This window comes from Argiope bruennichi, chromosome 7 (assembly GCF_947563725.1).
Source record: "Argiope bruennichi chromosome 7, qqArgBrue1.1, whole genome shotgun sequence".
Lineage (NCBI taxonomy): Eukaryota > Metazoa > Arthropoda > Arachnida > Araneae > Araneidae > Argiope > Argiope bruennichi.
In genome coordinates, this window is record NC_079157.1 from 111,701,208 (window position 1) to 111,762,155 (window position 60,948).

General features: G+C 32.1%; 3 protein-coding genes across 3 annotated transcripts; all 3 read right to left on the reverse strand.

Annotated features, from left to right (window-relative positions):
• Positions 1–19,052: 19,052 nt before the first annotated feature.
• Positions 19,053–21,836, reverse strand: LOC129975539 (loricrin-like). Its single transcript, XM_056088600.1, has 2 exons — positions 21,738–21,836; positions 19,053–21,494 (listed from the first exon to the last, which is right to left on the reverse strand). The coding sequence occupies exons 1-2, from the start codon at positions 21,834–21,836 to the stop codon at positions 19,053–19,055; spliced, it is 2,541 nt and encodes an 846-aa protein (XP_055944575.1).
• Positions 21,837–36,018: 14,182 nt separating this feature from the next.
• LOC129975540 (spidroin-1-like) lies at positions 36,019–40,213 on the reverse strand. Its single transcript, XM_056088601.1, has 2 exons — positions 40,148–40,213; positions 36,019–36,942 (listed from the first exon to the last, which is right to left on the reverse strand). Exons 1-2 carry the CDS (start codon positions 40,211–40,213, stop codon positions 36,019–36,021), a joined length of 990 nt encoding a protein of 329 aa, XP_055944576.1.
• A 10,131-nt stretch (positions 40,214–50,344) lies between these two features.
• LOC129976381 (spidroin-1-like) lies at positions 50,345–56,437 on the reverse strand. Its single transcript, XM_056089913.1, has 3 exons — positions 56,357–56,437; positions 51,587–52,955; positions 50,345–50,470 (listed from the first exon to the last, which is right to left on the reverse strand). Exons 1-2 carry the CDS (start codon positions 56,375–56,377, stop codon positions 51,603–51,605), a joined length of 1,374 nt encoding a protein of 457 aa, XP_055945888.1. The 5' UTR covers positions 56,378–56,437; the 3' UTR covers positions 50,345–50,470; positions 51,587–51,602.
• Positions 56,438–60,948: the final 4,511 nt, after the last annotated feature.

The following is a 60,948-nucleotide window of genomic DNA, read 5'->3' on the forward strand; positions in this document are numbered from 1 at the left end:
GTCAGCATTCACCCCCACGAGACCACCATTCATTCATTACCCACGCCATCGCCGTCAGCATTCACCCCCACGAGACCACCATTCATTCATTCCCCACGCCATCGCCGTCAGCATTCACCCCCACGAGACCACAATTCATTCATTCATTCCCCACGCCATCGCCGTCAGCATTCACCCCCACGAGACCACAATTCATTCATTCATTCCCCACGCCATCGCCGTCAGCATTCACCCCCACGAGACCACAATTCATTCATTCATTACCCACGCCATCGCCGTCAGCATTCACCCCCACGAGACCACAATTCATTCATTACCCACGCCATCGCCGTCAGCATTCACCCCCACGAGACCACAATTCATTCATTCATTCCCCACGCCATCGCCGTCAGCATTCACCCCCACGGGACCACAATTCATTCATTCATTCATTCCCCACGCCATCGCCGTCAGCATTCACTCCACGAGACCACCATTCATTCATTCATTACCCACGCCATCGCCGTCAGCATTCACTCCACGAGACCACCATTCATTCATTCATTACCCACGCCATCGCCGTCAGCATTCACCTCCACGAGGCCACAATTAATTCATTCATTCATTCCCCACGCCATCGCCGTCAGCATTCACCCCCACGAGACCACAATTCATTCATTCATTCCCCACGCCATCGCCGTCAGCATTCACCCCCACGGGACCACAATTCATTCATTCATTACCCACGCCATCGCCGTCAGCATTCACCCCCACGAGACCACAATTCATTCATTCATTCATTCCCCACGCCATCGCCGTCAGCATTCACCCCCACGGGACCACAATTCATTCATTCATTACCCACGCCATCGCCGTCAGCATTCACCCCCACGAGACCACAATTCATTCATTCATTCCCCACGCCATCGCCGTCAGCATTCACTGCACGAGACCACAATTCATTCATTACCCACACCGCCGCCGCCACTAATCCGAAACCCCCCTCCATACATTCATTGCCCATGTCTCCGCCACCACTAATCCGAAACCCCCATTCACACATTCATTGCACATGTCTCCGCCACTACTAATCCGAATCCCCAATCATACACTTTTTGTCACCACTAATTCGAAACCATTCATACTCGCATATCCACGCTGCCACAACGATTAATCCGAAACCACAATTTATACACGTATTACCCACGCCGCCACTACAATAATCAAAAACCACCATTCATACACGCATAACCGACGCCGCCACGAACACCACTCCCAAAAATCACAATTAACACACTTTACCCATGCCGCTGCCAAACACCTACTCGAAACAATCCACTCACACAACTACGCCGTCGCCACCACTACTCAGAAGCTAGCATTCACACATTATCCAAGCCAACATCTACAGTCCATGATTCTCCCAAAGTATCACGCGCAATTCGAACACCAACCCCAGCCCGCAATTCTCATACTCGTACGCACATTATTATTCATTCCGTTAATTCCATAAACTCCTAATTCCCAACTTTATATGAATATCTGATAATTAGACGAGTTGGTCATTACTATTCCATAATCCATGCAAAATAACTTGCCTCACTTATAGATCACCCATTGACTATTTCTGCTAAGCTTTCGCCACTGCACAGATTAGGCTTCGCACAATAAAGTACATGTTCTTCCGTACATTAAATCTATACTATATACTCATTAATTGCAGTTCAAATTCATTATGAATAAATCAAATTTCAGCTGAGGAGCTGTTTGTATAGAATATACGAGTTGTTTGATTCTTAAATTTAAAAATACCTATTTGGATGCACGAATCGAACGTAAGGCATGGAGCACTATTAATATTATCTTTGGCTTTTCTTAAAGTTACCGTTTTAAACAAGCGATCTTAAAACATTCAAATATTGTGGAACTTGCATGGATACAAAGCAAAATGCATTTTTCATAATTTCAGCTAATAGCATTTTGTATTTTAACGTTAATTTAAAAAAGTTTCAGACGGAAAACGATTAAAATACACCTCTGCTGAAATGTTAAAACATAATTTCAAGTAATAGCATGTCCGAGAATTCATAATTTCAGTGAATAAAGACAAACCCAACGATATGAAAGCGGATAATACTAACCAAATAGCTCTAAATATAGTATATAAAAATTCAAAAATATCAAATGTGTTAATTATACGCAATTTAGATTTTTTTCCATTAATATAAGCCTACACGAATGCCATCAAAATAAATAGGGGAACCTCCACTACTAATAAAAAGGAATTCAAGGAATTCCATTTTAATGTGAAACAATAGTGTGCCATGAAAGAAAATTTAAAGGAAAGAATTAGTTCGAGCAGCAAGAGAATGTTGAAAGTAACGATCGGCAATTTCAATAGGCACTATGGATTCAAAACGAAATTACTTACGAACGATTAACGAAAAGTACTTCATTCATACTCAATAACACCTACTACAAAGTAATTCCATTTAATATCCTATGAAATGTTAGTGAAATCAGTTATAATTTCAATAGAACAGAATTTGAAAATTGCCTTATCACTCATAGAAATTGATCATTTCAAAAAAAAAATGTAAAAGTATTTTCAAAATTAAAAAAATCTTTTCCAACTTGCTTTTACATTTTTACCATCCAGAAGAATAGTTTTGTTTCCATCACACATATTTTAACCTCGAATTCTCGAAATTTTCTTAAGCATTTAACACTAAATCATTTCCCTAAACATAGCAAAATTGAAATTCTTCCGTTCTATAGTGCAGGAAATGAATAGTCTTAACGCTTGGAGTTTTAAAATATGTACCAACATTTTATCCCTTTTATTACAAAACAATTCATCTTGGATTCGATAAAATTCTGCTTTGGCCCTAACATCAGTTATCAACTATAAAATTAAATTTTAGGGGCAACACCAAAATTCACCTTCCGATTAAGTATTTAAACTTACTTTGACAGGAAATTTCTCCAGATGAAAAATTTAATTTTTACTACTCAATCCGCGATTTTCCATATCAATTCATAAGCAAAAGTTGGAATAACATACAATCAGCAAAACTAGATCACGTTTGAGTATTAGGTAGAAACTACAGGAATTGGAAAAAAGCTCTAGGAAATTTTTAGTATTAATTAGAAATATACCCAAATGAAACTATGCCGGGATTTAAATGAAAGCCCTTTAAGAATCCATATTTAGAGGTATTTGATCTCTAAATAAAAAATATAGCGAAAAATACTGGAATAAAACTGAACATTTTGTGTGATTTTGGAAAATTCACTTGAATGATTTTAATTATTGTATCGGAAAAAATTTAATTTTCGTTTTTAACTTCAGGGAATTGTAATTATTGTCAGGTTACTCTTGCTCTGCTGTTCATTTCTGAAAGAATTCGATTGCTTCGTATACAAATTGCCTTTCGTGTTCTTTTAAAATGATCCTGATTGGAATTAAATTTGCTCGATTTGTAAATTCTTGGAAGGCAACAAAAGCTAAACCTCTAGTATTTTGAAAGAATAGGGAAGAAACATTTATAATTTCTGAATATTCGATGCATGTAATCTCTAAGCGAGTAAGAGGCCACAATTATATAGACATACCTGGTTAGTCTAATGCGACAGAATCGGAAATCCAAAAGAAAATATCTTCCTCTTCCATCTAAAAATGGCTTGGTTCAGTGTGGTGCGATTCAGATGGGGTTCTTTTCCGAAACCAGCTTCGATCCAGTCTTGTATTTTCAAAAAGAAATCGAAAGGACGACACTTGGCAGCGACGATAACTTGGATATATGCAATCCATCACCTAAGGAGAGTTGGGTATGAAAATGAAAGTGTCGCTTCTACTTCACACTTTAAATTACCTTATTGCGGAATTATGAGCTGCAAGAGAAAATGTGATTTGTAATATTTACGCAGATTATAAACAAACTGCAAAAAAAAAATCTTCCATTTTTTTCGAATTGGGACATATTTTATGTTGATTCATATCTAAACATTTTTTCGCTTCACGATTACTTCGCATTACGAATAAAATTCGGGAACGTATTATACTTGACAAAGCGGAATTTCCCTGCGTCTCTTATCTAGGCCACCAAACCACTGTTTACAATAGTAAAAATTCATCCTTGAGTTACTTTACAATAACATAGATAATGTAACAGAATGAATGAATAATTTTTCATTGCACAAGGGCTAGAGCTGACCAAGCTGCATCAAAGGAGAATGCAAAGTATGTTAAAAACGCAATAAAATATCAATATACGAAGATCTCACAGCATGGCAGAAAACATGATCTTGCCCTAACATACAGATGTTACAGTCCTATGCGTTTAATAACATTTTACGTAAGATGAAGGAAATATAACTTTCATTGGCATTACTACAAATATTTTCTCACATTTACATTTAAAGTTTCTCCTTAACACTTTGAAAAGGTTACTAGTTTTACAGGGTTTTCCTGTGGCAGCACTGAGCTTCTTTATGCGATAAATGTAAATAATATTTCAAAGTAACAACAAGTAAGCTGTGGTAATATAATTTTATTGCACAAGAGTCATTGGTGACGCCGCCGGCTTTGAATATGTTTACAAAATGTTATAGTAATGAAATTGAGATTTATATTTCTTCCATTCGAAGCGTTTTAAGAAAACTACGATACGAAATTAGAGCTTTGCGACGGTTTTGCATAACCTGCTACAAAAAAAAGCAAATATAGAGGCAAATGCAAAAAGTCACGGGTTTATATCTTATATATAAACAAAACTTGTTGATATGTTTTATACAGCATTCCTTTGTTTCCACACATTTGTATTAACGACGGTAAATGGTAAAAATTTATAAATATTGATATTCTTTCAAATCTTGTCTCTCAAGAAACCTCTTCACGTCAGTCATAACATCACAGCCAAGTCGAGTATCTGTCACCTCTAATCCCTATGGCATACAAAGTATTAATAGTTCCGGGCTATTAGAGGCACGGATTGTCAAAATTTACATCCTACATTATGCTGCTCTTTTAAGAAATTTTCCAAATAGGCCAGAAAGTTGTCCATGAATTGCGAGGTGTGATGACGCTCATTAAGAACTGAAAGTAATACTCTTCGTGCAGACATTTGGACCTGAAACTATTAAATTTGGCTAATAGTAACTTTGAGGAGTGGCATTCACAAAAAGATTCCTTTCCCTCAAAGATTTTACATTTTTTAATTAAAATTTAAATTCCTTCCCAAATTTTTACTGATGAAAAAAGTTTCTTCCACCATTCTGGAACATACGACAATAAATCTATTTTCATCCGAAATCAAATCTTTTCACTCATACTAAATTCTTTCAGTGTCTTTCATTTTTTCAAATTTAGTTTTAAAAAATAGTAACAACGCTTATATTCTATAATACTAATTCAGCTTACTAATGATTTTCATCTTTATTAGTAGTAAAAATACAGATAATTGTCACCTAAATCATTTTTTATTAAGGGAAACGTTGCCTTGCCAATTTTATATCAATTTGATACTAGGCTGCCACAAGCAAATTCATTTGGATGCTGGTGGATATAAATCCCTCATACAAGAACCCATCATTATTGCTCATTTTATCTTGCGAAAGAAATACAATAGTTTTTATTTTGCTCAAAAAACAGATGTATTCGAAATTCAAAAGACTTGAAATGCGCTTTATCTAAATTCAGGAGGATTTTACAGTGCACTTTTTTACACTAGTATTGAACGAGAGGAAATAATGTGCCAAAGCAAAGTCATTTTGAATAGAAGTGAAACTACCACTATCTGCGACACTATAGATTTTTTTAACTTTGAAAAGAATACAAAATATTCACTAAAAAGTTAAGTCAACAAGAAAAACTATTAGGACAATGGTGAAATGATGAACTGAATTATGCTCATTTTTTAATCTAAATCATAAAGTCATGAAAATAAATTATTTCTTTAATAGAAAGTAGGCATTTGGAAGAATTCGTCAACTTCAATAACAGTTCTACACAAAACAAGTTTGATTTTGTTTTATTTACTTTCCATTCAGATTTCTTCCACTTCATGAAAACTAAGAATTCTGTCAAGTTTTGTGCTTTTTCAAATGTGTTATCTTTTGTAAAAAGAAAGATCTAAAATTTTCTATTATAAATAAGTGTACAAAAAATTCATATAAGATGAATCTCTAACATTCTCCGTTTTTGATACCATTTTGAATTAAATATTCCTTAGAAAAACAAACGCCTGATTTTCTCATAGTAGAATTGTATTGTCGAATTTTCAGTTGAATTTCCCGATTCCAGAGACTAACTCAACAAACATTTAAACTATTTAATATTACTACATAGAAATTAAATTCCATAAAGCTGATGAACAACTTTCACATTTTAAATTGATTCATTACATTTTATTAAATGACACTAGTCATGCTTTACTCAATAATTATATAAATTGTACTACACTTTTAAAATCCCGGTTCTAAGTATTAACAGCAATAATATTCAAGTGAACTCGATAAAAAAAACACAACTTACCTATTATAATTTAATCCAGCATCCATAGCGAACAGGTTTTAAAAATGGTACCTGCTGGTACTGAACACTTCGGGATATTTAAAATATTCAGCAGAACAATGGACATTAATAAATTGTATTCTCTTTCGAGTTGGAACATATACAGACATTTTATATAATTTGCAAAATCTGTCTTCAATCTTATACAAGTAACAACAAAATGAGAACTAGCAAATCTTCAGAATATTTATTGGTTTTTGAGAGTCTTGAAATGTCTCATCAATCCTTCTCTTCTTCCAAAGATAAATGCAAGGTGGCAACTCAACAAGCCGATATTAAAAAAGGACTACAAAAATAGTTAACCAAATTTGAACCCGAAAGAGGCAAACGTAGTAAATATAAATATTATTAAATAGGCAATAATCATTTCGATATATTTGAAAAGAAATCTTTCGGATTTTGTAGAAAAGGAAGGCAAAGTGAAACAAAGGTGGCCTGTAAAATGATTATCAAAAGGACTACAAAAATAGTTAACCAAATTTGAACCCGAAAGAAGCAAACGCAGTAAACATAAATATTATTAAATAAGCAACAATCATTTCGATATATTTGAAAAGAAATCTTTCGGATTTTGTAGAAAAGGAAGGCAAAGTGAAACAAAGGTGGCCTGTAAAATGATTATCAAAAGGACTACAAAAATAGTTAACCAAATTTGAACCCGAAAGAAGCAAACGCAGTAAACATAAATATTATTAAATAAGCAACAATCATTTCGATATATTTGAAAAGAAATCTTTCGGATTTTGTAGAAAATGAAGGCAAAGTGAAACAAAGGTGGCCTGTAAAATGATTATCAATCATAAGTGATCATTTTATGTGCTATAAGCTGATTTTCCCATAAGGTACATCGAAAAGTGACGGCCCAGTAGCATAGGCTTCAATGAAGATACACCATGATATTGTTTGGCACTGACTCCTAACTAATATTTTCGGACAATGTTCCGAAAAAACTTCTTTAAATACTTCAAGGAGTTGGTTATGTTGTCTTCGTCCTAGTTCAATTTTGTTATTCGTCTTATTTTTCCCGTTTCCCGAATGGACACACAGGTATGAATCCAATTTCAAAGATCAAAGGATTATAAATTGAATATTCATTATAAAAATGGCATAAAACTAGGCAAGAGTGTAAAATTCTAAACCCCTAAACAAGCAATAATACAAAAGAGATGTCATTAATACTAAGCACACACAATATTTCCAACAGAAAAGCAAGGAGCCGAAGGCAGCCACTATTTGATCAAAAATATAAGAAATGTCAAAATATAGAACTGGCGAGAAGGTATTTTAACTTTTCTGTTCCCTTGTTAAATTATATGAAATCCCGTTTTAATGCATTAAAACGGACTGAACGGACATTTTAGGACTGAGTTTATAAATTTGGTCTGATAATGAGGATGACGTTCTTCCCTGGAAATTTAGCTATAAAATGTTGATTGCGTGATTTTAATGAATAGAATTTCTACATTTTATCATGAGTAATTCAATAAATGAAAATATTTAAAATCATTCAAATATTTTATTTCAAATCTGCTAATCGTATGTTAGATACAGAATTTGTGTTTGCGTACAGGAATTTTTCGAATCATTCAACTATCCCAAATGGGTACTTATAAATATTGATGGGTATTAATTAAATAATATCGCAAACTCCCGCCTCAATGATTATTATAATCAAAAAAGGAAAAAAAAAATGTCTTGAAAATATATTGTTACAAATTTGTAATTTTGCTACCCGGAACGAATATTGTCACCGTGGGAAAAACCGTTGTAAGAACTTTGCTGAGCGGCTGTCCCGTCAATGACCTGAGAGCTTGGAGGACCATTTGGCGACTTGGCGACGAATTTGGCGAGTTTGGCGACTAAATGGTTCAAACTGGAAAGTTCGAGAAGTTTCACGATTCATGCAGTAGGAACCAAGATACACTCAGATACGCCCTGATTGGTCTGGAAGATTCTAGCCCCGCCTCCCGGAAATATAAAAGACGGGCACTCTGAAACTGCAGTGAAGTTGTGTGCGTGTGCAGAGTCGCCGACAAGTAAAAGATTTTGTAGAGGATTAGACAGCAGCAAGCTGCTAAACTAGTGATTAAATATGCTGAGTAATTACAATTGAGTGGCGGTATTTGTTGTAGAAAAAAAAATTCGTAACAATATTCTATCTCGCCAAAAAAGTGTTTTTTTCTTGAGAGTTTACATTTATTGTATTTTTCAAAATTTCGACACAAGAAAAATAATGACTCTTAAGTAAATACTAGACTTGATGGAAATGAATCTACCCTCCAATTTGAAGGCATTAAATTTTTGTTTGGACCTCATAATCGTGAATACTATTCAGCACACAGGAACAGGATCCACGCATCCTTTTAGCCGAAACTGAATCCAAGACAAGATGAAGACTCTTAACTTAGGGAGAACAGGACTTATCAAGATCATAAACGGGATCGCACTTGTCATTCTACGATAACGAAGATGAAATGTTATCATTTAAATGTTAGGTATTAAGCAATAATTATCCATATACGATTCCAATTTCCCATGGGAAGGTTAGTTAAATTTGATATGACTCTATTTATTCTATTTACAAAATATCGAACAGATGACCGCTTTTTAAAAAGGCTGTCTTAAAAGTGCCGAATAACAAGATATTTTGTCTGAAAATTTATGATCAGATTTCATTGTTTTGGATATTAGATTCAGCCCTTTCAATATCAATTTTTATTTGTCAGAGGGGATTTTGAGCATCAGTCATTTTGAATCTTGTTAGAGTTGTTGGAGAGACGTCTTTTATGGCAGCTTCTATGTCGATCAAACATAAGAATTATTTTTACTTTAAAATGTTGAATTTTCATCTGATAACTTTCTACATTGTGAAATGGGGTATTTTATTGCGAAACGTTGACATTATTATCAAAAACATCTTGGAGGAAATAGTTCTTCTTTCAAGGTATATTTGAAGCAATTTTTGCAAGTTATTCAGATTCATCTAATTCTGAGGCAAATATTTTTTTAACTCGATGACAGGAAAATTATTATCATTTTATCATATAAAAACTGTCACTTTTACTTCCGTTTGCTGATATTTCCCGCCAGAATCTTTTTTGAATCACGTGACATTCTAGTTTACAAGTGCCATTTCGTTACTTTATCGTTTTCCACTAATAACCTTTTTCTTGGAATTGCTTATAAGCGACTACTTCTCAAAGCGTTTGAAATCTAGTATTAAAAATCTCTATCTGTATATTTGAGTTCTGTCGAAAAAGTTTACAATTCAATGTAAGTAAATAAATTTCAAAATCCTTTCGTGGTATATGTAGATGATATACATATCAAAAAGTTTTGAAGTCGATAACGTTATCAAAATAAAGCTTTATTGAGTATATTTGAGAATCGAATTATCCAAGTAAATTTGAGAATCGAATTATCCAAGTAAAAAACTAAATGTTGTGCTACCTGTGGTTTTTGTGTAGCATGTTTTGATAAATTACTATTTCCAAAATGCAAACTTTTCGATTCGATTATAATAAAATGAGTTTCTGTTGAGTTTTTAACTAAGAACGTTTATTTTAATATCATAGTTGTGGACTATTTTTAATTTATAAATGATTTTTTGATTAATAATTCTTGCAATGACTGCTTAAACTATGCTGGATCATTAAGATAAACAATGAATGAATTTCGGACGTAAACTATCTTGTTTCTAAGAATCTCTTTTTGAATGAATTAATCTGTTTATAATTTTAGAATGAGTAATGCCTGCATATTTATTTCTTTTAACATACAATAATATGATATAGGAAATATTACCTATACCATCTGCTTTGCATTTCAATTTCTTATATAGGCTTATTATTTTATTGAAAGTGTTAATAAATGTATATAAACAATACTCAAGATATGTTTGCGACTATGTTAATACATCCAAATCTTCATTTCATCTAATAAGATTGAATGGCTTTGATTGGAGAGTTCATTCCTTAATATTTGGAAATGGAATTCTGCTTTTGAATGTATGAATTTTATTCAAAATTTTTGAAAAATGTAATCCATATGCTTTGAAGGATATTCCAGGGGTTTTTAATTCTGAGATTTAGATGCATTTTTTTTGTTGGAATGTCATTTAAACTGCAAGAGTTGCCTTTATTGAAGGGTCCCAAAAAGCAGTTTACTGAAATCTTCCTGTACATTTCTTTTGTATAATAATTATGGAAATGCTACAGAAATTTGTAGAAAATTCATTTTTCTCATAATTAATGTTTCATCTGAGAATTTTACTTTACTTTCAATATTTAACAGCGACCCAGAATCTCTTAAGTGTGATAGGAAAATAATCATGTTTTTATAAACATTTCAAGACATTCTGCTTGGAATAATAAGTTCTTGGAAATATCACGTGGTTATAAAAATTTCTGGTTTCGACTCATCAATATCATTTAAATCTGTAGAAATATTTTAAATTCATGATATAAAAACTTCCGTCCTTTTGGAAGTGAGATTTAAGTAATATCTGCATACCTGCTCTAATTGATTTTTTTGGATTAGAATGTATTATCATAAGGTAGCTGTGTTAATTTCATTTGAAATTCATAAAAGTAAAAAAATAGATTTAATAGGGAGGTTTAATACTTATTCTAAGGCTGGGATAGCCTGGTTGGTAGAGCGTCGGATTCGCGTCCCTTAGGTTGCGAGTTCGAACCCTGCCGGCCGAAGATTCCCCGCGTGCTTGGTGGCTGACGCGCGTTAAATCTGTCGTGGTCACAAAGTCCTCCATGTCGAGAGTAATACCACTGGGGGTACTGGATCAGGGGTGATCGTTCTCTGATTCAGGTCTAAATTACGATCTGTGGTTGAGTGAATGAAATGCGTGAATGAAGTCCGCCCCGTAAAAAGGGTTGTGACATGTGTGTAGCTAAGTCGTTCTCTTGGCCCTAGATGGGGCTACTATAAAAACAAGAGACGCTCCCCCTCAGGCTTAAATCGGCTGTCTTCGAACAGCGGGCTTGTCCATGGCAAGTGCCATAAGAAACAACTACAACAACAATATTTATTATATTCCTATTTATTAACTGTGCGAGGATTACAATGAAGGAGTCATTTCCAGATTTCGGTAAAAATGATGTTCATGAAAAGGGTTCAAACTACGCCTTTAGAGCAATGTTATGACAGCATATTAATTATTCTCAATAAAATAAAAATTGTATACTTAACTCGTTAACATCCAGGCACTTTTCAAGCGGCACTCTCTTTCACATCCAGACTTTCTTAGCGTGTTCTTTCACATCCAGACTTTCTTAGTGTACGCTCTTGTAGCGTAGTTGTAACTGGCTTATATGCTATTCACCATAAACCTTAGAAAAATAGCTGTTGTCTTCCCGAAACTTTCTCGCATCTTCTCTAGTACAGGTGACATCCCCCTTTCCCTATCTCAAAAATTGTGGACTTTGAGAAAGGCTGTGAGTGTTCCGAATGCACAAAATTTTTATGTTTCGAAAGTTTATATGGAAACGTTCGTGATTCTTAGCACAGCGGAAAAAAACCCAAACATGAACTTTGAATACTTTTCTCAACTGATTTCTGAAAACTGAGACGAGATTTTACAATAATTTATTATTGTAATATTGCAATTTTTTAAATGATTCACAATAATAGCATTTTTTTACAATAATAATTTGATCTTTATTGATTTCTCTGCCGTTTTTATTTATTCATGAACTCTCAAATTATTTTTAAGTTCAATCTTCTTTCTAGAATTTTAAGCATTGATTGTATAAACTTTCATTTTAAAAAGTTGGTAAAAGTTCTTTCTGTTCATCAGTTTTAGAAGAATGTCAGGTTTAAAATATATAATTGTTTTTGAACATCAGAAAAAAATATTTAATTACAAGATGAGATTTCATGAAATAATTACATTGGATAAAAATAATTTTGGAGTGGGCTGTAACAAACTGTTCTTTATTGAACAGAAAATTGAAAAGTATTTTGATGGATAAAATGTTTTCATTGAGAAATTATAAAAGCTTGGGTTTTAAAAAAATGTCCATTTTCTTGATAGAACAAAACGCATAAATGCATGTGATTTTATCATTGAAGATGGCATTCTCAATTTGCTTAGAATCAATCTCAAAACAGTAGTAGTCTGCTTAGAAACAAAGCTGCATCTTAAAACATGCACACACACACACCTGTACCTTTACTTTTCTTTCTCATTACAAGCGTTTGTAGTGAAATCCGGTGAAGCTATGAGAGGCTAGTTTATTTCAAATTTGTAAGCGAAAGTAAATTTTCTGCATATCGAAAAGATCTAAGAAGCAAGAATGGTTTTTCAAATTTTTTGGCATGCTTGAAAATAAAGAGTTATACCTCTAGACGCCAATAAAAGTGTAGATCTTGGGCAAGATGTGAATGCCCCAACGACTCGTACTTTTATTCTCATAGTTCATTATATGTCAGTTGAATGCATCAGAACATTACAAAGAAAACTAGTAAATGTGCATTAATAGCATAAGATTGCAAACAATAGTTAAGAAAGACCCCTGTTTGGCGTGATAGTTTCACACCAAACGGTGTTTTTTTTTTAAAGCTAATGTGCAATCTTTGGCGAATAATCTTTCTCATGTAGTTAGTCCACAAGTATCAGAAAATAAAATAAATATTTTGGACGTTTTTTTCCTGATTGATTGAAAAAGAAATTTGGCTGAGAATTGTAGTTGTAGTCACAAGATCACATACCAAATTTCATTCATTTAAGTCATTGCATTTCTATACATACTGTTGTAAAATCATCAAACGGCGAATCTTTTGACAGATTTGGGTTAAAATTTAGTTTTAAAAAATCTGCATTTTAATGCTAAAACTATGATCCAGATTTCATTTACCTTAACTTATTGCGTTTTTGAATTGTCATGTTCACGTGCATTCAAAAGTACAGATTGACATGAAATTCACTCTTTGATGGATTTTGTTCCAAATCTGACACGGATATATATTTTAGATGTTTAATTTGGGTACAAAATTTTATTTATATTGTTCATTATGTTTTATAGTTATTGTACTAGGACAACCAGATAAACAAATTTCTACTGAATGGAATTCATTCAAAATTGGATCGAAATCTCCCAATTTCGAGTGAAATTCATAGATTACATTCGCCTAGCTCTCAGTGTTTTCCTGTTAATATGTCCACAGACAGAGAATAGATACAGCAAACACATGATTCAAACAATGCATTTTTAAACTCGAGGAGAACTGAGATACGAAAATGAATACTGAAATTGAAACATCCAAAACCCCTAAGTCGGGTGATTGTCGAATGGGGAGATTTAGGGTGAAATCTGAGCCATAAGTTTTAGGTATCATTTTAGCATAAGTATACATATTATTCTTAAAAGTTGTCCTTTACAATGCTAGTATTAAGAATATTCCAGAAATATAAGAAAGTCTGCAGTAAAGTTTGTCTAATTTGTAGAAGAAATTTTTTATTTCAAAGCTGTTGTTATATATCTATAGAGATATAACAGACAATTTCTCGAAATACGTGTTATGTGATCAGGAACATATTTTATCCACAATGCCAGGCTCTTGTGATTACTTGACAAGGAAGATTCTGTTGTAAAACCATTTCATGGAAAAACTATTAATTATGTATTTAAGCCTGGAATATATTGTAACAAGAAATTTTATCCATTACTTTTAAATACGAATATTTAATTGTCAAATAAGTGTGATATTGAAACTCATTGCATGCTTTAGATTTTGCACCGAGATATATTAAATTTAGATTTTAGACTTTTTCAGTTTTTAACAGGAATTATGAACATTAATAAGTTACAACGCAAATTTTAAAAACATAATGACTAAAAGTATGCTAGTTCATGCAAGAGAAATTACGACCGGGAAGTACGATTTTTGATTCGTTGGTTACAAGATATAATATATCTTAATGAATTTTGGTTACTGATAATTGGATTTTGAATCCGAGTTGGTTACATGAAATCAAACAATAGGCTGAACCGTCCGAAATATTTTTAAAAAGAAGATACTATATGCTATAATCTTCCTGCAGAAATATTCTTAATAATGTGATTATATGCACAGGAAGATGATGGCAATTCAGAAACTACACACGGTTTTGAATTTGAATTGTTTTCAGATATTTTGTGTTTTCTACGTTCCCGGTTTTAAGACACTTCCCATGATCGTTACATTCTTACCTGGTCAGTCGTTTTCGATATCACCAGAACAATCAGTAAAACAACTTCAAGATCCGACTTAACAAAAACAAAAATATTTACATATAAAAATAATTAGAAACACAGAAAAATTCAAAAATATGTTTTTATTTTGAAATCTATTGTAGGCACTATTTCTAAGCAGGTTACAATCCAAAGCAGAAAAATAATTTTGGTCATTTTCCATTTTCCGGAATAGAGTCCTTTTCCCTAAGAAAAAAAGATAATTTTTACATGCATTCTACAAAATAATAGCCTTTCTAATAAGAAAAAGAATAATTTTTTTGTTGTTTGCTTTATGATTAAATCATTTTTCCATGTAAAATGATTAATATTTCAGCCAAATTTAAATTTTAAATATGAATTTTTATAATAGCAGTTTTTGAAATTTTTATCGAGAAGTATTTTCGCCATTTAGGCAGGCGTTAAAAAATTGCTCTGTAGTTATTCCATTAATATACAGTTACTGTATGATTAAAATATGACAGTTTTAAAAGACAAGATAACAGGATATAGATAACATGTCGATTGACATGCTTTTAATATGGATAAATAAATACATATAATTATATCAAATCCCCTTTTAAACAAAAAGGGTTATTAAATAGAGTGAATGCCAAGTTAAAAATAATAAATTACTACAAGATGATGATCTTAAAGTATTTTATTAATGGAAAAATTTAACTTCAGATAAGAAAATGACAAAATTCTTAATCATAGCATGCGTTATATTTTGAATATGGCTTTTTCTTTCAGATAGAAAATCTCTTGGGCATATTTTTCAAGACTATTTTGTATAAATTATTTTAAAGCAGTCATATATCAATAATATATTTGTAATTATTGCTGATAAACATTATGCTTAGGGTATTATTTTTAAATATATGCTTATTAATATAGCTAATCTAATAAATCTTTTAAACCAAAACTTTAATTTTAACATAAAAGAATAAATGTATTAAATTAAGAATATTGCTAGACAATGCTGACCTGAAAACATATTAAAAGAATAATATATTATCTAAAAGGAAAACATCATTCATTAAAAGAAGCGCTCTATTTTAAAGAGTTTTTTTGTCTTAATCTGAACTTCTTTCAAACTTTTGACATAGATTTTTATAAGAATTTTTCAGATGTAAAGTCAAATCTTATGTAAGTAGAAACAAATTTTGCAGACTTTTTTATTTTCTTCTATTAAAATTACAGTTTGGGATGGGAAATACGACTATTATTTACATTAGAGTGTAATCATGTTCAGGAAACTTAATTTTAAAATCAATTTAACTAACTAATCTTGTTTACATTTTTTAAAATTAGCCTGGTATATTACCAATTACTCCAGAGAATATAAAAGTAATTGGAACATGTGTTTTCATTCTAATCATAGTAGCGAACATATTGAAAGAGAATATAATTGAAATGATAATAAACTATTGTTTATTAACTTAGAGATAATTTGCTACCTGTTTCCAGCTATTTTAAAATATTGCCTTTCCGATAAAAATATATATTTTATACCGTGGAATGCTGCATTTAATTATCCTCAGTTACGAAAATAAATAATTCTATGTCAAATTTTGGCGGGAAAAATTGGGAAATCAATCTTTATAAAAATAGAAGTGATTAAATACTATGATACACGCGAAGAAAGTATACGTTATTCAGAAATGCAAATTAAGTGAAGATTAGTAATTCATTCTAGGAAATAGCAAACTTAATCCTTTACTATCAAAGAATTTTAATTTAATGAAATCGTTGCTGTTCAATCTTGTCATATTCAATCGACCATTATCAGTTCCATCAATAGTTCAGATGTACGAATAATGAGTATACATTCTAATATCTTGAAAGCAATCAATCAAAATATAGTTATATAAATATCTGTTTAACCCTTAACTAGGGAGGTGAAATTTTAGGACTTAACTGGAGAGGTGCGGTCTACGAGCCCGCATTTCATTTCACTCAAAATAAATTTTCTAATGAATGTATTAGTATGAAAAACTGCCAATATATTTTGCAGATAATTTTCTTGATATATAGACATGTTTTAGAAATTTTTCGAAATATATTATCATTGAAAAAAGCAAATGCGTTGGAACATACATTTTCTTCTCAAATGACATGTTACAATAAATAATATTCTTGAAAAAGCATATTACTTTTTACTTTTTAAATCATATTTATTTTTACAGTATATGAAGGTATATAGAAGACAATATAATGTAAAATTCAACAATTATATGAAAAATAAAAAAAAATGGCAATGGGTAAAATTGGCCCTTTTTGTATCGGTTTGTGTGACTTTCATAGCACGGTTTTCTAGGAAATTTTAAATATACAGGTTAAGAACTAGTATAAAAATCAACCTATAAATTCTATATATATCTCTCTTGGTATATTAATATATTTTATAAATTTTTTAAAATACATTATCACTAGAAAAATTAATTATGTTTGATCATACATATCAAAATCAGTTGAATGCGAACTTTCATCGAAAAACTCTTCTGTGCAATTTTCCTTATCACTAAAATCCCTTTCTGCTTCCTTTAAAAGTGTCTGGAGCACTGTTTCATAATAGGATCACTAAACTGGATGATATTTCGGGATCCAAGTTTTAGCGCCATCCGCTAAGCCTTGTTTATCACTGGGACACTAACAGGGAGATGCGGTCTGAGAGACCGCGCTTGAAGAAATAACTGAATTATTTTAAAAATCATCTGCTGAAATCCGTTGAAAAAGTGCACGTGTATTCAAGGTCATAAAACAGGAAACTACAGGGTCAATCCATTCAATTGAGCTAAAAATAGAATAGGGGTGACAGAAAATCCATCGCAAGTGGTCTCACAGGCCGCACGTCCCCAGTTAAAGGTTAAAAATCTTTCTCTCTCCCCCTCTTTATATATATATTGTAATTCATTGAAAGGCCCAAGTCTGAAAGATTTAAAAATGTAATGTTAAATAAAAAATTAAAAATGTAAAAAGTTAAAATAAACTATTTAATATATTAATTGAAATGTTCAGAAAAGTGGTTCAAATTGAACATTTTCTATGACCATGCGAAGTTGCAAAGTTTTAATAGTATTTGCACAATCGTGTAATTGCATTAATATAACATACAACATTAATCCTTAATAATTCCTCAATGACCTCTTCTTATGCGGCACAGTTTAGAAAAAAAGCATTAATCAACTAAAATTACAAAAAAAAAAGATTGGTGGTTGAGTGAGTCTTTTGTACTAAATTTTAGGTACAATATATCATGGTAATTCATTAAAAGACCCGAATCAGAAAATAATAAAGAATATATGAATTCTTATTAAAATTTAAAAATGGTCAAATAATGTATTAATTGAAATGTTCATAAAACTTGTTCAAGATGAGGATTTTCTATGCAAATACAAAGTTGCATTGATTTAACAATATTTGCATGTGCGTGTAATTGCATTACTATTATATACAGCAATAATCCTTCATATTTCTAAACCTTCCTCATTATTGAAATGCGTCATTTGTATGGAAAACATAATATCACGTACACATTTTCAAGTAAATAATTTTATTTTCTGGATAAAAATTACAGAACTTAAGAAATGTTAAACTTCACAATTTTCTCATTCCTTTTTTTATTTTAATTTGCAGCTATCTACCAATCAATATGAACAATAATATTCATGATCAGAAAATTTATTTCAATTTCTGTTGAGCAGACAACATGCACATAAATGTATGCATATGACAATTTTTCTATATAGAATAAATTTACATTTTTGAAATATACCTTTTTAACAATATTCGTGATACTCCAGTCTAACATATCTCTTCAAATGTTGCAAAGAGAAGCGTGGAACTTTGTATTTTCAGATACAAAATTAAAACTAAATTTAACTAACGACATCTTTACAGATTGGGCTTGAACAATAAATTTACTCTTTTTAAAACTTTTCCTCTTAGAGGCCAGAATATTTTCATATAGTGATAAATTTTATTTAATGCAACTTTGTAGTTGGCAATTTAAATCTAGGTGAAACATTTTTGACAAACTGATCACTTTCTTCACAAGCGGGGACATCCTGCATATCAGAAAATCAGACAAATAGAAAAGAAAAGTGGTGCGGATAATTTTTTTACATTACATTAATTTTTTAATACAGGCTTCTGTCCTACTGTAAATGCATAAAAAGTAAATAAAGTGTAAATGTATATATATAAAAGACTTCATAAATTATTGACATTAAATTGAACACCAATTATATCTCACTGTATAAAATTTCTCATCGTCCTCCGCCATAGTAACCACTACCTCCTGCTGAGCCTGCTGCTGAACCACTGCCATATCCTATACCATCAGCTGCTGCTGTCCCAACTGCACTAGAACCACCCCCAGCAGTTGCAGCACCACCAGCACCTACATGTGGATGAGCATGTCGTCCTCCTCCAGCTCCAACAATTCCATCTCCAACAGATGAAGCACCAGCATCATCCCCATACCGATAACCATATCTTCTGCCACCACTGGCAGATGCTGCACCGGTTGCAGCAGAACCACCATCACCACCATATGAATTTCCATATCCTCCTCCACCACCGGCAGCTGCTGCACCGGTTGCAATATTTCCACCTCCAGTTGCTGCTGCACCGGCTGAGCTACTTCCACCTCCGGCAGCTGCTGCACCGGCTACACTACTTCCACTTTCGGCAGCTGCTGCACCACCAGCACCTCCATATGGATATCCATAACCTCCTTCACCACCAGTTACAATATTTGCTCCTCCGGCAGCTGCTGCACCGGCAGCAGAAGCACCGCCAGCACCTCCATATGGATATATATATCCTCCTCCACCACCTGCAGCTGCTGTCCCGGCTGCACTATTTCCACCTCCGGCAGCTGCTGCACCGGCTGCACTACTTCCACTTTCGGCAGCTGCTGCACCACCAGCACCTCCATATGGATATCCATAACCTCCTTCACCACTAGTTACAATATTTGCTCCTCCGGCAGCTGCTGAACCGGCTGCAGAAGCACCGCCAGCACCTCCATATGGATATATATATCCTCCTTCTCCACCTACAGCTGCCGTACCAATTGCACTACTTCCACCACCTGCAGCTGCTGTCCCGGCTGCACTACTTCCACCTCCGGCAGCTGCTGCGCCGGCTACACTACTTCCACTTTCGGCAGCTGCTGCACCACCAGCACCTCCATATGGATATACATAACCTCCTTCACCACCAGTTACAATATTTGCTCCTCCGGCAGCTGCTGAACCGGCTGCAGAAGCACCGCCAGCACCTCCATATGGATATATATATCCTCCTTCTCCACCTACAGCTGCCGTACCAATTGCACTACTTCCACCACCGGCGGCAGAAGTACCACCAGCACCTCCATATGGATATATATATCCTCCTTCTCCACCTGCAGCTGCCGTAACACCTGCACTACTTCCACCACCGGCAGCTGCTGCACCAGCTGCACTGCTTCCACCTCCGGCGGCTGCTGCACCGGCTGCAGAAGTACCGCCAGCCCCTCCATATGGATGTATATAGCCTCCTTCACCTGCAACTGCAGCACCAGCTGCACTACTTCCACCTCCGGCAGCTGCAGCACCGGCTGCACTACTTCCTCCTCCTCCAGCTGCTGAACCAGCTGCTGCAGCAATACCAGCACCTTCATACGGATATCCATAACCTCCTCCACCACCGGTTACAATATTTGCTCCTGCGGCAGCTGCATCGGCTGCAGAAGCCCCGCCAGTACCTCCATATGGATATATATATCCTCTTCCTCCATCTTCAGCTTCTGCACCAGTTGCAGTAGCAATACCAGCACCTCCATATGGATATCCATATCTTCTTCCACCACCAGCAGCTGCTGCACCGGCTGCAGAAACACCGCCATCATCTCCATATGGATATATATATCCCCCTCTTCTACCTGCAGCAGCTGCACTACTTCCACTTCCGACAGCTCCATATGGATATCCATATTCTCTTCTACCATCGGCAGCTGCTGTCCCTGCTGCACTACTTCCACCTCCTGCAACTGCAACACCAAAAGCACCTCCGTACGGATAAGCATATCCACTTCCACTACTGCCTGCAGTAGCACCACCAGGAGTTCCATATGAATAACCATATCTGTCTCCACCACCGGCTGCAGCAGCAGGACTAATTTCTCCGTATGGATAACCATATACACCTCCGCCAGTGTCAGCTCCCGCACCTCCTACAGCAGCGCCATAAGAACCTCCATATAGACTTCTCCCGCCGGTAGCGGCAGTACCTCCTATAAAAGCACCATGAGTACCTCCATATCCACGTCCACCACCGGCAGCAGCACCACCACCACCATAGGGATAACCATATCCGCCAAAGGTAGTACCTCCATATGGATAACCATATAAACCACTACTAATAGCAGCTACACCAGCACCAGCAACACCATGAGAATCTCTAAGTGGATAACCATATTCACCTAAATCTTCTACAGTTTCAGTACTGTCTGAAGAAACATCACCATGATCTTTGCATACATAGCCATATCTAAATCCATTACCGGCAACGGCAGCACCTCCATATGGATAATCATATCTACCGCGAGTACCTCGATGCAGATAGCCATGCATTTCATTGGCTGTATTTCTTCTACCACCGCCATGAAAATGTGCAGCTGTGGTGATTAAAAGTGAGACCAGTACAAATACATAGCAGACCTGGAAAAGAAATAAAGGAAAATTTAAAGAAAGAGACAAATAAATTTGAAAATAAGTTTTTAAGAAAATGCAGATATTACCTTTTAGTGTATATAGGTAAATCGTTATTTTTTTGGTTTAATGTGTTATGCATAAATATTAGAACCACTAAAGATAGAGAATGAATTTTATAATATAGTTCTAAACTCTTTTATCAGTTGAAATCAAAATTCCACATGATTGGAGATCACGCGTCAGCGTTACCATGGAAACGGGATGCAGTAGCTTGGAAGGGTAAAGACCTCTGAACACCCGAGGGCAGAAGTCTGACTTCTTGCTCGTATGAAGGTGTAACTCACACATTCGCTAGCACAACCCTTTTTTACAGGGGGGCACATTCACACACCTCACAGATAGAACACATGTGAAGAACACCCATGCCTGAACCGGGATTTGAACCCGGGACGCCCAGATCTCGGGGAAGATGCACATAATTGGTAATTGATATGAATACAATACTACCTCGATATTGTCATTAACGATCTTCTGTTGCTTACAATACCTGTTAATCGATCCTTTGAAATTTATGTTGCCATATTTATTTTTATGAAATTTTATGTTTCCAGTAATTGATACAGCCCTTTGTTCTGGGAGAAAAAATCAGGTTCCCGAAATCGGGTATCGGGTTCCTGAGTGCACAAATTATTATTTTCAAAATTTTAAGTGAAAACGTTTGTGATTCGTAGTATAGCCAAAAAAAGATGCTAACATGCATTTTGACCACTTTTTCTCGACTGATTGAATCAAAATGTGTCATAAAACTAAAATTTTAGTGATGCGATTATATTCCAAATTTCATTTATCTAAATGGCTGAGATTTCAAGTTACCAGGTTTGCTTACATGCAAATGGGAGGATGGACAACCCATCTGTTGATGGATTAAAATTTGGTAAGAATCTACAATTTACATGTTCGAAATTATGCCTAATTTTATTGATCAAGCTAACTATGTTTTGTAACTGTTATGTTTTCTTGCAGTCAAACTGATCTTTTTGCTGGGTTCTGCAAGTACTCTCATATTTAACTAATGTATACAGATATCTTAAAGGATAACCTGCTGTCGTTTTCAAATTTTTTTGTTTTTTTCACTCAGAATTTCATGGAACGATTCCTCAATTCCTACTGCAAACCATACCAAAAAGTAGTTTAATTCGTAAAATATTAGTGTTATGGACAAACCTGAATGCAGTTCTAATCTAAAATCAATTTAAAATGTCTGTGGTATCATTTATAGTAAAATGTGTAGAAAAAGTGGCAAATAATTTTCTTTAAAGGATTCTAAAGCTCCACTGAGGACATGTTGTGTGAGATAAACCGAGTTCAATCTATGCATAGTGCAATTTCTTTAATGGAAATTAATATTTATGCACCCAATTAACAAAAATAAAAAAAAAATTGTAGATTTTAGATGATTTTATTCTTTATTCTATTCTTAATTATATATTCTATTCATCTTTCTATTTATATTATGTATTCCATTTTTCGTTCTATTCTCAATTTATTTTATGTTTAAATTTGTGACCGTTAAGTTTCTTTCTTCGTTAAAAATAGCAATCTAAAATACATACAAATGAATTTTTTTGCAGCTATAAATATTAGATATGCCTTAAATATTACATGAAACGTGTATATATTTTATTTTATCTATTAAAAGACACACTCTTAAGAAAATTGACTTAGCATTCTTCTAAGCCTGTTTGAATTTGTTCTTAGTCTAAATCTCTTAGTCTTTTTGAATTTTTCTGCTGTAACCAAGGTTTATTGATATACATTGACTTACAAATATGCCTTAATAAGAAACTTTTAAAACATTATGTTAAAGTATCTCAAACAGGTTTTAGAATTAAAAAGAAAGGTATGATAATTAATTATAAAGAGTTTTTTTAATTATATGATAACAAAATTAATTCATTTTTTTTAGATTTCTTTGTTTAAATAGAAAGTGTTCATTAAAAATCTTAGAACCAAATTATCTTTGGAAGTTTTAGCAAATAGATTATTTCTTACCAACTTATACATGATGTTTTTCCAGATGAAAATTTTGATTTCCTTTTAAAATTTTAAATGCATTTTCTAGCCTCCGAATTGTGCCTCGCCTTATTTATAGTCTCAAATTTAGAAAGTTGTGGAAAAACATAATTCTTTCTTAAGTTTCATCTCTTTTTACTTAATAACAATTACTTAAAGTTACTACTTTATTTTGTTCAGTGTTTTTAATAATATATTTTTACAATTGCTTTTTGATTTCCTGAAATACGAAATGAAACATTTACTTAGTCTACAATAAACAAACACTTCTCGCTTCTATCAACAATACATTTAATGTCCTGAACATAATATCATTCTTAAAAAATAAAATTGTTATGTATTTGTTTGAAATCGTGTAAATCACTGAGGCCATTATTTTTTCAGTGTTTCTTGGAAGGAATTTTCTCAAAACATTTTCTTTTGGAATAAATAAAACATCATGAGAACCTTGTAATTTTATGGAACATTGTTGTATATTATTATGTTTATAATATTTTGTCCATAAAAAAACGCAAGGAATATACACTTTTGAAATTGATCATTGCGAAATCTTCTTAGTATGAAGTAACCATGTTTATCACGAAGAGGCTCTTTCAAGTGAAGCGAATGTTAATCTCCGGTTGTGAGATTATGCTCCGAATGTGGTTTGGTTTTGTATGAATGTGGTTTTCAATTACTTGATTGGAAAATATGCATATTATTTTAGAAGTCTGGAGCCATACCAAACATTTACTTAATAATTAGTCCGAAATGAGCTATGGGAAATTTAAGAACCTTTTTAAATGTGATTTAATATCTGTTTATTGAATGAAATGATTACGGCTTGGATTTATTTCTGCTGTAATAAATCCAAGCATCCGATTTATTACATGAGAAATAAATCCATCTGAATCCGCATCATTAATTTTTCTTTAGGCATCATTAATTTTGAAGGATTTGAAGTTCCTAGTTCCCAAACGATATGCATCAGAATTCTATAAATCCTTATAAACCGCAGTGACAATTTATTATTTCGTTATTTCTCATTTATGTGTTTTATATGTTCCTCGTCCGAGTGAATTTTCTATAAATCATGATCCTAAAATATTTAGGTTATTCTAAAAACAAGCGCTATTGTTCAGTTAAAAGAACATAAAGAGTATGAAAACGAAACATTTTATTGCTAAGATAGTATATACTTTTGATAATTATTAACGATAATTGCCATCCATGTTCACGTGCCTGTCATAACAAGGCAATCTCTGTTTTTGTTTATCCGTATAGAATTAGGTTATTGTGATATCCATGTGGCAACAGACTGTTACACATATCTATAATCTTGTGTTATTATTAGATGTTAGAAATGGGAAATTATTTTCAAACTATGATTGCTTTTAAATCAAACTTTCCAGCAGTAAGGTATTATTGCTGGGAAGTTCTCATAAGTTGCATTCATTTCTGTTTTTCCTTTCTCATAGTTCCAATCCTTATGAAATTAGGGATGGAAATAGTAAAAAGAGAGGGATAAAATATTCTTTTACTAATATCTGATACCTCCCGGGGGGGAGACCTCGAAATGAGGATGCGATGTTTCCAGCATGGTGGTTGGATCTCACCACCCTAGAGGGTACATGAAAAGGTGAGGGTCTGGCTCCTCCGATCGATGACGGGACGTATTTCCTTAGGGAAGAGTTATACCGTGGTCGGTGATGGACCTTAGGACTCATCCACAGTTCTGACGAGTGTAGCTATTGCGGCGGTCCGGGTATTCAGTATTTATCATCCGTGTTCCTTCGAGCGGGTCGGAGAGTCAGTGATATGACTTTTCTTAATATCTGTGGACAATACAGTCTACATCTACTTCTGGTAGGCAGCGATCATTTTGCTTTCAGATGTTCGAGGTGGCTTATTTTCAACAATCAGTCACCTCGTCATAAACAAGTTTACTGCTTACAAAAGAAATTCGTAGAAGGCGTTCGTAGTTGCATATGCAAAGGACAAAGCAGTGGTCTTCCTGGCATGCGAAATGAAAATATTGAACGTATCCGATCTTCTTTCGAACGTAAACATAGGAAATTAGCAATAAGAGGAACATTTTATGGTTCTATATATAACTATTTATGATTATTTACATATAACATGAGGTTAGAAATGCTAAGAGCGCTTCGTCAACGAATCAGAAAAAGGGATGAAAAGAAAACAGTTGTTTTTTCTTTCACTGTTCGCCATGTTTTCTTTTCATTTTTTTTTTTTTTTGATTCATTGACAAAGCACTCTTAGTAATGGTTCCTTTGCATTTCTGACCTCATGTTATATGTAAATAACCATAAATAGCTACTGCAAACCACCGAATTCACACGGAAATATTGAATGATCGGAATGCAGACGATAGCGTAGACAGGAAATATGGTTGAATCCTAAGGGTCGTCACCAACCACAATACAGGAAAAATCTCCCGTAAAAGGCACGTTCCGTCATTGCAGGGGATAGCTGACCCCACATCATTTCTGTACTCAGAAAGATGGCGAGAGTCAGCTATTTCCATCTATCAGCTTTTGATCCACATATTTCAGTTGTTTGCTAGGGGGTCACATCAAGTTATATAACAAAAAGATAAATTGTTCTAAACTTAAATTTAAAGCCAAACCAAAACCAAAATTTAACAAGAAAAAAGCCTACAATTATAGTCACAAAATGACATACCAAACTTGATATATTTAAGACATTCTTTTTTGAGTTATTGTTTTTACATGTTTTTGAATATATACACAGACAGGCTGTCAACCCCTCGTAGAATATGGCTAAAATTTGACAGGTGTCTGAACTATACATATGAATTTTATAAAGCATGCTGTCTTTTTTTGTATTTATATCGCGTTAACCAATATTCGAAAAACCGAATCGAAAGACTTCCTGTGAATAGATTCTGCTCAGAATTTGATAGGAATCCGACCGTACAACAAATTCCAGCCTATAGCTTTTTGGAGTTATCTTTGTCACAGACAGACAGACGCATTGCCAAAAATAGGTTTTTCGAATTCAGAGAGATGTAAAACAATGGAGATTCGTCAAAACCTCAGTTTCGAATTTTTTGCAACTACAATACTTTTTCTATAGTTCATATACAAGAAATTAAAAAGCAGAAAAAGTGGTCGTCTTTGAGCTATTACGTTCTATCTGCATACTTTCTAATGGTAATCGATCAAGATTCATCAGTCTGCAAGGAAGCTTAAGGTTAATACTCATTTTAAAATACTCATTTTGAAATAGAAATTTATCATTACTGTCTGTCGTTCCCTCAGTAGAATAAGATATTACAATCTATAGAAGAATAACACTTCAAATAAAAAGTTGGCAACTGTATGAGGGAGCACTGGATCACATTTCGAGCCATTTCCTTCTACAAAATTACTATTGATGATTGTGCTACCAAGCGACTAGCGATCAAGAACTCGTGTTAGGTTTATTCTAATTGAATCCAAAAGAGCCATACTTGTATTAGAGACAGGAAGTCTGACATAATAGTTCTTGATGTGAAAGAGTTACTACTAGATGATAAACTAAAACTTCTGCAAGTTTAACGAATGATAGAGAGAATTAATTATGCCTGGAATAAAGAAAAAATATGTTAGAAACATTTATTATGACGAATACTTAGAACAGTTGCAGCATTTCGAGGTTATAGAATTAATGCTCCTTCTACTACATCATAGCTACATCTACAGACATAGCAGCATATACAGATTAAAGATACATAGTCAAGACAAGCATATATATTTTATTTATATTTAGTAAATCTACATTTCAGCAGCTTTTACCGTATAGATAAAATCAAATGATTCTATTTGAATAGCTGGGAATTTAGAAGCCAGGTGAAGTGACTATTTCAAAGGAATACCGAAAAATCTCTAGGAAAGGATATTTCGCATGTCATAGAAAAATATAAGTACAGTATGAATGTAAAAATTATTGCGAGTTATTTCATAACTTTAATACAGAATTTCTCTAATAGATTTTCTAGAATTTCGTTAATTTGCAAATTTTAGGAATTCTTTATTTATTATTTTTTTTGAAGTGGTTGAAGTTTATAACTAACTGTTGTCATTACAAGTTTCATTTGCCCTTTTTGAAACCGAGGAGTTACTATTTTTACTAGAAATGTTTATAATTAATCTTTTTTCGCTGCCATTATAATCCAACTTTATTAAATAAATTTTGATTGAACTTATTAATATTAAAATTCTGAATGATATTAAAGATTCTATTCGAACTTAATAATATTAAATATTCGATGGAGTCATGATTTTCATATTAAAAATTTGAATTTCTGGTTTTTTTAGAACAGGTGAAGGGAAAATTTATCATCCCATGGCTTTTATTTCTCATATTAAAACAATTATTTCAGCCATATTAAGCCAATTACATCTATGATTGAATTAAACTCGAATGCTAATTTTATTTATTAAATTTTTTTGGTTGAATTAATTTGCCATTAAACAGTGTGACTGCTTTAATCATTTTAACCACTTTTATAAATCCATTTTAGATTGTATGAATATTTGTCTCTAGAGAGATTTGCCAACCAACGGTTTCTGCCTCTTTGGAGCGGCCGTAGATGGGCTTAAAATGATAAAATTCAAAGCTTTATATTAACTCGGCATGGTTCTAGTTTTGGTAGCAGAAAAGTGCATCTTTTTTCATTTAAAGATGATAGAACATTGTAAAAATTTATCAAATGTGGCTAATAGAATTGATGTATAATAATAAGAAATGATTTTTTAATTCGTGTAACACATTTTTTCTTCTGCTGTAAGTTACTGCTATTAAAGTTTATATATCGGGCAATCTAAGCTAAATAGAAGGTTAAAAATGAGATATAAATTGTAGAAGTATGTTTTATAAATTGTACCCAATGTTATTCTATATAATTTAATTCTATTATTTTTTTTACCTAATACAACTTGCATTCTAAACCAAGTGCAAGATTAAAAATTAGAAGTGCTAATTTCATAACTAGTATTCAATGATATTTTATACTATATTCTATTATTTTCTATATAATACGTTCTGCAGTCTACATATGCGCACTTCAATCTAAGCTAAGTAGAAGGCTAAATTGTAGAAGTATTAATTCCGCGAGTAGTATTCTATGGTATTCTATATATTTTATATTTTTTATATAATCAAAGACATTTTATCATTAATTACTTAAAAATGAATGACAAAGAAAAATAGACGTTGTGTAAAATAGCCATTATAAGCAACGGAAATTATCGGCTATTAATGAAGTATTTCAATAAATGTTCGAAAATATATTGTTCATGATTAGATTGACCTAAGATATTTCCAAGATTGTTTTCAGCTGTCATACCGTTTTGTTCTTGGAATTAGGACAATATTATTCTGCAACTTCCTGAGAAAATGAAGCTCATTTAAATAAATAATCTAAAAGAATAATGAATTTATGTTTATAATTCAGAAATATCCTGAAATTGAGTTTTACGTATTGCTTAAGCTTTCATATTACATAATTATGATTGTGAAAGGCAATTATGCTTTGTATATTTAAAATTATTGTGAAATTAAGCAATCAAATACTGGAAATGAATTTCGTCGAGTAGCTCCTTAACAAATCTTCACTTTTCTTTAAACACACAAAAAGGAACTTCCTTTTAAACAATTTCTATAAAGGGGATAAATATTTTAGCCATTATTACGAAATATAGTTATAAGAATAGATCTGAATTTTTTGCATAAAAAATATTTTAAAATATTTTCAAAATATTTCTTTAAAATGGAATGTTTAGGAATTCTAAAAAGCATGAAAAATACAATTTTTTCTGTGTTTTTTGGTTGATACTGCCAGACGATTTTTTTTTTTTTTTTGAAAAATAGAAGAAAATGCATTTTATAATTTTTAGGAATATTATTTTATTAAATGAAATTATTGATTTAAATGAAAAAAATCTATTAATACATGAAGCGAAAATATACCTCGCTTCTATTTTAAGATTTTAGAATCCATTCGTATTGTAATTTTCCCAGGTGATTATAAAAAAATTTATCCCGATATGTGAGACCGCAACCATCACACCGCTCACAGGAACGAATAAAAATTTGGTTCGAAGTATTTAGAGGTATGCATTCTAGAATCGTATGAAAAACAACAGTTAAACTATAACAGTTACAGTTACAGTGACAAAATTTCCAAATCACAACTCCAACTTTTTTTTAATTGGAATGTGTTCTCCAATTCAAAAAACAATAAATTGTATTGGAATGGTACCTGTAGCACGAAAATCACCAGCGCTAGATAAACTTAGAAGAAAAAAGAAAATAACTGTGGTATGCCTAATAGAGATGTGGAATTCATTAGATTCCTTTAGGCATGGTACGTGCTTTGGTACTAGGCACTATTTGCTGCGTGCAGTCTGTGTTTGTAATTTTAAATGAATAGCAGTAACAATGTAACGTTGCACTAGAATTATCACGTATTCTTCGGCAAATAACAACTGGAAATGATTATACTTCATAATATTTATTTCATGCTTATTTAAGTCTTTGAGTCTTGATAGGATGATAATTACTATTTCAAAGCTGGGATTAATTTTTCTAACACGAAAACAGAATGGAGTCCTTTTTCCATACAAGTTTCGGTCACTAATTATCTAAATTTTAGTTATGTGTCTAAAAAAACAAAAGTCAGGTGTTTGTCGAATAGGGAGATTTGGGGCGAAAACTGAGCCAATAAGTTTAAAATATCAGGTTAGCATAAGTATACATATTATCCTTAAAATTTGTCATTTATAATGCAGTATTAAGATTATTCGAGAAATGTAAGGAAGATTGTCTATTGAAGTGTGTCTAATCTAAACTCTAAACAGATACGTCCGAAATATTTTTAAAAAGAAGATGTGCTATAATTTTCTCCTAAAATATTCTTAATAATGTGATTATATTTACAGGAAGGTGATGGCAATTCAGAAACTAAACTAAAATGTTTTCTGATATTTTATGTTTCCCACAGTCCCGGTTTTAAACCAATTCCTATAGTCGTTACATTTTTATCTGGCCAGTCGATTTCGATATCACCAGCACAATTCCTAAAACAACTTCATGTTTTCTCATATAAAAAAAACAATTATATTTATATATTAAAATAATTAGAAAGACAGAAAATTTTAAAAATGCGTTTTTATTATCATATATATTATAGACCCTATTTCGAACCAGGTTACAATCCAAAGTAGAAAAGCAATCTTGGTTATTTTCCATTTTCCAGAATTTGTCCTTTTCCCTAAAAAATAATAATTTTAAAATAAATTATATATAATAATAGCATTTCTAATAAAAAAAGACTTTTTTAAAAAATATTTGCTGTATAATTAAATCATTTTTCTATATATAATTGGTTAATATTTCAGCCAAATTTAATTTTAAATATGAATTTCCTTAAGAACAGTTTTTGAAATTTTTATCGATAAGCATTTTTTTCTCAAATTTTATAGGTTATTAAATATGGCGACTGCCAAGTTAAAAATAATAAATTACTACAAGATGATGATCTTAAAGTATTTTATTAGCGGAAAAAATTATCGTCAGATAAGAAAAATGCAAAATTCTCTTTCATAGCATGCGCTCCACATTTTGAATACAGTTTTTTTTTTCTTTCAGATGAAAAAACTCTTTTAAATATAAGACCGAAGAAACTGTGTATTAGAATATTGGGTCTTAAACCTGCAACCTGAAACAGTATATTAGTGCTGGTTGCAGAAATGGTACATAAAGTAAAAGACGAAATAAATAAACATCCTAATTTACAAAATAAATGTAGGGTTAATACCCCGAAAATGAGAATTCCACAGATTGTGATATTTAATATAGAGGAAAGTAACAAATCAAGAGATGAAGAAGAAACAAGTTTCTTGGATCAAATTAAGCAATGCAATGATCTTCTCGTAGGAAATATGAAAGTATTATTATGGAAAAAAGGTAAAGGGATTTTAATACACTGGGTTATAAGTTTAGACCCTAAAATGTACCAACCCTAAAAAGCAAAACTATATTGCATTGTGGATTTGGGTTTTACTGCTTGGAAGTTCTACTACCATTGTGTTGTTTTAAATGTTTTGAATTCAGGCACTAAAGCCAAATGTACTGAGACGAAGAAAGCTGTTGCAATAAACGTTCAAGGACACATAGCCTTACAAAATGCACAAGGACATATTTTATATGCAAAAACTGCAAGGAGTACAAATCAAAAACCAGATTTAATACTAAGCCTGATTATAACACAATATCAAATTTCTGCCCGATTCTTATAAGAGAAATAACGCAATTTGTCAGATTACTTATTATGGGAACAAACCCACCTAACAAACAAACTGGAAAATAATTCAGCATAACATTGGACAGAGTAAGCTTGCAAGTAAAAAACTGCTAAACTTATTTGGGGATGTAATTCCAAACATGTATTTGATTCAGGAACCCTATGTTATAAAAGAAAAAGTCATGGATTTCCTCTTACATTGGTGAGTGGTTATGCATCCAAGAGCGAAAGTAATTATCGCTATAAGAAATAAAAATCTGCAGTTACGATGAAACAGGTTAATGAAAATATAGTCGCAGCCACCATCTCAAACAGAATAAAAGACATGGCAGTAATTTCAGCCTACTTCCTACCTTTATATAGAAAAGAAGAAATTAATAGTGAATTGGAGAATATACTTAGACAATTAAAATCCCAATTTGGCACAAACTTTAATTTAGAGAGCCCTTAATGGGGACCAAAAGTTGAGGATCACAGACCGAAGGATGAGGCTGGACCCTTTATTGATCTGCTCCTTCAATACAATTTAGGGATTTGGAGCGACCCAGGATCTTTGCCAACTTTTCAATCAGTTAAGGGGAAAAGCTGGGTGAATATTACAATTTCTACAAAAGATCGCACGAAAGAGCGGTAGATTGGAAAAGATTCAAAGCATTTTGAGTGACCATGATTTCCATGATTTCAAACTTGGAGTGGAGGAGACAAATCTCAATTCAGAGACATACGGATTGAGAAAACAAAACATAAATAAATTAGGTGCAAAGGTGCCAAAATTCTATAGAACTGATTTCCACAAATAAATTTAAAAAAATAAAGAGCTTGAAGATTGGGTCAATGAATTTAATGAATTTCACTGAATTTACTGAATTTATTCAAAAATCATGCCAATAATTAAAATGCAAAATGGAACAATAACTCTGAGTCCCGTAGTAGGATCTGGAATTATAACATCAGAGAAAATTAAAAATGGCCCTCAGACACAGATTTCAAAGATGCAAAAACAAATTGAGAGGCAAAAGAGACGAATGGAGTTTAAAAGAAATGACGCAAATTCGAAACTCTATACATTCAAATCACAAGAAACAATCAATTTCAATTACCGTACATACTTGTGTCTGTAAATTGGAAAGAAAACAAATACCATCCATCCTCAAACGAGCAGAAGGTTCTAAAACAAGAAATAAATCAGAAACGATTCAAATGATAATAAATAGCTTATTCCAAGATGATGAAATTATAAATGAGAACAGAATGCAAAAACTGATAAGAAAACAAACTGAAGAATATGAAAGGACACAATTACAAACCATTCAAGAAAAATTGGATAAGAACAGCAATAAAAAATGATGGCAAAATGGAAATCTCCAGGGCAAGATAATATAACTAAGTAAACGTTAGTTAAAATGAACCCCAAAAATCTGAACATACTTTTCGAGCTTTATAACAAGTGTTTGGAATTAGAATCGTTTCCAAACTCATGGGAAGTTTCAAAAATAATTCTTATCCCCAAATCAAATAGGGATCCAGAAAATACATGGTCTTACAGATCAATCTGCCTAATTTCCAAATGCAAGTAAGATATTGAATAAATTTATTACACAAAGGTTGCAACATTTTATATAGATAAATCAAATATTTGACACAAATCAACATGGATTTTGAAACGGATACTCGTGTGAAGCAGGCCATGATTCATTATGGAGAAAAATTAGCGTAACTATAAAAAATAAGATGAAGGCAACTACAATTTCTTTAGAAATAAAGGGTGCATTCTACTCAGACTGGAGGGAAAACATCTTATATGCTCTTTTAGAAATAAACTGCCAAAGTAACCTATTCTACTTAATTAAGGATTACTTTTATGACAGACGAGGGATATACAAAGATATGAAATAGACAATTGGGAATTCTGCATAAACAGGGGATTCTGCAAAGATGATAAAAGAGCAAGTGCAGCAATGGTAGTATATTTCCAAGTAGGGAAATAGATAAAAAACAGGTTCGTACTTTTAATCATTCTACAAATTACCAAGCCAAAATTTTAGAAATAAAAATGGCAGTTGATTATAGTGAGAGACTGAAAAACTGGCATAGATGCTCTATATTCTGAGACTCTATGCCAGCCCTTCAGGCAGTGCAATCCACGAACACCAAAAATAAAGAAATCTAGAAAATTAAACAAAAATTGAGAAAGATTAAAGAGACCAAATCTATTAAAGTAAATTGGATTAAGGCTCACATCGGAATATGCGGAACCTAGAGAGCAGATGAATATGCGAAAAAAAGGCAGCACAGAAGGACCAAACAGATATTGTGTCCGAAAATCATTCCAAATGTTAAAGAAGGAAATTAGAATAAAAATGTCTATGCAGTGACAGGATAGATGGATAATGCCATACAAAGGACGCATAACATATGAATTAATAACGGAATCAAAAATTATAAAAAGAATATTTCTCCCGATGTTAATGCAAATTATATCAAGACATGGAAAATTTCCTGAATACTTCCACAGATTCGGAAGGATGCAAAACAAATGTATATGTAGGAAAATAGGCTCAGTTCAGTACTACATAACAGAGTGTGTCGAACGCAAAGCAATTAGAAGAAGACTCATTATGAATAGTGAAAATTTTACCAAAATTTTATAATATCTTGAAAATTAAAAAAAAAAAGAAGATTTCTAGCCTTTTACGAACAGTTTGAAAATTCTTTGAGTTTTGTTAGCCATTGTTCTCTTATGCAAAATTTAGATAATTAATGACCATAAGAGAATGTTACAGTAACCCCTGTTTATAAGGCCCAATGCCGGCGTCCTTGCATAGGGGTAGCACATCTTCCCCGTGACCTGGGCGTCCTGGGTTCGAGTCCCGGTTCGGGCATGATTGTTCTTCCTGTTCTGTCTGTGAGATGTGTGAATGTGCCCCCCCTGTAAAAAGAGGTTGTGCAAGCGAATGTGATGCGTGAGTAGCTAAGACGTACTCTTGGCCCTAGTTGGTGCTACAAAAACAAGAGACGCTCCCTTAGCTTAAAATCACTGATTTCGGCAGCGAGCTTGTCCATGGCAAGTGCCATTATAAACAACAACAACAATAAGGCCCAGTTTAGTGGTAACGGGGTGATCGACTGGAATTAAAAAAAAATATTGGTTGTTGAGGGAGTCTTTTGTAATAAATTTTCGGCATAATATATATATCATAGTAATTCATTAAAAGAACTTAATTTGAAAGTAATGAAGAATAAATGAATTCTAATTAAAATTTAAAAATGATCAAATGATGTATTAATTAAAATATACAATAAAAAACCGGTTCAACATGAAAATTTTCTTTGTCTATACAAAGTTGCATTGATTTAACAATATTTGCATGTGCGTGTAATTGCATTACTATTATATACAGCATTAATCCTTCATATTTCTAAACATTCCTCATTATTGGAATGCGTCATTTGTATGGTAAACATAATATCACGTACAATTTTATCCAGAAATAAATAATTTTATTTCTGGATAAAAATTACAGAACTTAAGAAATGTTAAGTTTCCAATTTTCTCATTCCTTTTTTTTTTTTTTATTTTAATTCGCAGCTATCTACCAATCAATATGAACAATGATATGCATGATCAGAAAACATATTTCAATTTCTGTTGAGCAGACAACATGGACATAAATGTATGCATATGACAATTTTTCTATATAGAATAAATTTGCGTTTTTGAAATATACATTTTTATCAATATTCGTGATACTCCCATCTAATATATATCTTCAAATGTTGCAAAGAGAAGCGCGGAACATTGTATTTGCAGATATAAAAAGACATCTTTATAGTTTGGGCTTGTACAATAAATTTAATTTTTTTTTAATTTTTCTTTTTAGAGACCAGAATATTTTTATACAGTGATAAATTTTGTTTTATACAACTTTTCAGTTGATAATTTAAATCTAGGTGCAATATTTTGACAAATTCATCACTTTTTCACATTTGGGGACGAACTGTATGTAAGAAAAACATACAAGTAAAAACTACAAAGGGTGCCCTTTTTAATGCTGAATTCTATCATAATTTAAATGTAAAGGTATATATCTAAAAGAAATAGTTAATGACATTAAAACGAACACAAATTATTCTTACTGCAAAAATTTCTCATCGTCGCCTGCCACTGTAACCACTACCTCCTGCTGCGGCTGCACTACCTGCTGCTGCACTACTGCCATATCCACTTATACCACCACCAGCTACTACTCCGGCTGCACTAGAACCACCGCCGGCAACTGCAGCACCAGCACCAATACCATGTGAATATCCATATCCTCCTGCAGCTGCTTCACCGGTTGCTATGGAACCACCCCCATGCGGATAACCATAACTACCTGCACCTCCAGCAGCTGCTACACTAGCTCCAGCACCACCACCATGCAGAAAACCGTACCCACCTGCGCCTCCTGCAACTGCTGCACCAGCAGCATTAGTACCGCCCCCAGCCGCTGCACCACCGGCAGCAACAGCACCACCCCCATGCGGAAAACCATAACCCCCTGTACCTCCAACAGATGCTGCACCAGCTGCAGCAGCACCAGTACCAACTCCATTTAAAAAACCATGTCCTCCTATTTCACCGGCTGCAGCTGCAGCACCAGCACCTCCATATGGGTAACCATATCCACCTCCTGCGCCGGAAGCAGTTGCACCGGCCGCTGCAGAGCCACCAGCATCTACATATGGGTAACCATATCCACCTGCTCCGCCGACAGCAGCTGCACCAGCCGCAGCAGCATCACTAGTACCTCCGGCTGGATAGCCAAATCCACCACCTCCGACAGCTGCTGCACTAGTACCTCCGGTTGGATAGTTTAAACCACCACCTCCGGCACCAACTGCAGTAGCACCTCCATATGGATAACCATATCCACCTCCTCCACCAGCAGCAGACGCACCGGCTGCAGCAGCGCCACCATTCGGATAGCCATATGCCCCTCCTCCTTCGGCAGCTGCTGCACTTCCGCCGCCACCATAAAATTGTGCAGTTGTGGTAATTAAAAGAGTGACCAGTAAAGATACATAGCAAACCTGGAATAGAAGTAAAGAGACAAACAAATATGGATATAAGAAAATGAAGATATTATTTTTTTGTATATGAAGGTAATTCGTTATTTTTTCGATTTTATGCAGTATGCATGTATAAAAACTATTGTCGTTAAAGCACGGAATTTAAAAATGGTTCTAAATTCTTGTATTAATTAAAATTAGTTTTTCCGCACAATTGTTAACAGATATGAATTCAATATTACCTCGATTTTTTTCATTAAAGTTCTTTCATCGCTTACAATAACCTATTAATTGATCCTCTGAGATTTTTTATTTTACCATATTTACGAATATGAAATTTATATTTTCTGTCACTGACAGTGATGTCATCTCTCTTGGCAGTTTTACATAAAAATTCAGATACCCGAATCTTAATCCACAGTGAATTTTTTTGTAGACATGCGTTATCTGTTGGGGGCGTTTTGATAATTTTTTATGAATTATTAGACATATAGAAAAGATAATAAATAAAGGTGCCAAATAGTATTTAGTTTTGACTTACATTTTTAAATTATAAGCAGTAATTATAGGTCTTTCTGGAATATGTGTTTTTAACATTTTAAATGCTAAGGCTGGATACAAAGTAGTATCAATACATTGATGTGTTTGAAATACTTTTATTTCCATTTAACAATACTTTCCTCATGATTATCTCCTTTCTTGTTTATGATCTTTTACCAAATAAATGGAAAGCATCGTTAAGGTATCACAACGATCGCAAGCTAGCTTCAAGGATAGCCTCCACCCTATTGTTGAAATGGACCTTTTATAGGTTTCTATCATTTTAGAGAAGACGCCATAGTCAAATTGATTTATATCGGTAAGAAGGGGTGATGTTATATTACCTTCGATCGCCACCTTCGTATTAAATCTTTGAGAACTTTCATACTATGCAACCGTGCATTGATCTGGAGAATGAAGGGTATCAAAGACAAAAAGTAGTGTCGCTTTTCCTTGAATACTGGACGTTGTTGATGTATCAGGATTTCACTGTAGTATACAGCACGAACATTCTGTTCTTGAGGTAGAGCATGATGCAGTATAATTTTGTGAATGGCATCTTTAATAATTTTGTGAATGGCATCTTTAATAATTTTGTGAAAGGCATCTTTAATAATTTTGTGAATGGCAGTTATAAACATCTTTGGTGGTACCAAGCTGCGCTCACCTTAAAATGAGAATGCCTTAGATTGGTTTAGATTTTTCATGCCTTGGTTTGGTTTCAAGAGTGGAACGTACGAATGAATCCACGCTTGCTTTGTAAACGTATTGCAAAGGCGCTTTCCCACATACTGAGCAATTTGAAACCACAATACCTTTAAGTAAAAATCGCATGTCATCCCCATCATGTGACTGTTTCTTCTATCAACGCAAAGGATTCCAGCACCAATCAAAATATTGAGATATTGCCACTAGTTTTTATGAAACCTTTAACAATACTAATTATTAAAATTTAAATGTTTAACTCAGTCACATGTAATTTATTACAACGCTCATAGTTTGCAATTAAAAGAATATTTCACACAAGAATTTATAACCCTTCTCTTTTGGAATATGTGAACGACGAAAAGCATAAATAATGAATACAGAGCTTATTTATTAATAACTTTAGAGTGGGCAGTTATTTGAGAAAAATCATGGTCATAAGAAACAACTGCTCTGTAATATTACTTATACTCAGTTGTGAAACGTTTAATTCTTTTTTAGAGGCATTTTTATCTATATAAGTAATTTCCCATGATTAACTCTTCTGTGCCTATTCTACAGATCCTTTGAAAAGTGTAAAGATGGAGCACTTAAGGTATCCACGTGGTAAGTTTGATCTTGGTTCAAAATTTCTATATCCTTTACAAAAGACCACAAATTAAAATAAATAAAAGTAAATCTCGTAAAATATTCATTTCGAATTCAGTATCCTATTCCAGCATCAATATATATATTCGTTGACGGCCGTCTTACACACTGTAAAATGGTATTGAATAGAAGCAAGTTTTCGTTTTTAGAATTTTCTATTGTGAATTTTCTGCGTTATTTTATTTTTAAAGAAATAATATCGACATAATTTACAATTTTATATATTAATACAGTAAATTAAACTTAAAATCCACATGTCAAAATATAAAATTTTGTTGTATGCAAAATATTTAACGAAATTTTCACTTAATATGAATTTTGCAGTTATTGTAATGGAATATTACGTATATCAGACATTTGATATTGTAACTTTTTAATTTTTCACCCATAGTGGTTAAATTATTTATAAGATATTCTATGCAATAGCACTCAGCATATCAAACGCAAAAATAATTTGCTTAAATATCTATTCCGACTGAAGGGTTGGTTAAAAAAAAACGTCTTTGAAGAAAAAGTTGCTTATAACGAGACTGCGGATTACAAAGAATGCAATAATTTTTTTTAAAGTTTTTTTTTCTTAAGCATTCTGCCAATGGGCACGAAATATTTTAAAGGTTTTGTTAAATAACCATCTACAATCATATCCGAGATATTGTTAACTAGATAACAGCCTCTAATGAACATATCTTTTAATCATTATATTGGGCGATTCAAAACTTATCGTTCAAATTTTGTGGGGAGATAGGAAATGCATCAGGAAACCGATTTCACATAGGAAAATATGCCCGCAAAAGTCATGTGTATGGACAAATGGACAAGTGAAGTGGACACAAGGAAACAGTACAGTTAAGTGATAACGAATGTGATTTTTATTCCAACAAGATAAAGTACTAGTTCATAGTGGGTGCTTGAAATTGAGATCATTTACACGAATACGGGATTCATAAAGCTGCTGCATTGAATGTCGAACTTATTTCAAAAACGCTTAGCATATCACGGAAAATGCCTTCTGCGGCCACTATTCGTGTAACAAGGTCCATTTCACTGTCAACGGGGGTCTAGTAAACATGGTCTTTCATTGTCCAGCACAAAAAGAAAGCCATGGGTGAGAAATCAGGTTATCTGGGTCGCCAAGCGATCGATCCACCTCTGCCGATCCATCGAATTCCGAATGTTCGGTTCAGGGAATCACGCGTAACAATTTTGCTATGGTCTGAAGTTCCGTCGTTTTGATACCATATATCTCGGTGGATATGCATTAGGCCTTGTCCTGGATCCCACGTTCGTGCAAATAGTCGCAATTTTTAGCACCTACTGTGAACTTGTAATTTACCTTATTCGAGTAAAGATCACATTCGTTACCACTTAACTCTACTATTTCCTTGTCCATTTCGTCCATGCAGATAAAGTTTGAGGACATACTTTTCTGTATGAGATCTATTTCCTGAGATATTCCCTACCTCCCCACGAAATTTGAACAATAAGTTTTGAATCACTCTGTAATAGGAATTAATCATATATTTACAACCTTCTTTTCAGTATCATCTATTAAGGAGGATATATTTATCTGTGCTAAAAATGACTCTTGCTATAATCTTCTGAGACAAATTTCAGGGCAAATTTGGATCACATGCGCGTATTTCATGGAAAGGAACTGGCCAAACGATCATTTCACTTTTCCGACCGGTGAAATCAGCAAAACGCTTGGAGATGGTTTGCGCATTTCGATACATATTACTTTAAAGAAAAAGTTTGATCAATCATCTCGGCCTCAGCAAGCATTAACCTCTAATCATGTTCCTCTAACTAACTTCTTGACATACAAATGACTAACTTCTAACTAACTTCTTGACATACTTGATACGTCTGAAAAATATGATTTAATTTGGTTCAACTGAGCAGTTATGTACAAGCTAAGAAAAAAAGAGGTTTAATTTTGAAATTTGGATTTTATATGACATTTAATTAAGTTGATTTATAATATTAATGGAGAGAAATTAAATAGCATTATAAAATAATAATTTAGTAATTCTTCAATATGTAAAACATTTTGAAATATGTAGAGGTACTAAACATTTTTTACACTGCAAAATAGTTTTTTATACACTGGTCTTTGTAGGAATGAATAGAATAGCCCATTTGGATCATCATTGTCACTTTTATATAATGAATTTGTCTTATACATATTCAAAGGATTATTTATAATTTTTATTAAATTGAAATATTTTTAGTATGTCATTCACTGTTCGAAAACTCTGTTCTACTGAATAAAACTTTCAATGTACTTCATTTTGATTTACTATTTTGTGGATGAAACTTTGTTGTCAGTAACGTCAGGAAGGGAGAGGGTGGGTTATCTTGGTCATTGTAAGCAAATCAGAATCGATGCACGAGTGAAGGAACTGAGTAATCTAACAATATACTGCAAGGCGTCCGCGAACAGCAGCTCTTCACAAGTTAGACTCGTCAAATTCTACAATGGTACATGAAATGAATATAGACTACAATTCGTCATTGTATATCAAGGGTTTAATTTTCTTAAACCCAGTTTCACAACAATGTGGGGGATTCATAGATTATAATTCAAATGCTTATATAAATTTTGTATTAATTTATTATCTGTCAGAAAATATTGTAAAAACATTCAATTTAGAGTTAATAATTCAATAATTAATTATACTTTTTGCTTCAACTGCAACTGAGTAAAATTCAAGCTGAATTCAAACAAATGTTGTAACTCAATACCCCACATATGCATGTAAATTTATTATGTGGCTAAAAACAGATTTTCATTAAATTTTGAAGGGACAATTTAAAAGTCTCTGACTGAAATAAGTTTTATGTTATTTCTTGTTTCTCTGTAAAAAACAATTCAACTTAGAGGAAACATTTGCATTAAATTTCAGAAGCATAAAATTTTTACTTTATTTTTGAAAAATTTTTGAAATATTAATTGAATTAAAATTTCATTTAAAATTAATGAATTTAACTTTTTGAAATATTAATAAAAAAATTCATGAAAATATTTTCTTACCATAAACTTCATACTTTTCAGCATGGCGGATTCTTTGCTGAAACTTTCAAATCTAATATTTTAATTGGGAGATGGTATCTAGATTTATATGACGCATTGTTTACTTAACGAAGACAATTAGGATGAAATTAAATAATTTTATTTTTCCACTTAAAATTTTAATAATCCTTTACAAATAGTTTTTGCTGATCGTTAACGGAAACTGTTGTGTAAAGCATTATAAGAATTTAAGAACCTTTATAAATGAATCGAAATATAATGAACAAAAATTATTATTTTTCTTTTTCCAATGAGTAGAATCGCTTTCTTCAATTAAATATAATTGTCTGAATAATCTTCATTTTTCACTGAAAACACATGCTAGCGTTTTATTTTTTTTTCTGGTATGAACACTTCGGAAATGTGAAATAAATAGTGGAAATATAATTCATTATTTTTTTAAACATATGAAAACATTAACATAGGAAAAGTTATTTTCAGTAGCTTTAATGTCTAAAAAGCCCCTATTTGAACTCCACGAAAAATTTTTAGGGCGTGATGTTTATGCAGGGGCTCGTTGTTACTCTTATAAATATAACGAGTTACAGTACGCGATCGAAAATTTGCTTTAAATATATCTAAACAACTTTTAGAAAGACTTATGAACTCTATTATATCTCAATTAGTTGATTCATACAAAAATGGGCAAATTTCTGAATAATTAGCTGTTTTGTGAGCCGTATTTGTAACTGGCCCTATTTTATTTTCCAATTTTCCTTCTGCGTAAAAGCTAAACATGATTAAAACTTAATAAATTAATATGAATTATTATTCAAATATTGTATTTATTTATGTTCTTTTCATTAAAAAAATTTAATACATTGCAACATATAGTTTAAAATTTATAATTTTTTTTTCTCAGGCCCTAGTTTTTTTTCCCGCCTTTATAGATCAGAAACATGGGACATCTTAAATAAGCATCTAGATTGTTAGATTTTCAACAAAAGAATTGTAGCAAATGTGTCCAAATTTGATAGCCATAGGTCAAATGATCTGTCCTAGTGAGCGTCATAGCACACACACACACATGCACACACAAGTAGAACATTGTTCTTTTGTAATAAGACTCGTCTGAAAAACGAAATTTTTTTACTAACACACGAAAAACCTGGGATTTATATGCTGCTTTCATTGTCTGTCCAAAACAGAGTGCGAGTATTACCATGAGCTCACTGTTAAAGTGAGTAAATATACATTACTTTTCACGATCAGAGAGCTCATAAAGAGAATAAACGTGTTATATGCACAAAATAATTTAAAACATTATAAAAAGTTCGACTCATCTGTGCCAGGAGACTAAATTACTCGTTTCTAAGCGAAGATTATATCAATTTTCATTTGAACGTTCCTTCGTAATATTCAACTATGAGCGAGGATAATGTCAGTCTTCATTTGAACGTTCCTTCGTAATATTCAACTCCAACTCCAAGCAAAGATGATATCAGCCTTCATTTGATCGTTCCTTTATAATATTCAGCTCTAATCGAAGATTATATCAGTCTTCATTTGAACGTAGCTTTGAAAAATTCAACTCTTCGAAATCTTCTAATAAATATACCAAAAATATACCTTACTATATTTACCTAACAATATATATATATATATATATATATATCGTATTAAAAAGATTAAAATATTTGTTACATTTTAGAATTTTAGAACATAGTAGAATTACTCATCATCGTCTTCTTTAAAAGCCATAATATCCATCGCCTCCAACTGAGATCGTAGCAGCACCATCAGATCCCCTGCACCTCCAACTGGCATTAAATGGCGATCAGCAAGTGAACAAATCAAATCTAGATTTCAAATAAAGTAAAAAAAAATGGTTAAATGCGGAAATTTCTTTTCATTACTTGTAGGTGAATCCTATTTTAATCCAATCGATTCGTTAGATTATTTGAAAAACCGCTGAAGAAATTCATGAAAAGGTTTTAAATTCTTTTGATAATTAATGTGAATTTTCACCTAAAAAGATTATTGGATAAAAATAACTATAACTGCAATTCACTTCCTTGTTTTTAACATTCTTCTATGATTTACCACCCGTTTTTATTTGAGCACTCAGATTATCTATGTTTAAAATTATTTAAAATATTTTCAGCTTAATGTTTATGAAATGATATTACATTATGCCAGATGTTTGAGCGGAAGAAGGCAAGATGCTGTACAACTAATCAGAGATGAGAACCCACTTCTGAGCAGCATTGGAACTTTTGAGCTTATGTATGTTATCTGTTAAGGAATTTTAATGTTATGAACTTAAAATACAAATAGATAACGTAAGGAATAAAACAAGCAAACAGTGATCCGCTTTGGATTGTGTATTTCAGCAGAAAGTAGAAATTGTGTTTTTCAATTTAGAAAAAGGTCAACTCCTCCTTATTGTAGGCGGTTTACATTATTTCATTCGCATTAAATAGAAAGTAAGCAATACATTTTAAACTATAATATGCTATAAGGTTTTAATACATTTAGACAATAAAGGATTAATTTATAAATTAAAATACAAATACAAATTATATAAATTCTGTTTTATTTTATATTCCTAATGTTTTTTTAAATAATGACATTTAGAAAAAATTCTATTTGGTCATAATAATCCAAGTATTAAATATATTTGTCGTTTTTCTACATGAGTGTACAAATGAGTATATTTCAGACTGAATTTTAAGAAGTATTTATTACATATGTGAGTATATCGCTTGAATAAATGTTCATTTCTATTGCAATTTAAAGTTAAAAATTAAACTTTTCGACTAAAATAAATCAAGGTTAGGTTTGTTTAAATCTGACATTTCTAGAGAAAGAACATTTAGTTTAAGAGAATTGAGAAGATAATTATTTCATAGCGAAATTTTTAAAAAAACCCGTGCAATTTCTTTTTTTTTTAAAGTTAATAGTTAAAAGGTTTATAGAAATATTTTCTTGCCAACATCTTCCTATTTTTCATGACGACTGATTTTTACTGAAATTTTGCAGTCCTATAATTTCAACGTAAATGGTACTTAGATATATACATAGAAGATGTTGTGTACTTAGCATTGATAATCATCATGAAAAGAAAGTCTTATTTCTCCGTTTTAAATCATATTTATCCATTGCAAACCACATTTTGCCGTTTGTTCACAGCAATAATTATGTAAAAGAATAAAGAGAAAAAGAACAAACTTTGATTGTCGATGGCAAAATATTTCAAAAATAAATGGTTTAAATATCCTTTTTACTTTGAATTAGGATCGTACTTTACATCCGTTAAAATAATTATTTGAATGACCTTCGTTTTCCACAGGAGATCCGTGATAGTTTCCCCAATATAGATATTTCGAGAATGCAAAATAAATGTTGGTGAAATCTAATTTATCAAGCGCTGTGAAAAATGTTTTCGTATTTAAATGGAATCAAATGAAAGAGATTTCCTGTTCTGATAATAATTAATCAAATTATATTCGATTTAATTTTTTTAAGCACAAGAAACTTCATAACTGGAAAAAATATTTTTAAAAAATCTTTGATTTTTAAAGTTAACTCTTGTTTTGTAGAATTTTATTTCACCTTTTAATAACATATGAAGAATAATCTGAAATATAATGCATAAAAATGAATTTTTGTTTTTTCGTATTTTATGCGCTGCCATATCATTGAACCGATTTCGATAAAACTTTGCCAACGTATTGCTTGCACTTAAGCGAAGGTTATAGGCATAGCACAATTATTAGAATTTATTTCGAATACAGTAAAATTGGGTTTGCATTCTCGATGACCATCAACAAAGCGAAGGTCAATCACTTCAATTATGCGGATTGAACCTAGAAAATCTATATTTTTCACATGGCCATTTAAATGTTGGATGCGCATGAATCGGAGAGCCAAGAAATTTATTTGTTTCTGCTGAAGACGTAAAAACAAAACTACTGTGTACCCAAAAGTACTTGAATAATAAAATAAAAAATAGGATAAATATTATTTATACTTCTCCTTTATATATCATTCAATTTCAATGAAAGCATTCATTGTGGAAAAAGAAAATAAATATTCTTTCTTTTATTCCTAATTCAACTAGATAGCTATTTCAAACAAGATTTCCAGAATTATTTCTTGTGGGTAGCAACGCGCTGGGTACCAGCTAGTGTGTGATAAAAAAAAACTAAATCTTATGAAGTCGGTTTGCCTTTAATAGTAATAGATAAGATTAGCATAATATTTATTTGCTCCGTGTATTTCATCCCATTCTTCAAATTTATTCATTCAAATGCACATCTGGTTCAAACGTTAGTTTGGTGAAAAATCATGGTTTTGTTATTCGCTGATTCTGAGCACTTTTAGCGAAGAATTTGCTTCAAATTATCAATCAATTACTACAAATTACCAATATATGATAGGTAATTTCATGCACTGGCTGCTGTACTAAACCAAATTTATTTTGGCACAGCAGAAGTTTGTAAAAATAACTAATGTTCCAAACCCACGAGAAAGAAAGGATAACTGTTTGGGAATGAATATCGTTCTGAATAATGATAATTCACTAGCCATTTTCATTCACCATTAGTCATTTGCCTTCGTCATTATCATATGTTTCAAAAATGAATCATTTCCGTTGCGTCTAAGCATTAGCTGATATGTAGACATATCATTTAAATAAGGTTTATTTGTTCGTGTCCGAATATCGATGAAGAAAGATGATACCAAATTATACATTTCGATAATTCAGTTTCCTGATATTTTACGAATGAAAATAAATTAAGGGTTTCAGATCAGCTTCCTCAACTGCGGATGCCTACAGAGTGTTGCAAGCCATAAAAGTGAAATTTATAATGTCTGTGTCGCGTATGTTGACAAAGTGATGACATTTTTATTTATTATAAGTTATGGATTGAGGGATGGATAACTATTTACATATATAAAATAAATTATAGTTTGAGTCCAAATTAATTTCACGGAGCTCCTACGAACGCACACTCTAACTAGTGTTAGCGACCAATAATCCCGCGCAACTCTTCCTCTCTCTTCACTTCACCTCCTTTCAGCCGTGAGGCCGGAATAGCTACGTGGAGGTTAGAGGCATGGCAGTCTGATTTCGTGATGTATTTGTTCACTGTTTGTTTACATGCAGAATTATCTTTGCAAACAGATATATATATATATATGTAATTTAAAATCCTGATAAACAGTGTAATCAGTACAGAAAGCAAATAAACAGTAAATTATAAGGAAAGCACTATCTTTACCAAAGTATCTAATTTCAATATTTCATTGATGAAATTTAGTGTTTTTCCAGTTATTATTACAAACTACTGAAACTGACTGCAATTTTTCTAACTAATATATCATATTTAGCTCCGACTTGCTCTTTTGAAAAGAATTGATGCCTTTGAAAACTGTTTACGTGATACACTTTCTTAAATTTAAAATGGTTTATGGAAATCGATCTCGTAGAAATCTTTTTTCATCTTTTTCAAAAATTACGATTAATTTGATGAAGTCCCAAGTTGAAATCATTTTGTTGTTTTGCTTTTATTCAATGGCAAATTGAAATACCTTATAAAAAACGTAAAAAGTTTTAATTTCTCCTTTTTAATCATTATTTAGCTAGGCTCTATTACTATTAGTCATCAAATAAATATTTACATATGTGAATCTTTTACAGAAATATTTTTATTTGATTAATTATATTTAATATATTAATCTATGTAATATATTGATATAGTATATTTCAATTATTTTAGATTAAAATAAAAGATATTTTTTATTTATTTTAATCCCCCAGATAAGGATTTTGTTTTATTTTTTAAAAAACGCCTGAAACTTAATGTAAAAATGTAAATGTAAAATATTTACATAATTTCTAAAAAAGCTACTCAAAAATTTTGTCCAAATTATGTTTAAATACTTACAGGCTTTTTGTACAAATAAAAAAAATGAATAAAAAAATCAAAGACATCGCTGAACTTTGTTCCTCATCAGGAAAGGAATTTCTACAAACAAACGGAGAATGATATAAAGTATATAATTCCCCATTTTTAAACCAGATAGCATCATTGTATCTGTGCTAAGACGTAAAACAAAACAATCATCTTCAGAAAGAGGAGGATTAACTTATCCATAGAGGTTGAGTTCGTATTTAAATTGCAAATAACTTCGCAAATGTCTTAAAATATAGTAAAGTGGTATAACTAGAAAAAAGAGCACCTTATTAGACTTTAATTAATATTTGAAAGTAAAGCTATTCTAGAAACTTTTTTACAATTGAAATTTCTGAACATAATGAATTGTAGATATTTTTTTAGCAAAACGATGACTGAAACCGAAAAATCATATAAATGACTAGAACCAACCAAATAAAATATATAAAGAAAATGAAGACATTTAAATAATCTGACATGAAATATCTAATTCTAAAATCTAAAATAGATGCATCAATACATACTTTCATGATAAATAGCAAGTAAATGAAACATGTAGGAAAAACTGTAAAGAATTGCATATATCTTCTACCAATTCTCAAATATTGATTTAAGTCTTTTGTAATATTGAAAAAAATTTGAAATACCATTTAATTTCAAATAAAAAATGGGAAAAAAGTAGGGAAATAAATATTATTTTAAGAAAAGGAGAAAATTATTACAATTTGAAAGAATATTGGAGAATATTTAAAGGTAATCATGCTTTTATGTTTCTACAATATAGAATTTCTGTGTGCAAAAAATTATTTGAAAATAAGATGATTACACATATAAATTGTCATATTTACCAAAAAAAAATTCTTTAAGTATGAAATTCACATGCTAATAAATAATATCACTTTTAAACCACACTGAACAAATTTTAATTAACTAAGGAAATTTTAATTTTCTTAAAGTACACTTGTAATTTCTTATGAACATTCTAGTTGAATCATCTTATCATCCTGAAAAATGGTCCCTCAAAAGACCATTGAATCTATATCAATGCTTTTATAAATTACAAGATATTATTGAGTAGTTGACATGGTATTCGGAATTCCATGTATTCTTCAATATTTCCCAAAATTTTGCAATATGCAATATTGTGGTGCGACTATTGCTCGCCGTTGGTCGTTTTACAGTGTAACTATCCTATTGTTACGCCTTTTGTTTATTAAAATACTTGTATAGTTATTTAATTCGTATGTCTTAGCATGTGCACACATTTTGTGTAAAGTATTTCCCTCCTTGGATATTCGTTTCTGTATATTACATTTTCTCAAACAAAGATTTTGCTTAAATGGCAAACATTTTGAAATACAAGAGAAGTGAAATAGATAGTTACGAAAGCGCTGTTTAAAATATCATTAAAGAGAAGACTTGTAATCCGTATTTGTAGTTTTTATTATAACATAGCAAGCACTCTATTACTGCAAAGGATTGTTGCTTCAAAAGAAATGCCAGATAAACAATATCAATTTCTATTCATTTCCCCGTAAATAAAATAAGCAGTTCAGTTTCTAAACACAAAAGTATATCTATTTCAAGCTTAATTATCATGCGTATATATGAAACTTTTAAAAACTAATTTATTTTATATGTTAATATGCAAATTCGTAGTGAATTATTAGACGGACTGAAAGCATAATATTCACTCTAGCTTCACTGATAGCTATGACATTTATTCTTTCTGGCTGACTGAAATGGGATCAGAGGAAGGAACTGAGATATAAAAGTAAAATTTCTTGAAACATGTACTCGCGGAAAATCTATTATCTAGTACCGTCGAGATGTCGCGATTGCTGGATGAAGAAAATTCTGCTGTAAAACACTATTACTGAAATTTTTTTTTAAATTTTGCCTTTAAGAAGCAGGTTATTATTTCGTAATTTTTTTCCTGCATTACTTACAAATGCATTACTATTATTTTCCTGCATTACTATTTTTAATCTATATTCCATCTTCTAATGCATTATATCATCTAAAAGTTTTACTAATTCAGTGGGATACGTATATATTTTTTCAAAAAAATATAAGAAATCATATTGGAATTCAAACTCGAGTTAGTTTTTGTTATTCTATGCAGTATTTTAGCTGTAAAAACAATTCCACTTAAATTTTTTATTATTATTTTCAACTATTTATTACACATTATTTCAAACTACATTTCACTCCGTCGATGGAAAAAATCTTGATTATTTCCCATGCTTTAGAATTTAATCTGTAAAACACTATCATTGAACTGTTTATTAGGCCTTTAAGAAGCAGTCAAAATTTCAGCAAATTCAGCAAGAAATTTTCCTTATTTTATACAAATATGAATAACTTATTTAAAATCTATATTCAGTCTTGAAATGTACTATATCTGAAAAAATTTACTAATTCAGTGGGATGTGTATATTTTTTTTAAAAAAAATATAAGAAATCAAAGTGAATTTTAAATTCGTATTAATTTTTGCTATTCTATGCTGTAAAATCAATTGCATTTAAATGCAAAAATGATTACAAAGACGAGAAATTTTAATGGTTTTTTTTATTATTATTTTCAACTGTTTATTACACAATATTTCAAAGCACGTTACACTCCACTGCAGAAAAAAATCTTGGTTATTTCCCATGCTCCAGAATTTAATCCTGTTATCTAGAAAAAGTTTAAAATGAATTACATAAAGCAAGAAGATTCTGAATACAAAACACGAGTTAAGTAATACGTGATTTAAAAAAAAAATGAATATAGTATTTTTTTTGAGATTTAGTAAGAAATAATTTTATTTTTCAAAATCTTTAACACCTACGACCATAATCATTGCCCCTTAATTAATTTTATTACTGTGATATGTTCATTTAATAAAAATTATTGAGGAATTAATGTAATAGAGCTAAAATTTTACATGTAAATGTAATTCAGTTTATGTAAAAACGTTATATAAAAATCATATTCAAACAAAGAACAAATGTTGAATAGAAAATTTTAAAAGTTAAGTAAAAAAAAAAAAAAATGCTATAATATAATGCCCTGAAATTCTCTTAAATATAAAAGAATTTTTTTACAAATATAAAATCATTAAAATGAGTAAGCAGCTATTTTCGGAACAAAAATTTTGTTTACATTTGTAATAATTTGACGCATTTTTCACAAGGAAAGAACATATATATAACTACTGCGAAAAAACATCATAATAAGCATACTAGGTTATAAAGAACCTTAACATTAAATTTTAATAAATAAATAATTCAAATAAAATGTTTAGATGATAAACTAAATTTCTAGAAAATTTTCAAAGAAATGTATTATATTTTTAAAAAACATCATAAATTTTGTAAAAATAACAGTGTTTAAGCAAATATATATATTATCACAAAATACCTTCAGTCTTTGAAAATTTCTTATTACATTAATATCCTGATTCCTAACGTAGAACCTAATTTTTCAATATAAGTATTAAATTTGTTTTATTCAGTTTTAGTCAAAGTGCATCGATTATAGTAGCAATACAATACGAATTTTTTGATTAATCGCAATTATTTAGTCTTTAAATTAATTTCATAAAGCATTAATAATACCTAATATATACACAACATTCTTCATGAGCTGTTTTATTAAAACTATATGCCGTTTTAATACACACACACACACACATATATATATTTATATAATATTTCGACTCTAGAATAAATGTATGTCTATGTATTTAAAATATGGCCAAATCTTTTTTAAAAATCTTTTGTAATAAAAAAAGTAGCAGTTATGTCTTACTACATGGAAATTCTCATCATCGTCGACCATATCCACCGGCACCTCCGGCAGCTGCTGCACCGGCTGCAGCAGCACCACCACCAACTCCATGGGAATAAACAAGACCACCGGCACCTCCGGCAGCTGCTGCACCGGCTGCAGCAGCACCACCACCAACTCCATGGGAATAAACAAGACCACCGGCACCTCCGGCAGCTGCTGCACCGGCTGCAGCAGCCCCACCACCAACTGCATTTGGATAAACAAGACCACCGGCACCTCCGGCAGCTGCTGCACCGGCTGCAGCAGCCCTACCACCAACTGCATTTGGATAAACAAGACCACCGGCACCTCCGGCAGCTGCTGCACCGGCTGCCGCAGCACCACCACCAACTGCATTTGGATAAACAAGACCACCGGCACCTCCGGCAGCTGCTGCACCGGCTGCAGCAGCCCCACCACCAACTGCATTTGGATAAACAAGACCACCGGCACCTCCGGCAGCTGCTGCACCGGCTGCCGCAGCACCACCACCAACTGCATTTGGATAAACAAGACCACCGGCACCTCCGGCAGCTGCTCCACCGGCTGCAGCAGCCCCACCACCAACTGCATTTGGATAAACAAGACCACCGGCACCTCCGGCAGCTGCTGCACCGGCTGCCGCAGCACCACCACCAACTGCATTTGGATAAACAAGACCACCGGCACCTCCGGCAGCTGCTGCACCGGCTGCCGCAGCACCACCACCAACTGCATTTGGATAAACAAGACCACCGGCACCTCCGGCAGCTGCTGCACCGGCTGCCGCAGCACCACCAACTCCTCCGACTGGATAACCATATCCACCAGCACCTCCGGCAGCTGCTGCACCGGCTGCAGCACCACCACTGATAACCCCTCCGACTGGATAACCATATCCACCGGCACCTCCGGCAGCTGCTGCACCCGCTGCAGCAGCACCACCAGCTACTCCTACTGAATGACCAAGACCACCGGCACCTCCGGCAGCTGCTGAACCGGCTGCAGCAGCACCACCACCAACTCCATGGGAATAAACAAGACCACCAGCACCTCCGGCAGCTGCTGCACCAGCTGCAGCACCACCACCGACAACTCCTCCGACTAGATAACCATATCCACCTGAACCTCCGGCAGCTGCCGCACCGGCTGCAGCACCACCACGGACAACTCCTCCGACTGGATAACCATATCCACCTGCACCTCCGGTAGCTGCTGCACCGGCTGCAGCAGCACCACCAGCTACTCCGACTGGAGGACCAAATCCACCTGCACCCCCAGCAGCTGCAGCACCGGCCGCCGCAGCACCACCGCCATATTGGGCAGTTGTTGGCATTGAAAGGGCAACCAGCACTAGAACACTACAGATCTGAAATAAAAAAAAGAAGAAGAAATTATAATGAGGTGATGAGATTTGAAAATAAGTTTTTGATTAAATGTTAGTATTACCGTTTCGTTTGAATTAAGTTCATCCCTCTTTAGTTTATTCATTGACCTGTGAGATTTCATTTGTGATTCTCCTTAATGCAGGAATTTTACTATAGAATCTCGTGAAAATTAATGTCAGTTTTCCCCTAAACTATTTTTAAATGAGTATTACCACATTTTTGCGTTACTTCTTTTAATGTTCTTTCATCGATTTCAACACATTTTTATTACTCCATTTTGGCTTCCTGTGTTCACAATACATTAGAATATTTTGAAGCCTAACTCTATGAAATTCTACATTTCCCTTTGTTTTCACATACAACCTATTAGGTATCTGAGCTTGGAATGTTTCAAAACTAAAAAGATATAGAGATCTGGCAATCAACAAAATTGAAACTGTATGTAGATATGTGGCTAACTGTAGAGGTTTCAGATAAAGTTTATGAAATTAAAAGAGGAAAGAAGATGGAAGGGAAAAGATATGAAAATCGAAATCCGTTTTGATTCACATGTTTCAACAAGAGGCAGTAATTGAATTTTTTGGTCTTGAATGAATATACAATAAATGCAATACTAATTATTAAAACTTAAAAGTTTAATGCGGAGGCAGAAAATTTATTGCATCTTATTGGAAAATTTACAAGCCATATAATGAAATTTAAATATCGATTTGCGAAAAGTTTTTATTACCCTTTTATGCATTAAATAAACAGAATCACTAAGATAAAATATTCTGTGCGATTAAATGACATTAAGTATTTATTTTATATATTTATTATGAATCAGAAAGAAATACTCAAAGATATTTTATACTAGCCTCCTCGAAATTGAGCTGGCTGTCCTAGGGTTGAGGGAATCAATGAATACTAGCAGTCTTTGATAACCATCTTATTCGATGTGATTGACAATAGTTAAATATTACAGTTAAATATTTTGCATTAATGTCTAACGGCTTCCACAGAAAAAAATTTGGAATTTAAATTTTGATGCACATACAACTCATTATATTTTAAAAGCTTTACATTAATGTGTATATAATTCTAAGAATTTTCCTAATTTTTTTTATCTATATGTTTTGATATCCAATTATATTTCAGGAAAGAGCTGTAATATTTCAAAATGGATACATTTTAAAATTTTTTCTCCATTTCTTGATTTTGAAGCTAAACCTTAATTGCAAGCACAACAAAATTTTTAAAAATTAGACTAAAAATGCGTTTTATACTGAAACTTTCTAAATATGGAAAAAAATAAATCGAAATTTGATATCTTGATCGCTAGCAACGGTTAAAAAAATAAGAATAAATTATTAGTAACTGCAACGAAATTATCTGAGGTTCACTTCAAAAATGAAATATATAGAAAAAAAAGGTACTTAAAATACCTTTTTTAAAATCTGATTAAAACGCGGAACAAACGTTATGCTACAAAAAAAAGTACAATTAAAAATTTTAATTTTTAGAGTTGTAAAATTCTATGAAAATTGGTTAAGTGCTACAATATTAAAAAAAGACATTACTGAAAAATACCAAATTTTTCGCTTAGTTAAAATTTGTGAAACGATAAAACGCCAACTATTTTGATACTTAATTTGCAAAACAATCTCAAAAAAACACGTTCTGACTCTTTAAAATACATTTGTGCTATGTTAGGTAGCTCTAGATCAAATAGTCATAGATTACAGAGCACCAGTAGACATACAGTATCACAAGCTAACACATACACATTAATCTTTATTATTAGTAGACATTGAAATGTGCATTTGTGAAACGATCATCTCTTTGCCTGGGTCTTTTTCTGCACCAAAACTTAACGATTGATGTAAAAACAAAATTTAAAAATCGATAGTAATATAATTCGTTAAATAAAGGGTTAAAAATAACTAAATTAAAAAAGTTTCATCACTAAGCCAGAATTTTACTACAAATTTCCATCTTTACTTCAGAATTTCAAGCAAAATTATTATAACTTGAGCCAACCACATATTTAAAATAATTTGCATCAATATAATTTATTAATCCTGGAATACTTCCGAGAGCCAAAAGAAATTATCTAATACAAGCTCAATCAATACAATCATATCTAACCACGTTCATAAATCAAGGATAGTTTGAATACAATAATACGTTTAAATACGTATTTTAAATACGTCATAGGTTTAAATACGTTAGTATTAGAAAAGATTTTCCAGCAATACACTCTCAAAACTGGCACTTTTCTTTAATTATTGTGATATCCGTTTTGAAAGTTTCTGAATGAAGATGACCACTTGTATTTGATTGATAAAATCTTATAATCATCCAGGCTCATTTTCACTTTGATGATTTTTCACCATTGACTTTTTCCTGCCACTTCTACTATTACACTGACCTCCCCCCCCCCGAAATGTGTAAAAGTGGACTATCACAAGGGTCATAATATGATAATGCCACAGAATAACGATATCCATCGCAACATGATATGCTAAAGTAATCAGCAAAAAATATCCATTCCTACTTTAGAATTTCATAACAAAACCCTTATTGGAATCAACAACATATCTAAGGCCATCTGCAACAGTATCATTCATGAAACTTGACATATTTCTATATGTTAAAAGTGGTGTTAGCTGTAATCCTTCTTCTTGTAGTATAATTAAGGAATGAAAGTATTCAAGAATTCATAATATTAGAGAAAAGTAATGAAGTGCTTTTTTTTCTTTTTTTGTTCAAATATCCATAGAAATATCAGAATAGCATCAAGGCAGAAATGACATCTTTCAGCAATAAATATGATAAAAGGGAAAGGGAAGTGAACTTTTGTAAGAGCTTTCAGAGAAAATCTAGCCTACATGCATGCATTGTTTGGAAGGGAATATTTTTAGACCAAGGCGAAATCAGTTCAATTATTGAGGGTGGTTTACATCAGTTGACTTGCATTACATAAAAGGAAAACTTTGAAAGCAAAAATAATTTCCTACAGAAATTATATACTATTTTAAAGTTCTGAAAACTTAAAAAAAAATGACTGTAAAATATATTCTATATCTCCATAATAGCTCAAGCATTAATTATGCTTATCAGTTCTCTACACTTGTGCAACTAAGATCCAAGTTAACTCAATGACGTGTTGAATCACCAGATCGTCTCTAAGCTTGAAAGATTAGCATGTAACTAAAAGAACATTTTCATTACCATTTTACAATCTCTGCCTGAAATAAGTCTTAGTAGGTTTGTGAAAACTTATAAATGACATAGTTAAAAAAAAGTTGAAAACAACTCGTTTTGAAACATAACTTAAAAATTTGAAAAGTATACATCTAAAATGTTAATTGTTAGTAAAAATAGTGAAATATTTTCTTACCAAAAGCTTCATATTTCCCATGATGGTAGACTCTTAACTGATGCTTAACTCTTAATTGAAGAATTTGCTGTCCTTTACTTGAATGACAGATAATATTCACATTTCCAGGAACTGTTGTATATATATATAGTAATGACAGTCATCATAAATGTTTATTTTTGATTGCGTACAAATCTTAATAATCCTTTACAAACACATTTTTATTGTTTGTTCACAGTAATAATTATATAAGCAAGCTCTAATTGGCCACGGCTCGGATCTTTCTAAAGTAAAATCGTGAAAAATAAACTAATAATTAAATTTATTTCTTACATTGAATAATGGTTTATCAGTCGCATTTTATTCAATAAAATTAAATGTTTGATTAATATTTATTTTTCGCATACGATCAAGGAAATTTCCATGCTTTTTCTGAAGTGAACAATTCTATAGTGTATAAGTAGTGGGGAAATTTTATTCATCGGTATTTGTGAATAATATTTGCCAACATAATGGAGGAAAATGGATAAAATTTTACCTTCAGAAAATAATTAATCAAGCCTTATTTGTTTTAATTGTTTTTTAAACATGAGAGACCATCGCCGCCTTAATTTATTTTCAAAAGATTTGCATTTTTAGTTTATTTATATTTAGTTTTATTATATTTTAAAACAGCACTAGAGCTATTTTGGGACGGACCTCGTAATTTTGAACCGTGGTCAGATGACGAGGACGACACCGGAGCTGGCACCCCCCTCTCCACACCACACCAACGGGAGGACGTTTAGCCCTGACGGATTTATCGTGCAACAGACCCCCTTACAGGCGATTTTTCGATGGAATGGGGTCTCGAACTTGAAACCCTACAGAGCACAAGCCGTGACCTTACCACCAGGCCACCACGGCCCTTGAAAAGACTTGAATTCTAAGGTTAAAAATAACAGATTTTAATACGTTTTTGGTCTTTGATGACTACGTATTACATTTGTTCCTATCATTTTGCGAACATATTCAGTTAGCACTGACATTTTGTTTTGGGCTGTGCTGCTCACTCATATTGCATATCTGAATGAAGTACTTAAATATTGCGAAGAATGGGGTTTTTTTCCAAATAATTTTTAGATAGTAGAATTTCAGATTTCCTACTAAATTCAGTAACACAATAGTAGCCGATTCGAAATATTATTTTTAATATATTATTACAAATGAATCACATTATGATTTTGCTTTATTGTTAAAATTATTATAATCTTCTTTTACTGGTCTTTTTACTTGTTACTCCGAGGCAGTGGAAAGTACACAAATAGCTTAGTATTATCTTTTAAAGGCCAATTATTGTTATGTTTTCCTATTTTGGCATCTAAATAATATGAAAATAAGATAAATCTATAACACTTGTTGTTGTCAATAACATACATAAAGTGCATTTTATTAAGTTAATATACAACATGAACATAACATTGTTGATGAAATATATAAATAAAATAATGGATGCTTTTTTGGTGGTCCTTTTCCTTGTTAGCCCGTGGTAGTAGAAAGAAAAACAAAAGAGTATTATCTTACAAATGCCGCTTATTGTCAACATTCCCAATTTTGGCATCTAAATAATAAGAAAATAAGATTGAAGCTGTAACAATATTCAATGCGCTATCGAGATTACGATGTTTTTATCTGCAATGTTCAAGTAAAACTGCAACTTGGAAGTTAAGGTATTTATCTCTTAATTTATCTTCGTTAATAATTTTTTACTCATCCAGACTTTTATGTTGTTGAATGACAACAGGTTGTTACTCAGTCGTAAATTATACCTAGAACAAAACAAGAATTTTTTCGCATTTTTTCCCATGATTTATTTTAAAAATTTAAATCAAAAACATTATTAAAAAATCTGACATTAAAGGATTGTGGGCCATGAAAGATGATTTAAATGCATCATCCTTCAAGAAAGCAGAACTAATGAAAAAATAAGTTGGTCTTATATGCATAATAATCACATCGCTGACAGATCGACGGAACTTTATGAGATTATATGTGTATTCACTTGAATTTAATATTTTAAACTTAAATCTTTGATATAAATTCAGGAATGGCAATGAAACAGTGTTCTATTTGAATAGTTGATTCCAAAGTTTCACATTAACTTATGATGCATTTTGACATTCATCATAAGTTAATGGGGAATAATTTGAATTCTTTTCCATTTTATTATGAAGAGAAAGTTATACAGTTATAAAAAGTTTTTAAAAGAATCTAAAATAAGCTAGCGGAAGTGGTCACCAAGAAACTTTCTCGCATTCTCTCGAATTAAGGTTTATCTTCCGCGACTCCCATAAAATTATGGATCTTGGGTAAGGCTGCAAATACCTTGAATGGCATCAGGGAACAATAAGTGCGAAATGTAGGTCTTTAGCCTGAGTCTTTTACTGAATCTATCATGAGAATACCTATTTTGAATGCAAATGTATTATTTAAAAATTGATTTAATAATAAAAATTAATAATGATGATTCTTATTTTACAGTTAAAGTGAGTTTGATTAAATATTAATATCAATAATAATTATCTATTAATTATTTATTAGTTAATTATAATTTAAAATTGCATGCAATTATTTCTTTTCTGAAAATTCACTTGGTTTTGATATCTATCTGGTCCTGCACATTTGAGCCAATGAATTCAGAAACACACACACACACACACACACACACACACACACACACACACACACACACACACACACACACACACACACACACACACACATATATATATATATATATATATATATATATATATATATATATATATATATATATATATATATATATATATATATATATAATATTTTAAAACCTAATTTAATCTAAATTAATTTCCTAAATTTTTTGCCTAATTCAGCCCATATCGGAGTGATTCTAAAGTGTTCTCTTGTTTCCTGATATTATTTCACGTATGAAGCTGTGTAAAAATTACTGCGCAATCAATTCTACGTCTCAAGTGAAAATGATACTTTCGGTGCCCTTGTCAAAGGTCACCACGTGTATTGAATTGGGAAATCCGGAAATCCCATGTTATATAAGACTAGTGATCATTTGTTTCGTTCCTTCTTTCTTATTTCTGTTTTTGTGCCGCACTGCACCTTCTTGAAAATAAATCATCCCTGCCTACCGGGAGAGAATAAAACGAAATTAAAAATACAAAGTCTCTCCACTGCTTCGAACCTGCATTCTTCTTGAACCTAAATAATGTTACACACACACACATCTATATATATATATATATATATATATATATATAAAGTGATATATATATATAGAGAGAGAGAGATAGAGAAAGATCTATGTATCTACACACACACACACACACACACACACACACATACATACATACATACATATATATATATATATATATATATATATATATATATATATATATATATATATATATATAATGATCTAATTTCTGGTAATTTATAGATCTGGTACTGGTACTGGTACTTCATAAATAGTATTATGGCATTTATTTTAATTAATATTCATTCCATTTCATGAATAAGGAATTTTCGGGAAGTGGATGATTAATTTTTAGGGACATAGAGAATCATTTATTGTATGAAAAGTGATGTGTATTAATAACACACCATTCTAAATGAGAATAATTTGCCATCTTTATTTTTTTTGCCTCACAACATTTTCTATAAATTTGAATTACATCTCTCATTCATGTATAGAGCTACAAAAGTTTGGTGATGAGTTTATCACCTTGAAAATTATGAAGTTGTTAGAAAAAATATTTTGACTATTAATTATTTCAGAATTTGTCTTCTCAACTCTCCATAGCTAACTGTACTTCTCTAAAACAAATAGATTTATGCAAATCTAACTATGATTTACTTTAGACAGAGACTTTAAAATTGTGCCTTCAAAATGTAATTTAAAACTACTACTTGTCCCTGGTGCTTCAGGTATCTTAGAATTCAGCCTGAATTTACTTTTGATACTAAGAAGTGGCAAGTGTATATATAATGCTTGGATTATTATGTCAAAATAGAATGGCAGTATTTCTTGAGAGGTTTTAATATAAATAAAATCGTATAGATTTTTCTGTAAGCAGTTGATTTTTAATGTTAGAGTGTGTGGTTATAATTAAAATGTCCCTATTCAGACTTATGTCGAAATAGTTTTATTTGGCGTGTTTTGTTGAATTTTAGTATATAAATTATACCAAAGTCTGAGATAAAGAATTAAAATGTCATCCATTAGGAGAGAAGTTGCATATAAAAAAGTTAGAATTTGAAATGTAAAACTTTATTTGATTTAATCATTTCTCAATGCGCATGCCATTTGCATCAACACATGTTCAAGCATGAAGTATTTACTTGTTCTCAGGCAAAGTCTGTATGCTTTTGCTCCACACACAAGATTTTTCCCCAAAAAAATCTCACAATCAGGAATCATGAGATTTCAAGCTTGAACAGGTTCGAAAATTACCTGATCATCTCCAAAGAATGCACGAAGCAGTTCCTTCAATGTAGAGTGCTTGTTTTTTAGTTGAAGTATTGGAAAGCAGTAAGTTCATGTTCTGCTAAGGCAAGAATAATTTGTTTACATA

What these genes read in the sequence shown, in the direction of transcription:
- LOC129975540 (XM_056088601.1), bottom strand. Translation starts at nt 40,213, where the DNA reads ATGGACGAAATGGACAAGGAAATAGTAGAGTTAAGTGGTAACGAATGT. An exon ending in GTGATCTTTACTCGAATAAG is followed by an intron (nt 36,943 to 40,147) that starts GTAAATTACAAG and finishes CTTCTATTCCAG; the next exon opens with GTTTGCTATGTATCTTTACT.
- LOC129976381 (XM_056089913.1), bottom strand. Translation starts at nt 56,377, where the DNA reads ATGGGAAATATGAAGCTTTTG. An exon ending in TGGGAAATATGAAGCTTTTG is followed by an intron (nt 52,956 to 56,356) that starts GTAAGAAAATAT and finishes TTTTTATTTCAG; the next exon opens with ATCTGTAGTGTTCTAGTGCT.
- LOC129975539 (XM_056088600.1), bottom strand. Translation starts at nt 21,836, where the DNA reads ATGTGTGAGTTACACCTTCATACGAGCAAGAAGTCAGACTTCTGCCCT. An exon ending in TACTGCATCCCGTTTCCATG is followed by an intron (nt 21,495 to 21,737) that starts GTAACGCTGACG and finishes TTTCTTTTCCAG; the next exon opens with GTCTGCTATGTATTTGTACT.